Source organism: Lactuca serriola, chromosome 3, assembly GCF_051521515.1.
Source record: "Lactuca serriola cultivar US96UC23 chromosome 3, Lser_US96UC23_V15, whole genome shotgun sequence".
Taxonomy (NCBI): Eukaryota; Viridiplantae; Streptophyta; class Magnoliopsida; order Asterales; family Asteraceae; genus Lactuca; species Lactuca serriola.
This window is the reverse complement of record NC_136410.1, coordinates 189,956,911-190,028,999: the sequence shown is the minus strand read 5'-3', so window position 1 is coordinate 190,028,999 and position 72,089 is coordinate 189,956,911. Positions and strand designations below refer to the sequence as shown.

Genomic DNA, 72,089 nt, shown 5'->3' with positions numbered 1-72,089 from the left:
AACTCTCATAAAATTATCCATAAATTGTTCGGGTGAAGTGCAACCCAAATGGACCATGCCAGGTCGGGTCAAGTATATACCAAATAAGTTATGGACTTAGACACCTTATCCAACAGACTCCCACTTGGATAAGTCTAATAACTGTATTTGCCTATATAACTTCAGGAACCAACCAGCAATCGTAGCTCTCGAAAACTCTGTTGAACTATGAAGCGCCATTTTAAGACAAGTGATCATATAATCCTTTGTTCTCATGATATCAGCCGGACAAACACATGGAACTATGTCTTGCTTATTGTCTGGTAGTTGTTTCTCGATTTCCGATTTGTTTGACAAAGAACTTTACTGAACACATCAGTTTAGTTCTGACCGGGCCCGGTACATGGGTCAACACAAAATCATCGAGGGGCCCATATATCACTTCTATTTTTAGAAGGAACAGATAAACTTCGACTCATATGCTTGTTCTACTACTTGTTAAATTGTACACAAAGGCACGTTTTATAACATCAAGTTACTGATGCATTTACGTGCAATCAATGCACAACCAACTCATAGGTAACAACTCATATCTCTAGGTTTGAAGACTTATATGATATTATCGTCTCACGATCACTCGAGATAAATTCCATGAAGTGATACAAGTGAGCGTGGGTTTATACCAATACTCATAACTTATGAGCACTCATGAACGTTGCACTAACCATTGCCATGTCTAAACACCTTTAGCCATCTACAAACCCAATTCATGACAATCTTGATTCATACCTACTTCCGACGTATGACCGATTGTGGAGGTTTGAATAAATTAATTATTCTGGAAGTCAAAACATGCAAAACTGAAACAATAGTAAATAATTGACAATGACAGTAACACTTTACTCATAAATAAATCACAAATTTTATTCATCATCAAACGTCGATTACATTTTACAAGTTTCAGGAAAACTATCTAATCTGTAAAACTAATATCGTCCCTCAGCCCGATGCGCCTCGCATGCTAAAAATGCTTAACCCTCGTCAGTCCCTTCGTAAGGGGATCTGTAGGATTCTCATCTGACGATACCCTCTTTGCCACGAGGAGTCCTTCTTCAATCTTGTGTCTTATGAAGTGATATTTTCTGTCAATGTGTCGGGATCTGCCATGATCTCTTCGTTCCTTGGCTAAGGCAACCACACTATTGCTGTCACAGAAAATCTCCATAGGTTCCTTAATAGCTGGTACAACTCCAAGGTCTCCGATGAAGTTCTTCAGCGATATCGCCTCCTTTGCTGCTTCACTCGCTGCTATGTACTCTGATTCAGAAGTGAATCAGCCACCGTCTCCTGCTTGGAACTCTTCCAAGAAATTGCCCCTCCATTTAAGGTAAAGACCCAGCCCGACTGAGAGCGGAAGTTATCCCTATCAGTCTGAAAACTAGCATCACTATACCCTAATACTCTCAAGTCATCACTCCCACCAAGGGTAAGGATCCAATCCTTAGTCCTTCGCAGGTACTTGAGAATGTTCTTTACCACGGTCCAATGAGCCTTGCCAGGGTTCCCCTGATACCTGCTGACCATGCTCAAAGCAAAGGCCACATCAGGGCGGGTACAAGTCATAGCATACATGATCGAGCCAACAGCGGAAGCATACGGTAATTGGCTCATCTCAGCTATCTCTGCCTCTGTACTCGGACTCTGAGTCTTACTCAGTTTGGCATTGCTTTGGATCGGTAAATATCCTTTCTTGGAATTCTGCATGTTGAACCTTTTCAACACCTTATCTTAGTAGGTACTCTGAATAAGTCCAATTAGTCTTCTACTCCTTTCTCTTAATATCCTTATCCCTAGGATATAGGCAGCCTCCCCTAGGTCCTTCATAGCAAAGCACTTCCCAAGCCAGGACTTAACCTCCTGCAAGGTTGGGATGTCATTTCCTATAAGTAGTATGTCATCCACATACAGTACCAAGAAGCTAACTATACTCCCACTAGCTCTGACATACACGCAAGACTCATCTTCACTTCTCGAGAAGCCAAACTCTTTGACCTTCTCATCAAAACAAAGATTCCAGCTACGAGATGCTTGTTTTAATCCATAAATGGATTTCTCAAGCTTGCATACTCTATTAGGGTACTCTGCACTGACAAAACCCTCTGGCTGATTCATGTACACATCCTCAGCCAACTTTCCATTAAGGAAAGCGGTTTTGACATCCATTTGCCATATTTCATAATCATGAAATGCTGCAATGGCTAGCATAACCCTAATAGACTTAATCTTTGCTACCGGCGAGAAGGTTTCATCATAATCAATACCCTGAGTCTGAGTAAAACCCTTCGCAACCAGTCGAGCCTTATAAGTATGCACTTTTCCTTCCATGTCGGTCTTCTTCTTGAAGATCCATTTGCACCCGCCTGTTTTACGGCCTGGTACATTGTCAACCAAGTTCCAAACTTGATTGTCATACATGGACTGTATCTCGCTGTCCATAGCCTCCTTCCATTTAGCAGACTTTGGGCCTACCATGGCTTCCTTAACACTGCTAGGTTCATCCAAATTTACCAGTGTACTATCACTGATAAACATATCACCTTCCGTAGTAATATGAAATCCATAATAAAACGAAGGTGTGTTCCTAACCCGTGTGGAACGCCTCGGAGGTACAGACATGTCAGCTTGCTCAACAGGAGTTTCTTCCTCAGGTTGATTGCTAGTGTCTGAGGTTCCTTCACCAATTGCTTCTTGAATTTCTTCAAGATCAATTTGCCTCCCACTGTCTCCTTGGCTTATAAATTCTCTCTCACGAAAGACCCCTCTTCTCGCTACAAAGACCACATTCTCACTGGGTCTGTAGAAGAGGTAACCAAAAGATTTATGTGGGTAGCCGATGAAAATACACCTTTCACTTCGGGGTTCGAGCTTATCATGAGTTTCACGCCTCACGAAAGCCTCGCAACCCCAAATCTTGATGTGGTCTAAATTGGGAACCTTCCCAGTCCACATCTTATGAGGTGTTTTGGTAACCTTCTTTGTAGGGACTAGATTAAGGATATGGGCGGCAGTCTCTAAGGCAGACCCCCAAAAAGAGATTGGTAGCGAAGCTTGACTCATCATAGAGCGAACCATGTCCAACAAGGTTCGATTACGCCTCTCAGCTACACCATTCAGCCGTGGTGTCCTGGGAGAAGTCAATTGTGAGACAATCCCACACTCCTTAAGATAGTCAAGGAACTCGGTACTAAGATACTCACCACCTCGATCGGATCGAAGCATCTTAATGTTCCTGCCCAATTGATTTTCTACTTCCTGTTTGAATTCCTTAAACCTTTCAAAGGTTTCTGACTTATGTTTGATTAAGTAGACATACCCATATCTACTAAAATCATCAATAAAAGTCACATAATACCGATTAGCATCCCTTGTGGCGGTTTTGAATGGCCCACATACATCAGTATGTATTAGGTCCAACAAAACCTCACCCCTTTCACAAGTTCCAGTGAAGGGTGATTTTGTCATCTTTCCAAGTAGACAAGATTCACAACTATCATCCGATTTAAGGTCGAATGACTCCAAGACTCCACTCTTTTGGAGTTGGCCTATGTGTTTCTTGTTTACATGTCCAAGACGACAATGCCACAATGATGCTTTATCTAGGCTAGTAGAAGAATCAATACACAACACATTATTTCCTAAGTTGTCTACAATCGACACAGTTTCATACACACCATCACAAGGTAACGCTTTAAAATAAAACACATTTTTAAAGAAAGCATTAATACCACCACATTCATTATCAAACGAAAAGGTAAAACCTTGTTTGTACAAAGCATGAAAAGAAATAATATTCCTCGCCATTTCAGACGAGTACACACATTTATTCAAATCTAATTTTAACCCATTATTAAGCAACAAAGTATAAACTCCAATCTTGGAAACAGGTGAAGCCTTCCTATTCCCCATGATCAAGTTTATCTTCCCGTGCTCCACATCCTCACTTCTTCTTAGGCCCTGCAAATCAGAACATATGTGAATACCACATCCTGTATCAAGCACCCAAGAGTTAGAATATGTTGAGTAATTAGACAATATAGTGTAAATACCTGCATGGGTGGGTTTCACTTTCCCATCCTTTAGATCCTGCAAGTACTTAGGGCAGTTTCGCTTCCAGTGTGCCTTTTCATGGCAATAAAAGCATTCAGCATCCTTGGGAATGGCAGAAGGAGTGACAGAACCACTCTTGGTCTTCGATGAGGAGCCTTCAAGAGACTTTCCCTTGGTACCCTTCGAAGGGTGCTTCCTCTTTTTCCCTTTGCCTTGCCCGATAGCCAAAACAGGGGTAGATGTTGGAGTAGGAGTAGTAGAGGTAACAACCGCCTTGCCCTTAAGACCGGTTTCAGCGGTCTTCAAGAGTCCTTGAAGCTTGCTGAGGGTAACTTCCTCCTTGTTCATATGATATGTCATACGAAATTGGTCATAACAAGAAGGTAAGGAGTGCAAAATGATGTCAATTGCCAACTCCTCAGGGATGTTCACATTCAGCTTCAGCAAACGGTCCACATACCTTTGCATCTTTTGCATGTGAGCCGTGACGGAATCACCGTCCTTCATGCGGGTAGTTATTATGGAGGAGATTATTTCATACCGCTCCTGACGAGCACTCTGATGGTACCTTTCCATCAGGTCTTGGTGCATCTCAAAAGGGTAGAAATCTTCATATGACTTTTGGAGCTCGGTTGTCATCGTGGCCATCATGATGCATGCCACCTTAGTAGCATCTCTCTCATGTGTCCTGAATTCAGCGATCTCCTCAGGAGTAGCAGTAGACTCATCAAGCTCTTTTAACTCCTTATCGAGGACATATTCCTTGTCGTCATAACGAGTAACCATCCTGATGTTCCTAATCCAATCCATGAAGTTGGAACCATCAAAGATGACCCTCCCACAAAGATTCATGAGAGAGAAAGAACCAGTTGGGTTAGAGCCTGAAGCATTAGTGTTGGAAGACATCTGAAGGAAGAAAGCAAGTTTAGATTAGATATATAGAATCCTTAATAAGACATCCAAATGTAATATTAAGGCTAGGACCCAATCAAAATATATTATACGTAGAAGAGGGATGTCGTAATCTAAGTAATAATATATCTGAAAGGTAGGTGAATGACGATTCACCAATTTCCACCATGAAAAACAAAATGAATTATTAGGTTTTAATTGGATTTGAAATTCCTAGATTCTTTTGAGATTCATTGAACTTTTCAATGACATGTTTCAATCTCGATTGTGCCCTTCAAGTTTTGTGACTGGGATGCCGAGGATCACAAAACAAGGTGTGAATAACCATGCTAATTAACTTGGTACCCTTAATATTATCACCTAATCAATGTGCCGGTTAACCACACACGCTCCATTAATCTATGACAAACATTAAGTCACCCTTCGTGATCCTTACTAGTCCAAGTTAGTGTATCGGTTAACCACACACGCTCCACCAACGACTTGGTAAGGTACAAAGTGTGAATTCCATGGACTAGCACCATGTTCACATTTTTCCTAAAATAACTAAGATTGGGAATTAAAAAAGTTTAGTTACTTTATAATAATCATTATACTTTTAATGAGGATTTAAAGTCATTGTCCTACCCGTTCGGCTAACGACCCTCCACCAGTCAAGCAAGCGGTGGGTGAGAGTGGACACCCATTAAGTTGCCATTTTATAGGCAACAACCTTATACCTACCTTATAGACCGGCTTCGTGAATGAGGCCTACTAACGGTAGAACGACTTATTCTTATACATATATATAATAATTAACCATTAATGTTATAAATAGTATAAGGGTTGAATTTTAACTATTAAAACTCTAAGGGTTGGAATTAAAGTTTATTAAAGTGTGTGAAACTTTACAAATTCCAAAACTTGAGGACAAGTTTTGTAACTATCTAAACCTTTTCATTTCATAACTTATGAATTAAAGGTTCATAAAAAATGAAGACTCTTCATTTTTCATGTAACTTATGTGTTTAAATGTGTGTTAAATAAAAGTGACCTTTGGATATCCATAACTTGAGGACAAATTATGGACTCCATTAAAACACATAAATGATCAAGAATTAATTATAAACAATTCAGCAAATAATTCCTATCATCTTCTAAATTCATAAGAACATGAACATGATCATCAAAATTTCAAGAATTATATGAACACACAAAAATCATGGAATTTTGATATATGCTATTGTAAATGGATTAGAACAACCATTACACCAACTAAAACAAGTTTTAAAACACCAAAACAGTTTAGGGTAATGTTTCTAGTCCATTTCCAGCAGCAAAAGTCGAAATTCTGCATTCTGATCATTCTACTCGCCGAGTGCACGAACCTACTCGCCGAGTAGGATGCATTTTGCCTTGAACTCGGCGAGTCCCCCCATGTACTCGGCGAGTCCATCAGCCAGACAGCAACAATTTCAACTTTTTTTCACTATTTTGCATCAAGTATCAAACAAGCAAGCCTAGGCTCTGATACCACTGTTGGGTTTTGAGGAATCTAACACTTCCTAAGTGTGCATGGAACCCTAATAAACCTTGGATCTATGTTTGTCTAAATACATGCAAAATAATAATTTTCCAAGGTTCATAACCTATCTAACATGGCATGGGGAACATTTAAACATAAAAGAGTTAGATGAGATTACATACCTTTTTGATGAGATTGATTCTTTGGAGTTTGAGAGCCAAGCACCAATAATGTGAATGCCTCAAATGGAGTCACAAATCACCACAAACACTTGGAAAACTTTGAGAGAGTGTACACACACTTATATTTTCGGCCACACACAAGCACTCACACTAGTGGCTATTTCATGCAACATAAGCTTGCTTATATAGTGTACATGGTTAGGGTGAAACCCTAATAACCCATGGCCTTTCCTTTTCCAAGGATCCATGGGTTAAAAGCTCCATGGATCATCCATGGACTTCCATCCAAGCCTAGCCCATTAACAAATGAGTGTTAGCCCACACCATATAAAACCAATAGCCCATAATCTAATTAGTCTTCCTTTTAATCTCTAAATTAATTCATAATTAATTTGAGACTAAGACTAATTAAATAACATAACTTCATATTAATATATTATAACTTATAATATATTAATAAACATATGTGTATAACTCTCATAAAATTATCCATAAATTGTTCGGGTGAAGTGCAACCCAAATAGACCATGCCAGGTCGGGTCAAGTATATACCAAATAAGTTATGGACTTAGACACCTTATCCAACATATTGGTTATGGACCTAGAACACCTTAGACATGAATTTTGAGGGGTTTGTGTGAGTTTACGGCCAAGGCATGTGCTTGGGCCGTAAATTCCTTAAACATGGGTGTAAACTCAGTTTCAAGGTGTTAGAAAGCCATCCAACACCACCAAAAGCCTTGGAATAAATCATAGAACCAACCAAAAATAGTTTAAGGACCTTAAACACTTCAAAACTCTTCATTTGAGAGTTTAAGGCCATAGAAGGTGCTCCAAGGCTGTAAACTCCAAAAAGGATGTCAAATTGTGCCCAAAAATCATTTCAAGGCTTGTAGGAATTTTTAGAATCAGATGTGATTAACTTTGGGACTTTAAAAACACATATTCAAGGGAATATGAGAGTTTACGGCTATAGGTCCCATGCCAAGGCCGTAAACTCCCTTAAGTGATGTATTTGGTGATTTTAATTCATTCCAAGCCTTAGGTAAAATTATTCCAAGCATTTCCAAGTGGTATTGGCCATTTATGAACTATTAAGCACCATAAATCTTACCAACATGAGTTCACGGCTGTGAACTCATGTGTGAGTGGTGTATAGGCCGTAAACCTCATTAGGAAGTTTACTCTTGGGGACTAAACTCAAATCCCAAGTCCCTCGCTTCAATTCCCGTCCGTAGATGTCACCTGGGTCACTCCAAACACCCGTTTTGGGGCGTTTTCGTTCGTTGGAGTGTGACTTCATATCTAATTAGAGTTTATGAATCTAATTAGATATATTTGCATGCCAGTTCATATTACATAGGAACCTCACATGTTATCAGGCCTCAATTCTACGTTTAGCATCTGAAACTGATACACTTCCGCGTCCGGTGAGTTCATACCCCTACCCTTTTTCAATGGTTTTTCAATGTTTTCAGGGGGGAATACAAGCAAAAGTACAAGAATATCTTGTACTTAAACACACGATTTCAGTTAAATGGTTTCATAATTGTACATTTTTAAGAATTGAAAACCTTTTAACAAACTGTTTTAACTTGCAGAGTTGTTTGTTTTAAACCGATTTTCAATTCTTATTATACATTGACGTATTGTATACTTTATAATTGATTGTTCACATTTAAACTGATAGAACACATAAACCATTGTAATGTCTGTAATAAAACTCTAAGGTTCGAGTGTAAAAGACAGACACCATCAGAAAACATAAAACATCTGTATGTCTTTAACAATACACCTAGGCTCGAGTGTGATAGATAAATACCATCGTAACACACAAATTAATTGTAACGTCCTTAATAATACACCTAGGATCGAATGTAAAGGATAAGTAATCATTAAATAACTTAGAACAACTATAATGTCCTTAATAAAACACCTAGGCTTGAGTGTAAAGGACAGTCATCATTTAGATAACACCTAGACTCGAGTGTAATGTCCTTAATAAAACACCTAGGCTCGAGTGTAAAGGACAGGCACGTTCGAACTTAGTTAGTCGTAGATACTACTTCTCTAGGCGAGAAGTAAAGAGTAATCTTAAAGATTGGAGACACGTCCTCTGTAACACTTCCTCGGCACGAGATAGTGGGGGACTGCCCCTGTAACCAGAATCTCCGTACGTAGGAGAGCGTGACTTGAGTGTATAGATCTATACGGGACTGACAATCCCACACCTGGCTGCTAGCTACAGCCGAACCGAAAGGTTCAAGGGTGACGAAAGTCATTGAAAGGATATTGACTACGACTCGAGTCATATCCAGTCTGAGTATGGTTAAGGACTCGTAATCTAGATTATTAACGCTTTAGACTCATTTACTAGCTTTATGTTCGTAGTAAAGCTAATGTATGTTCAAGGATGACAGGCACACACACATACACATAGTCAGGGAAACATGGGGTTTTCCTAGGGATAAAATTGAACATATTTGGAATCGGTAACAATTAGCATATACAGGATTGGTAACAGTACACACACATTTAGGAAAACATGGGGTTTTCCTGAGAAGAACATTGAATATAACCAGATTTGGTAAAGGTACTCACACACAGTCAGGGAAACATGGGGTTTTCCTGGGAAGAACATCGAACATAATCAGAATTGGTAATAGTTCACACACACACAGTCAGGAGAACATGGGATTTTCTTGGGGACAACATTTAACATAATCGGAATCAGTAACAGTTTGTATAAACAGAATCAATAACAGCTCACGCACACACATATAGGAAAATATAGGATTTTCCTGAGTAACAGTAGTATGTAATCAGAAAAGTGTAATAAGTTAAATAACTGAACTACAATCCACAAGAACAATCATGTTTTCATTGTACATTGTTTACTTTACTTTTGGATTTGGAAACTAACTTTACATAAGAAAGTATGGGATTTTCTTGGATAACTACGTTTTCAGAAAACTAAGGGAACTCGTACATTTTCAGAAAACAAAACCGCTTATGAACTCACCAGCTTTATGTTGATTTTCAAACCGCTTGTATTCTCAGGTTCACATTAGACAGGTACCCGACGATCCTTTTGTGCGAAGACGGAGTTCTCAGAAGACTCGATTCGTGTTGTTTATATATACTATGTATCACATGTATAACTTATGCTTTTGAAACAAATGTATAACTTTCATATATGTAATGTAATGGTTGATTTACTTTACTTACTATGTACATTGGAATTGATACTCAACGTGGAGTCAACCCCGGAAATGTTTCCACCTTCGGTTTTCGGGGTGTGACATATGATGTACCATATTGGCTATTGATTGCGACTTATCTAATTAGTTAAGCAAGTCTTATGAAATCATCAAGATGGAGCAACTAGATATCAGCCTTACCCAGACAACCTTACTCCATTTTATACTGGTAACCTTTTCTTGATCTTATTCCACCGACTCCTTCAATAATTTGAGGATCCATGCTCAATTGATCGTCAATAATTTAATTGACAATAACTAGAATTTTGTTTTTTGTTGTTGACAGGTGGAAACCTTTTTGGATTATGATAAATCAACAAAAGGAGTTGTATTCACAATTGATTTTCATGTTGCAAAATTCTCTCTTTTAACTATACTTCATGGAAACTCTCACCTAACTACAATACATGGGGGTATTCCTATAATCTTTCCTCCAGTCTGTACCCATGTCTTTTAGTTGTTTAATTCATTGTTTTTAGATTTATTGTGACATCCCCAAAATCACGGCCAGAAAAGACCGTTTTCATTTATGCTTTTAAAATAATTTTCAGAGTAAATCCTTTTGATTTAAAAGAGTTGCAGAATTTGTTCCCAAAACAAAATATGATAAAATAATATTTATCAAAGCATTTCATCAAGAGATGCATTTTCATTATATAATCAAAACTCGGGATGTCATGTTCCGATAAACAGACCAAAAGCATAACGATAACATTACAAGTCATTGAACAAATATATACATATACAGACTTGTAAACAAAACAACTCGATGATTCATCCATCTTATGCCCTTGCGCCACTTCCTGTAATACAAATAAAACTGAGTGGGTCAGGCTTGGGAGCCTGGTGAGCATATAGGTTTTTCAACCCACAATAAATAATTTTATTTAATTTCAACCAACAATATCCCAATTACCCATTCCCGTTATCCTCACTTTACGTCCCTAAAACAACATCTATCTCAAGGGACCTAATCTAGGATTTTCATCGGGACGGACATTACTGCTAAGGGGTTTCCTCAATAATAGATATCCTAAAGGCAACCATGAGGGGGATAGAGTACATCGGTGAACACATCGTTCACAACACCTATAGGTTATGAACCTGCTAGCGTTCCACAGGACTGTCTAGAAAGAGTTTGTGGTCGTTATCCATACTCTGCTGAATAACTAGATCAACAACAACAACATCGAGACCTCTCATCTGTGTATTACACACCAACTATCTACCCATGTTCTACCCAACATATTAGTAGATAAAAATATATATTTTCATACATAGTTTAAATCCCGTATAGCATTTTCATTCAATACATATTCCACATAACAGATGAGGCACACCCACATAACACGTGTTTCATAGAATATAAATCGGATTTATGAGGTAGAAGAGAGTGAATATACATTCACACACATAACAACAAAATTATACACATAACACGTATTTCGTATAAAATACTTCATAATTATGCGTTAGAAGAAAGTAACCACACACTCACTTGATCAGAAGATGATCAGGCAGCACTACAGCTTGCAGAAGTAGTGTTTCTCCGTAGATCTGGAAGATCTCCACAAAAATCGAACTTCTCGCGGGCAGAGCTTCGGCTCGGGAATAACGCTCTTCAGGATTCTCGGGGCTTCGGATCTTGCTTCGGGGCTCGGGAATATTACCGGGGCTTCGGGATACTTCTGGCACGCAAAACGATGCAAAACGGGAGAGAGAGAAGAGAAAAATAGCAAAAGAACTCGGTAGCCTCGCATCCTATTTATAGGAGGCTGGAGCCTCGCAGTATGCTGGGCGTACAGGTGTACGCGGGGCATACGCGTACGAAACGTCATGGCATACGTCATCTGAAGAACTTGAGTGCGAAAGATGTCACGCTTTGCTGTACACTGGGGGTACACCAGTACGCAGGGCGTACTCCGGATGAGTCCGATGACTCCTCTTCGGATAATACCAACATATTAGAATTAAAATTAAATATTAAATATTTAATAAACTTCGGAAATTCATATCTTCTTCATACGAACTCCGTTTTCGACGTTCTTTATATCCACGCGTAGGTGAGACTACGCTCTACAACTTTCGTTTAGACTCCGTCGGCTAATTTTGAGTTTATTTTTATTATTTATTTTTAATAGGCCGGGACAAAAAAACGTCGTTATAAATTCATAACTTCTTCGTTTGACGTCCGTTCTCGCCTAACTTTTCATCGTTTCGCTACTAACAACGAGATCTTCGATTCTCATTTAGATTGTTTCGGCTAAAAACCGCTCGATCTCAAATCGAATATTCGGGCTGCACATCGCTAAGTCGAAACTTCAGAAAATCATAACTTCCTCATACGAAGTCAGATTTGGGCGTTCTTTATATATTCGGAAACCTCGTTTCAACTAATATAACATTATGCAAAGATATCAAGTTTATTTTACACTTAAACTTTGAAGCTCATTTTATTCTTAATTAATCAAATCACATAATTAAGAAATTAAGCACAAAACACATAATACTCAAATAATACACTTCTATTATTTCAAAACGGGTTACAAAGGTTAACCTAGACTATTATATCAACATTAATGACAAGCCCAGAAACACAGGCGTTACAATTCTCTCCACCTTAGAATGATTCCGTCCCCGGAATCACACGTCAACAAACAAATGCGGATAGCAACCCATCATGTCACTCTCCGTCTCCCAGGTGAGATTCGGCCCATTCGTGTGTTTCCATCGGACAAGCACTAACTCGACCATTTTGCGTCGCAACTTCTTAGTCTTTCGGTCAACGATTGCCTCTGGTTCTTTAATCAACCTTTTGTTCTCATCGATTCTCAACTCCGAAAGTGGAATCATGTCGGGAACTTCTCCTGTGAACTTCCTCAAATAACACACATGAAAAGTGTTATGCATTCCATTCAGTTCTTCTGGTAGTTCTAGCTTGTAAGGTTGGTTCCTAATCCTCTGAAGAACTTTAAACGGTCCAATAAACCTTGGACTTAACTTTCCCCTTTTACCAAATCTTATAAGTCCCTTCCACGGCGAGACTTTAAGCAAAACCGAATCTCCAATTTCAAAAGTCATCGGTCTTCGCTTTTTGTCAGCATAGCTCTTTTGACGGTCCTGAGCTGCTAACATTTTTCCCTAATTATTTTCAACTTTTCAGCAGTTTGATGAACCATTTCCGGTCCCATAAACTGCTTTTCCCCAGCCTCAAGCCAACAAGACGACGTACGACACTTTTGCCCGTACAAAGCTTGATAAGGTGCCATCTTAATGCTCGAGTGAAAACTATTATTGTAGGAAAATTCTACCAAAGGTAAATGTTTATCCCAGTTACCTAGGAATTCCAGAGTACATGCTCTCAGCATATCTTCAAGCGTTTGTATCGTCCGTTCGCTCTGACCATCAGTTTGCGGATGGTAAGCTGTACTTAAACACAACTTGGTACCCAATTCCTCTTGTAGACTTTTCCAAAATCGCGAGGTGAAACGGCTATCACGATCCGATACAATCGTTAACGGAACACCGTGAAGCCTTACAATTTCCTTCACGTAAGAATTCGCAAGCTTCTCGATAGACCATTTCTCCTTGGCCGCTATGAAATGCGCACTCTTAGTGAATCGATCAACGACCACCCAAATCATGTCGTGACCATTCTTTGTTCTGGGCAGTTTAGTGACAAAATCCATAGCAATGTCTTCCCACTTACCCATAGGCACAGGCAATGGTTCTAAACTCCTGTACGGTTTCTGATGTTGTGTCTTTACTCTCGCACAAGTCACACACTCGGCGACATACTTTGCAACATCAAGCTTCATCGTCGGCCACCAGTAGTAGGGTTTCAGGTCCCTATACATTTTAGTGCTACCGGGATGAATCGAGTACATGGTCTTGTGAGCTTCTTCCATCAGAAGATCTCTGATTCCTCCTGTCTTAGGTATCCAAATCCGATTTTGGAACACCTTCAGTCCATGACTGTTTACACCGAACACCAACGTTTTTCCCAAACGTTCCTCCATTCGGTCATTCTTCTCAGAAGCTTCCTCTTGAGATTTCTTTATACTTTACACAATTGTCGAGACAACTTCAATTCTCAACGCTCTTGGCCTTTTCTTGTCAATATTGACTTTCCGACTAAGAGCATCAGCAACAACATTAGCTTTACCAGGGTGGTAAAGTATCTCACAGTCGTAGTCCTTAAGTAACTCTAGCTAGCGTCGTTGCCTCATATTCAATTCTTTCTGATTAAAGAGATATTGGAGACTCTTATGATCAGTAAAAAGTTTGCACTTCGTGCCATAGAGGTAATGCCTCCATATTTTCAGAGCGAAAACTACCGCTGCCAACTCCAAATCATGAGTCGGGTAGTTCTTTTCATGCTCTTTCAATTGTCGAGACGCATATGCGATCACCTTTTCTCGTTGGGTCAAAACACAACCCAATCCAACCCCAGACGCATCGCTATAAACAACGAAGTCTTCAACTCCATCGGGTAGAGAAAGTATCGGTGCCTTACATAGTTTCTTCTTTAGCTTCTCGAATGCTTCTTTATGCTTATAACTCCAAGCATAAGTAGCTCCTTTGTGGGTCAAAGCTGTCAATGGACTAGCGATCGAAGAAAAGCCTTGGATAAACCTTCGGTAATATCCGGCTAATCCTAAAAAGCTTCGAATCTCCGTGGGACTTTTTGGTTGCTCCCACTTCATCACAGCTTCAATCTTTGCTGGATCAACCATTATCCCTTCTTGGTTGACCACGTGAACCAAGAATTGGACTTCTCGAATCCAAAAATCACATTTGGAGAACTTAGCATACAACTTCTCCTTCTTCAAGACTTCTAACACTTCTCGCAAGTGTCTGCCATGCTCTTCTTGGCTCTTGGAATAAATCAGAATGTCGTCTATGAACACTATCACATATTTATCCAGGAACGGATTACAAACCATGTTCATCAAATCCATGAATGCTGCTGGAGCGTTGGTTAGTCCAAACGACATAACCAAGAACTCGTAGTGTCCATATCGTGTTCTGAATGCAGTCTTCTCTATATCCTGCTCTCTTACTTTTAGCTGATGATATCCTGACCTCAGGTCGATTTTTGAAAAATAACTTAAACCTTGTAATTGATCGAACAGGTCATCAATCATCGGCAATGGATATGTATTCTTTATTGTTGCTTTATTCAACTCTCTATAAGCGATGCAAATCCTCATACTTCCATCTTTCTTCTTCACGAATAACACCGGAGCTCCCCAGGGTGATGAACTAGGTCTAATGAAACCTTTGTCCAATAACTCCTGAAGTTGCATCATCAGCTCCTTCATCTCCGTCGGTGCTAATCGGTAAGGTGCTTTTGCTATTGGCGTTGTTCCTGGTAACAAGTCAATACGGAACTCCACTTGTCGATCAGGCGGTAATCCAGGAAGATCTTCGGGAAATACTTCCGGATAATCACACATCACTGGTATACTCTGCATCACCTTCTCTTCCTTCTTAGCATCGATCACGAATGCTAAATATGATGTACACCCCTTAGTCAAACCCCTCCCGGCTTTCATTAGAGAAATGATTCCAGAATTTACTCGGCGTTTGTCCCCATACACCATAAACGAATCTTTCCCAGGTGGGTTTACTTTGACTATCTTCTTTCTACACAATATCTCGGCGTCATTGGCGCTAAGCCAATCCATTCCCAAGACAATGTCGAAACCATTAAGTTCTATGGGCAATAATTCCTCGTGGAACTTATTCCCATTCAAGTCGATTAAGATGTTTTTCACACGATGACTAACAGGTACAAACTTGCCACTAGCAACTTCGACTAATAAAGCATCATCTAGTCTAACAACAGGCAAAGCTCGTTTTCTACCAAATTCATGCGGTATAAAGGAGTAGTTGGCTCCCGAATCAAATAAAATTTAGGCAGGCAATTCGTTAACGAGAAAGGTACCTGAAGCGACATCAGCTTCATCTTTGGCAGCTTCCAGTGTCATCTGGAATGCTCTCTCTTTTAGCTTTGGCGGAATATTGGGTCTTGCTGCTTCTTTCTTCTTAGGGCAGTCCCTCGACATGTGACCCTCCTCACCACAACCATAGCAAACTTTCTTGGTAAGTGTGCATTCGTTGGCATAGTGCCATGGCTTTCCACATTTGTAGCATGTGGCCACCACTTCACACTTCCCATGATGCTTCTTCTTATATTTTTCGCACCATTTCGCTTCACCTCCTCCACTTCCTCTCGAACCAGATTTCGAGAATTTGCTTTTCTTGCTGGACCCTGAAGGTCCGTCAAATTTCCTCTTTTCACCAACCTCTACCCTTTTCAGACCCTTTTCCTTCTGCTGGGCCTCCACATTCTTAGCTGCTCGAACAGCTGTTTTCAGAGTAGTTGCCATCTTGACTGTCGGACCAAAGTCGGCAGGCAGTCCATTAGCAAACCTCTCAATCTTGGAGAGTTCCGTTGGCACTAGGTACGGAAATAACTTCATTTTCTCAGTGAATGCAGTAGCATAGTTATCTATGCTCATCCTCCCATTCTTCAAGTTTTGGAACTCATTGTTCAGATCAATCAGATCTATCTCTGAACAATATTGCACCCTTAACTGTTCCAAGAACTCCTCCAATGACATTTCCAGGGCTTCTCCTCGTGGCATAGTATTTGCCAACAATTTCCACCAACTCAAGACCCCAGTCTTTAGTTGTCTAACTGCAAAGACAGTCTTCTGTTTGTTGCTACAGTCGCAACTTTCAAATACCATCTCCATTTTGGAGATCCAATCCATTATCTCAACAGGCTTTGGGCTTCCAGAAAGACTTGGCGGCTTGGCGCCCAAGAAGTTCTTGTACATTCGCCCATCCTTGTTGTTTCTCCTTTCCGGATCGTTCCTTCATTCTCCTTGAGTCCCAACTTGACTCATCATGCTACTATTGTTCCCTTCCTCCGATTGCTCGGGAATCAATTCGGGTTCCTCAATAGGTATGATAGGTTCATCCATATTATCGTGCAACATCTGTCGCTTTTCATCCCTTTGTTCGGCTAACATAGCCCGAATCATGGCTTGCACCCCAACCATCGTTATTGGTTCTGGTGCTGCTGCTACAACAGGTATTTGCTCAATCACTGGCGGTTGATTCCTGTTTTCATCCGTGTTTCCAACGCCACTCCTTGTTCTCACCATTTTTGATCTACACACCGAATAAGGTGGAATTAGATCCTCATTCACGATAGATATTCAAATCATCCTTATTACTTCGAAACGTTTACATGCTAGTTCTAATAACGTAGACATATGCTTAGAATCCTACACACATAAGATTTCCAGATCCGGTCGGCAACAGACCGTAGATCCGAACAATTAATATCATATATGACAACATATAACATCTAGCACATAAAAACATTTTAGGCAACTTTCCTAAAATAAACTAGTGCTCGTGTCTATAATATATCAGACACACTTCTCACAATCTCCACTTAGCATTCTAAGTTTAAGTCTAGAAATCCTACAAATTCCTAGTTCGCTTAAACTAATGCTCTGATACCAACTGTGACATCCCCAAAATCACGGCCAGAAAAGACCGTTTTCATTTATGCTTTTAAAATAATTTTCAGAGTAAATCCTTTTGATTTAAAAGAGTTGCGGAATTTGTTCCCAAAACAAAATATGATAAAATAATATTTATCAAAGCATTTCATCAAGAGATGCATTTTCATTATATAATCAAAACTCGGGATGTCATGTTTCGATAAACAGACCAAAAGCATAACGATAACATTACAAGTCATTCAACAAATATATACATATACAGACTTGTAAACAAAACAACTCGATGATTCATCCATCTTATGCCCTTGCACCACTTCCTGTAATACAAATAAAACTGAGTGGGTCAGGCTTGGGAGCCTAGTGAGCATATAGGGTTTTCAACCCACAATAAATAATTATATTTAATTTCACCAACCAACAATATCCCGATTACCCATTCCCGTTATCCTCACTTTACGTCCCTAAAACAACATCTATCTCAAGGGACCTAATCTAGGATTTTCATCGGGACGGACATTACTGCTAAGGGGTTTCCTCAACAATAGATATCCTAAAGGCAACCATGAGGGGGATAGAGTACACCGGTGAACACATCGTTCACAACACCTACAGGTTATGAACCTGCTAGCGTTCCACAGGACTGTCTAGAAAGAGTTTGTGGTCGTTATCCATACTCCGCTGAATAACTAGATCAACAACAACAACATCGAGGCCTCTCATCTATTTATTACACACCAACTATCTACCCATGTTCTACCCAACATATTAGTAGATAAAAATATATATTTTCATACATAGTTTAAATCCCGTATAGCATTTTCATTCAATACATATTCCACATAACAGATGAGGCACACCCACATAACACGTATTTCATAGAATATAAATCAGATTTATGAGATAGAAGAGAGTGAATATACATTCACACACATAACAACAAAATTATACACATAACACGTATTTCGTATAAAATACTTCATAATTATGCATTAGAAGAAAGTAACCACACACTCACTTGATTAGAAGATGATCGGGCAACACTACGGCTCGCAAAAGTAGTGTTTCTCCGTAGATCTGGAAGATCTCCAAAAAAATCGAACTTCTCGCGGGCAGAGCTTCGGCTCGGGAATAACGCTCTTCGGGATTCTCAGGGCTTCGGATCTTGCTTCGGGGCTCGGGAAGATTACCGAGGCTTCGGGATACTTCTAGAACGCAAAACGATGCAAAACGGGAGAGAGAGAATAGAAAAATAGCAAAAGAACTCGGCAGCCTCGCATCCTATTTATAGGAGGCTGGAGCCTCGCAGTACGCTGGGCGTACAGGCGTACGCGGGGCGTACGCGTCCGAAACGTCATGGCATGCGTCATCCGAAGAACTCGAGTGCGAATGACATCACGCTTCGCAGTACGCTAGGTGTACTCCGGATGAGTCTGATGACTCCTCTTCGGATAATACCAACATATTAGAATTAAAATTAAATATTAAATATTTAATAAACTTCGGAAATTCATATCTTCTTCATACGAACTCCGTTTTCGACGTTGTTTATATCCACGCGTAGGTGAGACTACGCTCTACAACTTTCGTTTAGACTCCGTCGGCTAATTTTGAGTTTATTTTTATTATTTATTTTTAATAGGCCGGGACAGAAAAACTTCGTTATAAATTCATAACTTCTTCGTTTGACGTCCGTTCTCGCCTAACTTTTCATCGTTTCGCTACTAACAACGAGATCTTCGATTCTCATTTAGATTGTTTCGGCTAAAAACCGCTCGATCTCAAATCGAATATTCGGGCTGCACATCGCTAAGTCGAAACTTCAGAAAATCATAACTTCCTCATACGAAGTCAGATTTGGGCGTTCTTTATATATTCGGAAACCTCGTTTCAACTACTACAACATTATGCAAAGATATCAAGTTTATTTTACACTTAAATTTTGACGCTCATTTTATTCTTAAATAATCAAATCACATAATTAAGCAATTAAGCACAAAACACATAATACTCAAATGATACACTTCTATTATTTCAAAACGGGTTACAAAGGTTAACCTAGACTATTATATCAACATTAATGACAAGCCCAGAAACACAGGTGTTACATTTATTCTAATCATTTATTTTGTTTTTGAAACATCTCAATGTTTTCTTATGCTTTTCCCTTTCCGAATTGGTTATAACTTCCACTTTTTTTATCCTACATCAATAAGAATTTTGTTGAGAGTTGAACATTAACATTCTCTTTCTTGAGATACTTTTTCTACAAAGTTAAATGTAGGTGACATATATATCTGACATTGTTGTTTATATGAAATAAATGCATCCAATTCAAGAAGCATAGGTGCAAGTCTTATGATGTTTTTGATTAATAGTTTTATTGTTTGTGGAACAGGGTTATAGAGAAGATAAGGGTTTGAATTGGGAGAATAATGCTGATGAGTAAGTTTTGATTCATGTACAATTTACTCAAGTTATTAAACTTCATTCTGTTGTCATTAAAGGAATGGAGGGGGTAGGTATGTCACTAAACTTCTTTCTTGCCTCTTGTGTGTATGTATGTTTTCTTGATCATAGTTAGTACAGATGCAACATGATCAATTCTATTGTGGATTTGTCTAGGTTACAAATATAAACATATATAATTTAAGACATAGCTTAACTATTTATTAACAATATTTGACCACAAATGCATGATTAAATCACACATTTTCTACTTTTACATATTTTAAGATAAATCTTTTGAAAACAAAAAAAAATAAGGTTTACATAAATACCCCTGATCAAATATATGTTGTTAGCCCCTCCTAGGTTATTTGGTGCCTGTAGAATTGTCTCTTTGCCCACAATTCAAAACGCATCATCTTTGCAAAGTACTCTTTTGTGTGGGACTTTGGTTTCATGACTTTCAGCCATTACTCTTACATTAAGATTATCAAATCTATAGAGAAACTGAAAATATATTTATTTTTAAAGCACAACTTATATTTCAAGTGTTGAAACATATTTGGCTTATGGTTTTACTACACGATATTAAACATAACTATTAATGCTAATAACATAAATCATTACTAAATTATTTGAAATTTTCTTTTTTAATTTAGTCACATAAGTTATAATTGTCTAGGATAAGTGGTAACTTAATAACCCCTAATAAATAAACATAAATCTTTTGGGCTTTAGTCTTGTAAATGAAATGAGAAATAGTTATTTGATGTATTCATATAACTGACAAATATAAATTAATAGTAACAGAAAATCCAAATTTCTCAGCTAAACATGCAATATAATAACATTTTTCTAAAGATACATTGCAATAACTATTTTATAGTATAAAATAATATTGTGGACTTTTCACCACATAAGTATCGCATCTTGCAGTGAAACTAAATAGTTTTGCATGATCTCGCAAGGTCATAGGTAAAAGAATACAAATGTTACCTAATGATTTTGAATGTACTAGTATTGTTGGTTACAAGAATAATATACAGTTTAAAATGTTAAAAGTCTTGTCATTTGTTGATTTTTTACAAGTTCATGGATTTATATATTATGTTTCTAAATGTTCACATGTATTACAAAGGAAATTAGCAAGTTACACCATCAACCTTGGTCAATGGAATTGAGCCTCGAGTTGTTCATCTTCTTGCTATAAACAAGGTATATTCTTTTTAGTTATATAGTTTTGTTGTTATTTTAAATATATTACATTATTTAAATACTTTATTTAAATATAACTATATTCATTGATCATTACATTTATATTTGTATACAGGGTATAAGAATTTTTTATAGTGCTTCAACTGCATATGGATTTCCCTTTGTTGATTATGTTGCCTTATAGTTTTGGGTTGGATGAGTGAGTGATGATGCTTCATGTGCAGCTTTAGACTTATTTGACTTTACTTAGACTTTTGTTTAAAAGAATTCAAAATATTGATGAAGAAGAATGAAATTATTATTTATTTTTTATGGACTACAATTAAAATAGTTTTTATTTATTATTATAGTGGAAAAATGTGTTGCTATAAGTAGCATGAACTCTTGAATCACATGTAATTAGCCGTTAAAAATATATGCCAAAAAATATTTAATTGTATTGTGGCAAACAAAAAAATGCCACCAAAAGTAGGATCAATTTTAGAATTGAATTAGTTTTTAGCGGCACAAATTATGTGCCACAAAATATATTTTGTCTACTATGACGAATAAAAAAGTGTCACTAAAACCTTAAAAACTGCAGGGTCAAAACTGAAAAGTGTCACCAAAGGGTTTTAGTGGGAGCGTTTCTAGTGACGCTTTTTATTTGTGCCGCTGATTCTCTTTGAAACATTTAGTGGCACTTTTTTGGGTATTTAGTAGCACTTTTTGTATGCCAATAAATGACATTTTTTTGTAGTGTATCTACTTCCAACATATGACCGACTGTGGATGGTTTGAATAACTTAGTCATCCAGAACAATGACCTAGTTATTCTGGAAGTTAAAACATGCAAAGTAAAACACAATAATAATTGAATCCAATATGGTATCAAAACCTATGAACATAAATAAAACACCTTTTATTTATCACCATATGATTACACATTATTCATTGTACACTGTTTCAGCTATCAACTTTATTCTTGAATTTAAAACAATAATTGTCCCATGCTCCAAGCATGTACACTATGTTATCTAAACACTAGTCATGCCATACACCTAGTATGCATACTATGTTTGTCTATGATCTCTACTTTGTGAAATAGATCAATTAAACATAACTTCAATGATTCTCATTTCACAGTCCCAAATCCTTACTGCAAATGCAAGAATTCCAAATTCATGCCATTTATTGAAATCTGTTAGATTCTAAACTTATATGCATTGATCATCTTGTAATGATTATGCACAAAGTCAGAAAGACTTGACAACAAACATTATAGAGCATTCCAAAGGAGATCAACTCCTAGGAAACATCCTTCTTGCATTAAGTTTCCTAATCTTACATAGATTGAATAATTTCTAACTTTGAAACATTTCCATATTTCATTTTGACTATCACTTCTGAACAAGAGTTGCCTCCTTACAGATTATGTCAATATGGTCCTTCCAGAATTAACATTATACTTCCAACTGTCTTTGAGCAACCAATCTTTGGTAAACCTTAGATTGTCCTCGACAATTGCTTAATCCTTTTAGTCATATCCAGTTCTAGACCTTTTCCCTTCTTAATGCCCCCATGCATTTGGAAAATTTTAGAAAGGATGAATATAGCACATGTAATCGATCCTATATCTGAAGCATATGGGACACGATTCATGATGTCTCACATAAAGACTAAACCGGTCTTTTGCTATACTATTTCCATTTCAATTTGACAAGTTCTCATAATTCAGATTATGAAAAGGGATGCCGTAATCATAATTGAATTTTAGAACGCAAATAATGAACCCATATATAGAATTTTCTTATATATATATATATATATATATATATATATATATATATCCTTGACTAAATACGATTAAAACCTCAATCTAAGCTTTTAGATTTGAGATGAAGTATCATTTCCTCTCCCTTAATTATAGCAAAACAACTCTTTCCCAATTGAAATCTTTTGTTTTCTATAATTTACATTGCTAACTTGAAATACTTATCATAATTATCATGCTCCCACTAACATGATGAATATTAGCATAACACTTATGATCCCACTAGCTTTGACATATACTCAGAAATCAACCGGACTTCTAGAAATCAATACTTTATTGACTTTCTTACCAAAGTTCAGATTTCTGATACTAAATTGCTTTGATAAAAATTTATCATAATCACAAACCTTATCTTAGATAGCTCACAGGTGTGTCTAAACAATTTTAAGAACTATGAAAAGGGATGTCGTAATCATAGTCTTGATTGTTTAGACCTTTGCCACTTCTCACAAGTCCATGTTAGTGTGCCGGTAAGCCACACACGTTCCACTAACGACTTTGAGAATGCAAATATCACAATTGCTATCTAGCTAAAATCTACTTAGTGAAAGTGTTTCCTCACCATCATTTTTCATGAATCGGAGAGAAACCTTATGACACTTAGATTTAATGGTGTATGTGTTTTTATCCATGTGAATTGTCAAAACCATAGTCACAAGACAAGGATAATGACAAATCCAAACTCATATGCACTGAACTCAATCTTAATTTCTTGCCACCTGGTAGCTTAAGGGCCTGCCATTGCTTCCAAGCTGTTATGTAACCAATTGAGAATTTTAAGAACTCATATGCAAAGCCAACGTTAACTGGAATGGGCACAAAATATGTCAACACGATAGGTTATAAACCTCAAGTCGTGTGCTAGTGAAGAACTTAAGGTTTATTCTTGATTAGTTCTTGAGACTTTCAAGACCTTTCGGACTCCCACTGTCCTCTTGACATATAAGACTCTCTTGTTAAATATTCAAGAGATAGTGTGGATTTTAATCAAGACAAACACTTCACACAATTGGCCTTAATTGGTCTTTGTTTTATCCAAAACATCACAACTTACCAATTTCAATTGTACAGGAGTAGAAAACTTTTACTCTTACAATTGACAAATGCTTTAAACCTTCTCTAAGACATGTCACTCAAGTTACAATCTTGGAGTATGACTCTAAGACTTGTATTAGAACGAAGTATGACTCATCTTCTTGATTTAACCATTCCAACAATTCAAGATTCCTCTTCTTAGTCATAAGAATGCGCTAAGATTTCCATAGAGAACTAATTGTTATATGGTTTCTAAATCATTAAGATGATCACAAAAACTGATACTAAATTACTCTCCCTTTTTTTCAGATTTGAGAAACTTTTATATTTCTGCCTAAGTTGATTCTTCTTATTCGCTCTGCCTTACATTGAAACTTTTCCAACGTTTCAGAATTATACTTAAGTGTAAGTATAACCATATTTACTGAACTTAAGTAAATTATGACGAATAGTCTTATCGATCTTTTGTGGTGGACTTAACCAGTGCACAAGAATGTGTACTCGATCCCTTAGTCCTTTACTTGACTCACACATCCATGTGAACAAGTAATTAGTCTTAATTTTCCAATGCTTGGAAGTTTTCATTCATCATGCTATACAACTTGCATGATTCCAAGTTTCTATCCAACTGAAAGTTGGGTGACGAGAATTTTTCCTTATTTGGTAAATTTAGACATAACCAGAAAATGAGAGAATCAAATTCACTTTCCAATATTGTTATCAGTGGATTCTTATATAAGCAACAATTTTCCACAAACGCCATTGTAAAGATACATAAAATAAATAAAATCAAAAAATTTCCTTTTATTTTAAAACTTTGCGGAAAAACTTATCCTTACAATCCATATGAAAAATTGTTGTTATCTATTCCTAAGCAATATCTCATAACTCCTAAGAAGTAGCTCAAGAATCCGATCTTCAAACTATACGATAGAAATCCATCTACGTGATCTGATTCAACATATTTTTTCTTTAAGTTCCTTCACTTTTCTTTGATTCTTAAAGCATCACCATGTGACCCATTCATATCATGTATCAAGAATCTCATAATAGAAACTTAGCAGAGTTAGATAGTGGACTTTACCTGAAGTAGAGTCAAACTTATTGACTTTAACACCCTTAGGTAAATTGGCAGTTTCGCAACCAATGCCCCTTCCTTTGGCAATTTAACATATGGACGCTTTGGTAATGGAACATGGGATTATCACAGACTTAGCCTTTCTCTTTACCATTTGGTCAACCGAGTTGACTATGACCGATCCCTTTCCATTGGGAAGAGAGAGATTTACTGGATATACAATGTCATCATTGTCAATGTCCATAAAGTTTTGGAAGTTGATCTTAGCAAATGGATAAGATCATTATGGGTCTTGTCATAGTCTTTTTCATAAGAATCCCAAAGGAACTCACTATCTGACTTAGAAAGTAGTTGAGCCACCAACTTTCTCAAAACTTTGACAGCCAACTCTCCCGGCTTGTCAATATGTGACTACATCTCCAAGATGTGATCACACATAGACCTTTGCTTGCCAATAGGGCTTGAGTGACCTTAAACTTTTCAAGAACTTGTGGGTTAGGGAGAATAATTGGAGGAGGTGAAAGAAGAATGATTTCCATGGGACTTCAACTTCATTTAGGAAAACTTGTTTCAAGAGATTTGGGAAGATCATAAATGTCTAAACCAGACATCTTTTGGGAGATATTCAAGATAGTTGATTTAAAGTCCTTAATATAACACCCAATATGAAATATTAAGGCTAGGACCCAACATAATACTTTTATAACTTGGAAGAGCGATGCCGTAATCCAAACTATAAAATATTTGAAGGTAGGTGAATGATGATTCACCTATTTCCACCAAGATAAACGAAATGTATTATTAGGTTTTAATTGGATTTGAAACTCCTAGATCTTTTGAGATTCATTGAACTTTTCAATGGTATGTTTCAATCTCAAGTGTGCTCTTCAGGTTTTGTGACTAGGATGCCGAGGATCACAAAACAAGGTGTGAAGTAACCATGCAAATATACTTGGTACCTTTAATATTTACCCCTTAATCGATGTGGCGGTTAACCACACACGCTCCATCGATACTATGATAAACATTAAGTTACCCTTTGTCTACCTTGTTAAATACGAGTTAGTGTGTTGGTTAACCACGCACGCTCCACTAACCGACTTAAACAAAGTGCAAAGTGTAATTTCATGGATTAGCACCTTATTCACTTTTTCCTAAGTAACTAAGATTAGGTATTTATAAAAGGTTTAGTTACTCAGTATTTATCATTAATACTTTTAATGAAGGGAGAACTCTAGTCCTTGTCCTACCCGTTTGGCTAACGACCCTCCACCGGTCAAGGAAGCGGTGGGTGAGAGTGGAAACCCATTAAACTGCCATTTTATAGGTAGTAACCTTATACCCCCCCTTATAGACCGGCTTCGTGAATGAGGCCTACTAACGGTAAGACCGACTTGCTCTTATATATATATATATATATATATATATATATATATATATATATATATATATATATATATATATATATTATTAACTTATAATATTATAAAGTATAAGGGTTGAATTTTAACTTTTAAAATTCTAAGGGCTTAACTTGGAATTAAAGTATTCATCAGAGAAAACTTTTCAAATTCCAAAACTTGAGGGCAAGTTTATGAAACTATTCAAAACTAATTAATTCCATAACTTATGTGTTTAAAGTAGTTTTAATTAAAAAAACTCTTCAAGATCCATAACTTGAAGACAAGTTATGGAAGACTTTAAACTAATAAAAGAATATAACTTTTCTTTAGTTTGTAACTTATGGAATTAATTAAGGTTACACATTTTATTACTTAATGAAGTGACTCTTGAACCTCCATAACTTGAGGACAAGACTCTTCATTTTTTGTAACCATTGCCAACTTTTATGAGTTTTTATGAAACTTAAATGTGACCTTTCATGTAACTTGAGGAAAAGTTACACGAACACATTTTAGAATCATCTCTTAGATTAAAATGGATTGAAAACACATAATCAATTAACTTATCTATTAATCTAAGCAACTCATATGAACAAAAATAATTCACATCAAACTTTTTCATGTAATTAGCCTAACTCTTAAACTAATACAAAACATGAATCTATTGACAATTATCTTTGAAATTGGATTTGAATGAACATTACCACATCAAAAACAAGTTTATAAGTTCAAAAACAGCTTATGGTAATGTTCCTAGTCCAAGTCCAGGCAAAACAGCAAACAGCAAGCTGTCAGCACCCAAAACTCGTCGAGTTCCTTAAGAAACTCGTCGAGTTCATGCCCAAAATGATGAACTCGTTGAGTTTTTTGCATAAACCCATCGAGTTTTATGGTCTGGACAGATTCAACTTTGAAAAAACACATTTGCATCAAGTATAAGAGAAAGCAAGCCTAGGCTCTGATACCACTATAGGGTTTTGAGCATTCTAACACTCCTAAGTGTACATGCAACTCTAAATACCTTGGATTTATGTTTTCTCTATTATACATGCAAATATGAACTTTCCAAGTTATTCATCCTAACTAGCATAACAACAATGATTCATATGAATATATCAAGTTAGAATTACATAGCTCTTTGATGTAGAATGTCTTCATGAAGCTTGGGTGCCTAGTGCCCCAAGTGTGAAACATCAAATGGTTCACACAACACCAAATACACTTGGAATAGATTAGAGAGAAATCCACACTTCATAAAATCGGCTAGCCCTTTCACATATACTCTAGTGTCGATTTTGTCACCAATAAGATCTTTATATAGTGTCACAATTAGGGTAAACCCTAATTGTCATGGCTTTCCATTTCCTTGGATCCATGGGTTCAAATACACCATGGAGCATCCTATGGGTTTTAACCCAACTTAATAATCCATGGAATCTTAGACCACTATACAAGTATGGATGATTTAGACAATCAACCCATATATTTAATTAGTCTTCTTTTTATCACTTAATTAATCCTAGATTAATTCTTGATCAATACTAATTAAATAATTTTATTAATATATTAGAACTTATAATATATTAACAAACCTTATGTGTTATTTCTCTCATTATAGTCTATCCAAATGCATGATGCCATGCAACCCAAATGGACCATGCCGGGTCGGGTCAAGTCTTACCAATTATAGTTATGGACTTAGACATTAATCCAACAATTGGACCATTCAGGATTATAGTCCGGGTGGGCAAGGTGGAGTATAGGTAGGATCTGCCAGCGGAACTCAGTCAGATCCACAACATGTTTCACATCTCCCAGTTAGGAAAGTGCTTGGTGGACGACTCAGAGGTGGTACCCTTGGAGGACATTCAGGTGGATGAAAGCCTGAATTACATTGAGTGGCCTGTGGCGATCCTCGACCAGAAGTCGAAGGATCTGAGGAACAAGAGGGTGGAGCTGTTGAAGGTGCAATGGCAGCACCGCAAGGGATTGGAATGGACTTGGGAGCTGGAGAAAGAGATGAGGGAGCACTACCCCGAACTTTTTCCAGAATCAGCAGCAGACTTCAAGGACGAAGTCTAAAATAAGTGGAGGAGATTTGTAATACCGGATTCCTGGTATGTATTTTATTTAAGAATTTTATATATTTTCTCTGGGAATCGACGAGTTGATGGCCCAACTCGTCGAGTAGAGACGAGATCCGCGAGAAGTTTAAGTGACCTACTCGACGAGTCGGGGGCTGACTCGGCGGGTAGGTGCTGTTTGGACAAAACCCTAAATCTGAGGGATTGCACCCTATTTAAACGTCATTATAGCCCCAAACCAGCCCCCATCACCCCCAGAACGTTCCTTCCAAAACCCTAGTCTCCCCATAAGTGTTCTCGAGTGTTTCTCACCTTTGTGAAGGATTTTTGGTGTATCTAGAAGCTAGAAGAAGAAGAGAGAAGTTGAAGATTTGAAGGGGGCAAAGTAGATCCTGAAGCCATCTTCCTTTTTGCACCTTTTTCTGGCAATCAAGTTCTCAACTTGACCCTTTTATGTGTTAGATCTTAAAAGTCCCCAAATCGATGGTTTTGAGCTCAAAAACCATGAATCCTTTGGGATGAAGCAGTTTTATCGATTCATATCTCAGATCTAGGTCTTAGAATCGAATGCATGGCATAATGATACAAGCTTTATGGCCATGATAAGCCATGAACCCCTTTAGACTCTATTTTTGTGTCCATTAAGCTTATACTCCCATGCATGCACGTAAAGTTAACTTTATGTGCTAGATCGACTTTAGAAGCTCAGATCTCTCTTTTGGATGAGTGTTATGCATCAGAATTCGGGAAAACAAGACTTGGACAACATCGAATCGATGAGTGTTCTTGGAACTCGGCGAGTCCGAGGCTTGAGTCCCCATTCTGTTATGGATCTAAAGGAACCCAGTTGAGTGTTAGCAGAAGATTAGAAAAGTCCCAAGGAGTGTTGTGACGTTTGAGAAGAGCCATGATCTAGAAATCATAGGACTTGGCGAGTGTATGAGCAGACTCGACGAGTCCAAGGCAATCTCCTAACTTTTAAAGATGAACTCGACGAGTTGTTCATACAACTCGGCGAGTCGGATGAAGGTTCATTCGAGGTTGTTTTGGAAGGAGAACTCGTCGAGTCGTTGCTAAACTCAACGAGTAGAGGAGTGAAGAAGGACAAATGAAAGGATAGGGACTCGAAGAGTTGGCGGCCCAACTCAGCGAGTCAGGTTAACTAGAAGTTGACTTTGACTTAGACTTGGTCAGGGATAAAATAATCATTTTACCCTAAGAGTAGTATCAGTGTTTGACTAAGCGTTTTATGGGAATTATAGCCGGAGGATCACCGGAGTAGCAGTCAGACATCTGCCGATCAACTTTTCAGCAATAACCCTTTTGAGGTCAGTTACCTTCCAGTAGGGGTGGGTCTACGGCACCAATGCCAGCCTACTTGTAGGTTATTATGGTTGAGCTGATTATCTTTATGATAATTATCCGGTTGCTATGACTGTGCTGAGATATGTGCTAGTAGTAGTAGGGTGCACTAGTCCCTAGTTACTGGTTGAAAGATACCGAAGGGGTGGATAGAACCCACTCATGCCTAGTAGTATGTATAGGATATGTTATTGTATGATTTAGTGTGCCTATGTTATGTTACCATGGAACCAATAAGTTTATGTTATTGATTATGTGATAGGGATAGTGGGTGAAAATAGTCCCCAGTTACCGATTGAAAGATACCGAACACGAGGTTAGTTCCCGGGTACCGGTTGAAAGACACCGAAGGGGAGGGAAGCTCCCAGTTACTGGTTGAAAGATACAGAAGCGGAGGATGGCTCCCGGTTACTGGTTGAAAGTTACTGAAGGGGAGGGTAGCTCCCGGTTAGTGATTGAAAGATACCGAAGATTTGTGCTATGGGTATGATGGGGGAACTCACTAAGCGTCGTGCTTACAGTTTCAGTTTTGGTTTCAGGTCCCTCTTCGTCTAAGGGGAAGGAGCCGGCGATGTAGCAGCGTATCACACACATATATGGTTTCCGCACCGGATTTTTGGGATTGTACTATGATTTACATTGTTCTTGATTATATGGTTTTGAGACATGACATTATGTTTTTACAGGTAATATGAGGTTGTTGATGTTTTGGTAATCTGATTTGTGAAATAAGTAATTTAAAAACGAAATTTTTGGCCTTGAAAATTGGGATGTTACACATCTTAATTTCAATTCATCTAATTATAGTTATCAACTAAATTCAACCAAATATTGCATATAATTCATTTCACCCTTTATTGTACTTAATTTCTTTCAACTGATTATCGTATACAAGTTCATTTCAGATGATTATTGCATATAATCACCTTTCAACCGATTATCTACTTTGGGGTTTCTTAATGACATACTACCCAACAACTTAACCTCGTTCACTACTCTTGTGCTCAACCAGTTTAGTGCTCTAAGTGGCTCATTACTTCCACCCGAATTCACCAACCCCAAGACTTCCACTTTTGCCACTCCGACTTGCAAAGTAAACATTGAGTTGTTGATTTTTCTTGTAGAAGTAGCCCAAGCTAGCAACTTGTTTTTCATGGGAGCACTAAAAAATTAAATAGTAATAATGGCAGCCCACATATATTAGCTCAATTGGTAATTTTTTTTTGAAATGTTGGGTGAATCGGACAACAAGGCCCCTTCTATGATTTTGTTAGGCTGAATCGCAGCACAAGGAATTAGACATCTGGTTGGCTGAATCTAGTTTGCAAAAAGAAGCCCATTCTTTCCTTTTTATCCCCTTAGAATTAAAACATGACTCAAGAGAAGCTCAAAATGCTAAGATGGATTCAACAATCCATATACAAGTACTTCATGGTGTCGTTCAGGATCGGTACAAACAGTGTCAATTATATCAATATGACTCCCGATTCCCATGTGATGCTTTATTTGACCACACCATAATGCCAACACTACTCTAGCTCTCGTACACCGGGGTGCACACCAACCACGTTTCACAAGACGTCTAGAAAGACCATGCAACTAATCACCATTACGGATTAAGCTCTTTCAACCGAATAGACTTGCAAGGTTATACCCATACAACCACTATACCCCGCAAAACAACCATACATCAACATAGTCATGTTACTCATACAAACTTAACGAACAATGAAGCATGTAATAAAATTCATCATATTATCACCATGTTATAACATATGTCTACCAATTCATTACAACTTTAATTCAAAATGAGCATGCTAGATGACCAACCAATTCAAGCAATATAGCATGTAACAAAATGACATACCATCAATCAAGCATAACTTATGACTATGGATTTTATTAGGCATAATCTTCGCAAACGAATTCAACTGGCACATATCAATCATAACATCATATCAATAAATATCAACGCATAACCATACACAATGTGCACACAATAATATTTACCAAAGAAGCATTAGAAATTCTAGTATGACCCTAATTTGCGTCAATAATCCACTTATGTGACATAGTTTTTGGTTATGCACTAAAGTTAAGAAAATTATTGACTCACACCCAAAATTAGCATGTCGTATCAAATTCATTAGAGTAAGGCATCACAACAAATACCTCATAATATGGCAATAACATAAAGCATACAGTAGCATCACAAATATCATACCATCATCAAGCCCAAGTAATGAAAAGGTCATCATAATGTGAATCAAATCACCATTTACGAAATGCATGTTTTAGTTATGCACCTTAGTGAGTTAAAACTATGAACTCACCTTTATCCTTGATGAGACTCCCCTTCAACTCCAAGTCTTGACTTAGTTGAAGTTCTCAAGGCTTCACCTAAAAACCGTACATAACAAGAAATTAACAAATAAAGTACATGCTTCAAAAATATAGCTTTAATACTAACTTATATATATATATATATATATATATATATATATATATATATATATATATATATATATGCTAGTGGTGTACCTGCGCAAAGCGGCGACAACACATAGTTTCTTCCGACGATAAATTTCCTTTTGAAAACATGTTATGTTCTAAGGAAAATATATTGCTAGTTATTTCATTTTTAGACCAAGTCCAGTCACATGAAACCAAAACCAAAACCATGTCATTGGTTTAAGATAATGAGAGATACAGAAGAGGGGGCGATTGGCTCAACGTGTTCATAAAAAAGAGAGTAAGAGGTATGTTCGTGCCTTTGTGATCATGTGATCTTAATTGTCTAAAGCCTCCACAAGGTATCTACACTCAAACGAAGAAGGGGCGATTGGCTCAACGTGTTCATAAAAAAGAGAGTAAGAGGTATGTTCGTGCCTTTGTGATCATGTGATCTTAATTGTCTAAAGCCTCCACAAGGTATCTACACTCAAACAAACATTACTTTAAAAATGTCAAAAGTTTTAACTGATGTAAAATATGAACTTTATCAAAATGTTTTCAACGTGTAAAATCTTAACCGACGATCATTAGGTGACCACAAATATTAATGGGAAATTGGAACAAATAGCAACATACTATGTAGAAACATAGAATGACTAACAGTAAGGAATCTTTTAATTTTCTTATTTTTAAATCCATGAAACCTAAAAGAAGAGAATGGAAAAAAAAAAGTTGAACCATATCGACTAAGTTTTATACATACAGAAAGTCAAATACATATACAAACACAAACAATCGCATGCACTTATAGTCGATGCCTACAAACTTATATATGAAAATTTTCCCTTTATCTTATTAACGATCTACATTTGTGAAATTTGCGGTAAGAAGACTATTATTATTATAATTAATATCCAGGTTACTATAACTCGATGATCTCTAGGTTCCAATAACTTGATGGTTTACCTTTTTTAACATTTTTAGAAAAAATTAAGCACAAATGCTTTAGGATCAAAAATATCTTTATGTTTTCCAAGTGTATGATAATTCACATGAGATCTACATACTATATTTAGGTAATAAATAATATAAGATAATATAAGAAAACTACAAGAAAATATTAAGATTTTCAAGGTTCATAACCCCAAACTTCTTTTAAACCCACTGTCCCTATACAGCAAATCCATGGATTTCTATGAAAAAATAAAAACAAAAAAAGATATTCAGTTGGTTATTTTTGTGAATTTCTTTGTCGAGAGAGAACGAAAGGTCCTTTATCACCCAAATTAAAACAAACGTATAAGAATCCATTCTTTAGACTATGTTCACAAGATGTGACAAACTCCAATAAGATATTGTCACTCTAGTAAGATAAGCATATTATTTTGCTTCTCATTACCTAATACTTAAATTGAGCCGAAAACCAATGAATTTGTCCAGGTTGAACGCCCAAGTGTTAACGAAGAAGAACTACATCAAAGCATCAACTTTTTGCCACAATTTAAAACCAACCAAATACTTAAGAAAACTTCAAAAAGGTGAATAAAAACAACAAAAAAGTCCAATCTGTAGCAGCTGATACAACTTTTACATGTTAAAGAAATAATATAATTCTCCATTAATTATCCAACTAAAATCATATAGAAAGCACCGAATGAAATAATGAAATTACCATAATACTGCAATATTAAAATTCCATTGCATGAAACAGATTAAAACCTGTCAGTGAAAAAAGTATCCAAAATTCTCAACCACGATTCATTTTATAAGGAAAGCGATCCTTGGTGCTTGTGGTCTTATTTTTCAACAAGAACAAATGTTTTTTTTGACTGTTTTGCCCTTGAATACATGTAAATAACTTTAGATGGTCCAAGTTACATATTTTTCTTGAAAATAAGACCAACGTGAAAATATGGTTAGGACATCAGATATATTGTGATCAAATACAAAAAAGAAATTATATAGCTTACCTTTGACTTTATGTATAGTTTCAACCGATTATGTAGTCAAGCTTTTGTATCCTGCAATTTCAAAACATTATGAACCTCATCAAAACACGTTTCAACAGCCCTGTCTAATTAGTAATGATCATAGATCAAGGCCAACAAAAAGATAAAATTATGTAAGTTACAAATAACAAAGTAAGAAACAAAGAAAGTACATACATGATGACTACAATTACTAATCATACACATTTTATGACCATCGTTTTGCCTAAAATAGCGATTTTCTGGTGGATCATACCTCTGGTGGATCATACCACATAATCACCTGTATTAACATAAATTCTACAAAATCACATGCATTACCTGATTATGTAGCGACAATATGCCTTTGAAACATATATGCTTTTGCTTTTTTCTCTCTTTTTGAAACTTTACTATTCAAAGAGAATCAATATCTAATTGCCCTTCTACAATAGATATCCGATTTTTATTTCTAGGTTGGACTTTGTTTTGGAAGCGAGACATGGAAGAAAATGGAAGGTGAATGTTTATCCATGTTTCTTTTTAACAAAATCATTCGTTTCAGTAATCGACGACGACAATGCCCTTCTATAAATCTACTTCAAAAGATTCACTTAATTGTCCTATAAATCTACAAAATATGATTTACAGTCAAATAAAGACAAATTTTTTGATCTTTTCATGTATATTGTACATATTTATACTGTGTAAAGTATATTTTTATTAACTTCTATTTACCCATAAAAAACAATATCAGGTCAACCCTTCAACATTGCTTTAAGTTCCATAACTGATACTTCATCTAACTGAAAGTCAAGAACCACAAGTAGATGACAAAAAAGCAAACTACTTGTGGTACCATAGAAATAAAGATCTACTTCACCGGATACAGTTAAAAACGTTATATATCGTATTAAAATTAAAACTAATAACAATGTAAATTTCACTTTTCTATTTTAACACACTTAGATGTAGCTTAAAAAAATAAACATACCATTGATTTCCAAAGGTTGTAGCTTGAATATTGCAAAAAAAAAATGAAAAACACAAACTAATCGTTCACTTTTTTAATTTGTAGCTTGAATCTTGAAAAATATACCAGTAGATTGGAAGAGTGCATCATCCCAGATAACAAAAGAAGGATGATAAGCTTTAGGGCAATTCCTGTAGAAAAAGAAAAACCGACCAAAAATTACATTAAACAACTCAATCCAATTAATTCAAACCATGTAACCTAAATGAACTCAATTACCACATGCGTCATTAAAAGAAATCATGAAAATATCCTCTTATCAAAAAAGAAAGTACAACGTCAACTGTAGCAGGCCCAAGTGCGGACTGCATCTCCCATCTCCCCTGAAATTGTAGATAGGAGGGCGGAGATGGAGGAAGGATAAATAGTTGGTTAGGGTTGGTTGAAGGAGACATGTCACTGATGGTAGATTTCGAGAAGAGCCATCAGTTAGTAGCGGATGTGAGGGAAGCATCGATTGCGGTGCCTGTGGCGATGAGTGGTGGAGTGGTGGTGGGGTTGGATCGTAAGTAAGGTTAAAGAGAGAGAGAGAGAGAGAGAGAGAGAGAGAGAGAGAGAGGCAAGTATAGATTCTGGTGGGGGTTCATTGTCGGAAAATCAATGCGATGGAATAGAGACGGTGGAGATGGAGGTCGGATGCGATGCTGGTGTGGGAGAAATGAGGATGAAAGCAGTAACGACAACTCTCCGATTAGGGTTTATGGGTATTGGATTGAGAGAAACTGTGATGTTAAAGAGAAATGGAAGAAATTATATTATTGTTTAATTTTTCTCAATTAAAAACGTAAGCGTTGTGTTTTTTAGTAAATTAGAAGGAAACGTCATAAGTTACTATTATTAAACAATAGAAGCGTTATAAGCTTTCTGTCTAGTAACAATAAACATAATATGATTGTAAAGGATGTATTAAGTTTTGTATCTCTTAAATTTCAAGAAATGTATAATATGTTTTATGTAATAGTAAATATATATATATATATATATATATATATATATATATATATATATATATATAAATTTCCGATCCCGATCCCTGTTCATTGTTTTAACCATAAAATACAATATGTAACCCCGATTGAGCTGAGTCTAGACTTTCTGAAAACTAGACTCGATTTCCTAGTACTTCATCCGTGTGGGGGCATCAACCAATTTGGTCCAGATTAGAAGCTACATCCCTCACAATATGGGGAAAGTTGCTGTGTAGATTTCCAACATTTACCAAAAATCACCATATGCTTATGACTTTAGACAAAGGATTAAAGCCACTCGAATTTACACACCATAAGCTTGAATGAAGGTATTAAAATATCAATTGAATGCTTAATCAAAAGAGCAAAGAGATGACTAAAAGATGATTGAAAGTAGTATGCTATAATCAAAAATAAGTGTCACGTTACATCGCCAAAATAGTTTTCGTCTTTAAAATATCAAAAATCCAAACTCGAGAAATCATAAGACCAGAACCGGATGCAAATACAAAATCATACTGTGGTAGAATCCGAATAATAAATAATCTAGAACCAAGAAACATATAGTAATGCCAAAAATTTGATCCGTGAAGACAAAAATCAATGCCACATCGCATCACTAAATAAATCATCATCTTCAGAAGTCTTCAAAAATCTAACTCAAATAATTGTAAAATCACATCCGGATGATATTCTCTCCCCATTTTTTATAACCAATGATCGGATATCAAAAAATCAACAAATCATTGGGATGGAGATTGTCGGATACCAAGAGCTAAGAAAGCTCTCTCTGAATGTATGAAGGGTCTCGATAAAACACGAGAATGAGAGTAAAATAAATACTTTGTGGTCATATGTAGTTGGTTGATTCAGTCGCTGAAAACTTCTCGATCAAATACCAAAGTAACAATAATAACTCTGCGTGAAAAATCTCTGCTATGCTGAAAGAATAATATTGATATGCCCAAACTGCAGTGCTGGAACTCTTGAAGTGGCCTTCAAAAGAAAATAAAGTTTACATGCTCAAGATACATGGTTCGTCAGCAGTAGATCAAAAGCGACAAGTCACAAAAACCCATAAAGCGAAGAATGCGAAACAACTTTGTTGATCAGGCTCCATTGCGGTGCAAACATCATGAAGAATAATATGATGTCCGACTACGGTATGGAGTAATCCTCATGGATATAATAAAATTCTTCCAATATAATCAACAAGAAGTAAACTAATGTGAGTATCATAGGTTGGGCTGTCGAAAAAATTGGTATTAAAAAAAATAATTAGTTTTAGAAAAAAAATTAGTCTTAATAAAAAATTGGTTTTAATAAAAAAAAATGGTCAAAATAATAAAAAAATTGGTGTAAAAAAAATAATTGGCTAAATAAAAAAATTGGTGTTAAAAAATAATTGGCTAAATTAAAAAAATTGTCTGAAAAAAATTGGTGTAAAAAAAATAAATGGTGTTAATAAGAAAATAAGGCTAAAAAAAATAAAGAAAAAGAGGGGAGGGGTTGAAGAGAGGGGAGAAGGAAGGAGGAGGAGGAAGGGGGGGGGGGGGGGGGGCTGAAGAGAAAAGAGGAGGAGGAGGAAGGAGGGAGGTAGTTGCAGGTCGAGAGGAATGCAGTGGGGAGGTGCAGGTTGTGGGTGAGAGGGATTGCGGATGAGTGGGGTTGCAGATGATACGAGTTGCGGGTGAGAGGAGTTATAGATGAGAGGGGTTGCGGATGAGTGGGGTTTGCAGATGATACGAGTTGCGGGTGAGAGGAGTTACGGATGAGAGGGGTTGCAGATGAGAGGAGTTGCGGGTGAGAGGGAGGAGTTGCGGTCAAAGGAAAGAAGAGAGGAGACTGCGGTCAGAAGTTGAGAGGGACTCCGGGTAAAAGGCCTGAGAGGAGTACCGCAACTGAGAAGACTTCGGTAGCAAGTCTGAGAGGGGTACCGCAACTGAGAGGACTTCAGTAACAAGTTTGAGAGGGGTACCGCAACTGAGAAGACTTCAGTAGCAAGTCTGAGTGGGGTACCGCAGTTGAGAGGACTTCGGTAGCAAGTCTGAGAGGGGTACCGCATATGAGAGGACTTCGATAGCAAGTTTGAGATGGGTACCACAGTTGAGAGGGACTCCAGTAGCTGAGAAGGGTTCCGGTACCATGATTGAGAGGGGTACTGCAGAGGCTTCTCAGGAGGCTCCGGTAGGGCAGTTTTTGGACTGCGGTTCGAGGAACCGAGGAGGGCAAACCTGATGACGAAAAATACTATTTTTCATGAAAAAATGATACCGAAAAGGCCATTTATACATATTTTAACAAGGCGAATATTTTCTAAAGCATTTTGGGTGAAAAAGAGGTGTTGGGAAGGTAAAAAGGTTGAGTGTGCAGGGGTTTAAAGGGACAAAAGATGATGGGATTGGTCAAGTCACATGGTTTTTTTTGTCTTTTGTGGGAATAATAAATGGAGTAGACTCTTTCCAAATAGAGTAAAGAGGACAAGTTACTTTCTGCAAACCATTTAACACGTCCAAACACACTAAATTGAAGATTCACAACAACAATTTCAAGATGAAAGACATGAACATCATACCTTTTTATGATGAACATAAGAAGTTGCTGAAAAAAAAATACTTCACAGAGAATCTCCACTTTCTTCAATAATAAGCCCAAAATTTGTGTCTCATTTCCAAGGCATAAATAAAATGCTTGGAGCAAATCTTCAACAATTTTTTTAAGACCACAAAAATTTATTCTCCCTTTTTCTTCTTCTTTTCTTCAACAACATCATAAGAACCTTGTAAACATGGATTTTCAGCAGAAAAATGAACAAGCAATCAACAACTTTCTTATTCTTCTAAGCTTGAATCAACACATAAAAATAGAAAAACTCATCATAAAAATTTCCGGTTTGAACCCGAAAATTCTTGCAAAAATCCGAAAAATCTTCAAGATAACCACCAAACAGAAGTCGTTCCCTTGAACTAGTTTCTTGAACCTTCAAAATACGACTTTGATACCAATTGTTGAAACCCATTTTGACGATCGGCGGATGCGGAATAATAATATCTCGAGATTTAACGAACATAAAAATATGAATGAAGGACATGAAGATGAGTAGTTCCATAAAATACTAGAAAAGAGAAATAAAATAATACATGAAGAACATTGTTGGTAGAGATAAATCTCTCTTGGTGGGAGAAATCCCACCACACTTTCTCTCTTTAGAAACTACATTGTGAGTACACTCTCCTTTTCTTACAATGACCAACTCTCTGTATATATAGGGAGAGAGAAACCAACAATACAATAAAGGGAAATAATATAACTTAACTATCACTTATAATTTGTAGAGCATTTACATGCTCCAACAATTTTAGCCCTAAAATATAGTTTTAGGGCAGAAAATACATGGAAAAACAATCAAGAATTGCAAGACCATTCAAGCTAGTTGTTTGACTTCTTTGTTAGTAAGACAACAACATAATAAGATACTTAGGGACTATTTTAAGAGCCTTAATAAAGGTTCCAAAACATGGTATTTATGCAGAAAAATAACACATATGAAATCACTATAACTGGAGGTAAAAGAAATGAGAATTATGACACCAAAGTGAAGCAATTGGCTTCACAATTCCAACCAATACTCAAGAACTAATGCCAACATATAAGAGAGTCTTTTAAGAAGGATTTTGATAGAAAAAACTCAAAATTAACACCCACAAAGGTTGGAATTCAACCATAAGAGAACTCACAAGAACTAGAATGAAAGGGAACGTGATTAATCACAAACATAAAGAAAATTCGACTCATGATTCTTACCACAATAGTAGAAAATGAAACAAGAACACATGAGAGGAAAAAGTCAAGAATTTACTAGCCTTTGGAGCTAATTTTATACAGTAATTGAAGTTGACGGCCTCCCCCTCGTTTCCATATTTCTCTCTTAACCACTTGTTACTCGCTTTAACTAAATGCAGTTTTCATACCTTATTGGAAAACAACTCTTGTGGACCTTACTTCTCACGCATTCCCCCATGGTAGGTAACATCCTCTAACTCATTACCAATAAACGGAAACTAACCTATGGTTCCTGATGTTATGACTTATCTTTCGAATAATTCACAGACTTTGCTACATACTTCGCAATGTCCCATTTCATCCCTGGGCACCAATAATAAGATTTCAAGTCACAAAACATCATAGTAGTTCTCGGGAGAGCCAAATAGTTGGACTTATGCATGTCTCATAACACTGTATCATGAATACCACTGATATTATGGACCCGAAGTCGCCCACTAAAAGTCTTAAGTCCTTGGCTACCCTCTACCAAATAAACCTATTGTTTCACCTTAACATTATCCTTCATAAAGTGTTCTCTCAAACCCTCGACCAGAGCAGCTCGGATGAGATAGTATGAGAATATGGGTTCCTTGTGAATCAGTGCATCAGCTACCACATTCGCCTTACCCTAGTGTTAACTTATCTTGCAAACATGACCGACAAGTAGCTTAATCTACACTGCTTCGTATTCAAATCCTTCTCGCTCTGAATGTGTCGTTGTTGAGCATCAACACTACCGGTTGATATAAAACCAATTGGTGTTAGAAAGGGCGTAACATTACCTATATAGCATATTCAGCCCTCTAGGACCAGACATTCGATTTCGGCACTCCAGACTATCGTGCGAGGACTTGGTCGGTGCCATTTCTGACCCCCAACAACCCCCCCCCCCTCAGAAATTGCTCCCTCAGAGAATCAAACCCTCGTCACTGGCTCTGATACCACTTGTTGAGCATCAGCGCTACCAGTTGATCTAAACCAATTGGTGTTAGAAAGGGCGCAACCTTACCCATATAGCACATTCAACTCTCCAGGACCAGGCATTCAATTGCGGCACTCCAGGCCATTGTGTGAGGACTTGGTCATGCCATTTCTGACCCCCAACAGTCGTAAGCTCTTATGATTTGCATATAATGTACACCTCGAACCATGAAAATAATAATGCCACCATTTAGGAGTCATAACCACTATCGCCACCTCCTAATCATTCTCTGAGTGATTCAAGTTAACACTCTATGTCTACTGGGAAGCAGACACAATCAACTTCCTTTCCTGCATCATCACACACCCCAAACCAGAATAGGATTTAGATACATACCTGTTTTTACCTTGATCTTGTCTAATAATCAATACCCAACCATGTGTATCGTTTTTCTTTTTACGATTAAGATGACACTTCCCAAGATGAGGGACTATATCAAATAATCTCTTGCTCAATAAACCTTGAAGTTGCGACAACATCTTCTTTGATTCCAAAGGATTCAAAAAAATACTTTGACTATAGGAGCTGCACCAAAAATAGGCTTAAACTGGAACTCTACCTTACGTGGTGGTGGTAAACCTGGAAAATCATTGTGGGAAAACATCATTATATTCCCTAACAAGCTCCAAATCGGAGAGACTTTCCATCTTCCTTGAACTCTCTACCGCACGAGTCAAAAAGACCTCACATCACCTTGCTAGGAATTTGCGTGCCTACAACATAGATATTATTGGAATAGACTCTAGAATAGAATTTTCTACCCATACACATACACATAATCTCTCTCGACAAGTGGAATACATACACTCTTTTCAGCGCAAAAAATTTCAATTTGGTTGGCGAAAAGCCAATCATACCGATGACAACACTGGACGAAAAGATTATAAAAGAGATCAACGTCAACGATAAGTTTGTGTTCATTCACAATGATATCATACAAATTTTAGTTAAGTTGGCGAAAACCTAATCTTATTGATGATAACATTGAACGAAAAGATTTTAAAAGGAGATCAACGTCAAGGATAAGTTTGTGTTAATCCATAATGATATCACACAAATAAAACATTTTCAACACCATTACTAGATCTCCCACAATTTTATCATTATCTAAGATTGGAATCAATGGACTCTGAGGTACGTTAAAATGAGCACAAAAGAAAACAATGACACTAAAGGTCTACCATAAATACAACTATTCCAACTTTAAGTATCAACCACCAGGTCTTCTGGTCTTCCATTTCCTTGATACACGCAACACTCTTCAAACTACAAATGCTCTGGGATGACTAAGCTTGTAGGTCACATGCAATTCCCCTAACGTCGAGTGATATTGAAGATTACATGGTCCATAAGAAAGAAGGGAGGATGTTTTGATATCAAAATAAATAAGATTCCTAAAGGCATATAACAAATAACATATAACTCTCAGCACACACTTGAAAGATCTAGTATGCTCAAGAATCATATTAAAGTGATATTGCTAATTAACATATGATACTAATGGGTCACACTAACAACAGCTTGATAAAATTGATTATTTATTAGAAATTGATCTTAATAAATATTTAATATACTCATATAATTAAATTGAAAGTTATTTCTTTCTAGGAAATAATAATTTTCATTAGCAAGTAATATCACATAATTCATATGGTATGAATTAATAAGTCATGCACAACATTTTGGACTACATAAATTCTTTTGTCTTTTACCAAAAGTTAAAGTTTATATTTTGGTTTGTAAAATATAAAAATCATGATTTCTTTTTGTATCTTAAAATCCGAAAATCAAGAGAAAGAAAGGTGGTATGGACTTTTGATTAGTTTAATCAAACGTATAATGTTTTTCTCAAGCATGGGGGACACCATGTCTTAGGGGCATGGGTTGTCTTAAAGGATTAAGACTCTTTGTGTAATATATACACTTTATGAGGCTTGTATTTGGCTTGCTTCTCTTACTATTGTAAAACCGTAACATGCACAAGGGTGCATGTTATCTCTTGTATATTTTCATCTCTTGAAGATTACTTGCTTATCTTATATTCTCTTGAAGTTCATATTGGTTATGAAATTCAAGATTAAGAGATTAAGAGTTTTATACAAAAGAACTTGTATTTTACTTCAAGTTGAGTCATTGTTTGTGTCAAAGTTCATCATTCTTCATTAACTTCCAAGCCTCCCAAGAGGAACCAAAGAACTAAAAAGATTGTTATTTCTTCATCTCTTCTTTGGTTGACGATTTAATCTTTCTACAACTTGCAAAATGATCCTTGGTGGCTATAAACTTGTTTTATGTTATTCAAATTATCAAGTATTATGTTGCCTGAAATCATGTTTTTAAACTAATTTTGTATAAAACCCCAATAATTGGTATCAAGAGCCAACTTGCAAGTTTTGTTAGATTTTTTGATTTTTTGGAAATCTTAGTTTTAGAATAATATGGATAACTTGGGTTTTTTTGTCTTTTTTTTTTAATAAAAACAAGTTCATACATATTTTCTTTGAAACCTTTATAATTGTTATTTTTTATGTGACAAAAGTTTCGTGCATTTTTTGTCATTTTAAGTTGTATTAGAAAAGTAAAGGTTGTTTAATGTATTTGTTGATATGTATGATATGCATAAACTAGCCAATGACCTTGTGTTTGTTTGTTTTTTTTATACAAATTGTTTTAATAATTTATTTATTCATATGGTATGTAAAAAATTAAATAGATTAGTTTTTTTGGTTTATTTTTGTAGATAATAGATTAGTTGTTAGAAGTCATTTATTTGTACAAAAATGTAACAAGAAATCAAGTTAGAGCAAGTTTTTGAAGACCAAAGAGCAATTTTCAAGATTAAAAGCATGTTGAAAGTTAGTGATAGTTTCTGAAAAGTGTCACTAATGTTGTTTCATAAGGGCTGTTGGACTTTTAGCGACAATTGGTAAAATATTGATTTCAAGAAGCTTTTCAATCTTTTGCAAGCAATGAGCATTCTCTCAAATGAGAGCTTCTACAAGAACTTTACAAAGAAGATTTTTTGGTCCCTTAAAATGTCCCTTTGGGAATGGACTTGACATTTTTTGAGTCGGCTCATGTCACAATTAGCATTTTTAGCTAGGAGTTATGTTTTCATGTAAACATAAACTCTTGTAAAACTTGTAATCTAAGGGGATATCATGTACAATGCTCAATAAAAAACGTCCATTAAAATCAAAACTCTTGAGTGAAGTCTAAAACCCAATTTAATGCATCTCAGATAGTCAATTATGGGTTTGAAACCCTAAGGATCCGATTCAAACTTAATATGGACCAAGATCCTCTTATTGGGCCTAATGGGCCAGTGAACTTTTCATTTGATTATTTTGGGCCAAAGAACCCCATTTGGGTTCTAATTGGACCCACATTCATCAAACCATAGCATTTGGGCCATGTTAGACCTAAAATAACTCACTTTATTATTGTCACACCCCCAAACCAGAACGGCGGAAACGTTCGGGGGCGGAGGACTTCATGTAAGTATCACAACACATGCAATATAGTAATCCAAGTACAAACAACCATTTCATTAATAAGTATAAGTTTTACATAAGTGTTTAAACATTACATATTCAAACACCAAAGTAGGTACAGTAGAAGACAAGAGTCGCGGTACGGTACTAGGTAGTTTTCTCAAGAGCTTCGGGAGTGTACCTGTCTACTGGATTCATGAGAATACAAATTATTTGAAAAGAGTAGATCAACATTTAAGCTGGTGAGTTCATAAGTATTTTAGTTCTGTTAAGTATACTCTAGGTTCTTTGGAAAAGTTCACTGGTTCCTCACAAAAATCCTATATTTCCTGAGGTGATAAACTGATAACCTCAATAGTTTCCCTCTATAATTACTTAGTTTATACTAATTATGTATAACCTAATATCGAACTGACAGTTAAATGGGTGTATCTGCCCTAAGCCCACAACCAAACAAGGAACAAGAAGTAAGGCGGAAGTCACACATTTCACTTTCAGTCGGATATTACTTATATATAACTCTGATGTAATAACTAAAGACTTACAAAATTAACCACTAAAGGTCTGTTATGTTATACTAGTTTACAGAGATTGAATGACTAAGTTTCATTTGATAAGTGGTTTAATCCCATAACCCGTTTCATTTGTAAAAGTGGTTTAATCCCATAACCGTTCCATTTGTAAAAGTGGTTTAATCCCATAAACCTTTTCCTTTGTGTAAGTGGTTAAATCCAATAAACCGTTTCCTTTGTATAAGTGGTTAAATCTCATAACCCATTTCCTTTGTATGAGTGGTTAAATCCCATAACCCGTTTCTTTTGAAAGAGTGGTTTAATTCCATAAACCGTTTCATTTGTAAAAGTATTCTTAGTTATATATGTTCTATGGTAAAAACCTTAGTATTAATCTTGGAAAATATTATATTATCCATAATACTGCCTTGTGGTTTTAAATGTTCAAAAACAGAAATACAAGTATATTTACCATATTTGATTTCATGATACGTAGCTTTTACTGTAAGTAAAAACTACAGAAGGTATATTTGGTCAGGATGTAATTATCTTTTCTTACTATTTTAAGAGAAGTATATTACTTAGTAATTCACTCGTTGTTTTATCCATGTGAGTTCTATTAACCATACTAATATGACTGATATGCCTGCGGCGGCGTTCTTCAGGCGTCGGAATGGAATGATATTTGACACCCTAGGCCTGCCGGCCAAACTGTAGCGAACAGTAGAGGTGCGGGATTGTCAGTCCTATATAGATCTATACACAAATTCACGCTCTCCCTACAAGAGATTCTGGTTAATAGGCCAAGACTTAAATTCGTACTTAGATAAGTACACCGTGAAGGGTCTCACAAATTTTTTGTTTCAACGAGATTTACGATGTATTATTACCCCGTGATTGCTAACCCTGGTACTTTGTATCGTACCTTTGTTAATGCAAACCCAGTATGATGTATCTTTACTTCTTTAATATGTTATTCGTATATTAAAGGCGTTATACGTATCCTGGTATAGTTAAATAAGTCTTGGTACTTTCCTTGGAAAGTGAATCATACTTGTATATTTAGTTTTGAATCATAAATTATACCTATTATAATTTATATGTTCTATCTGGTTAACATGATTTCTCATGGATGAACACCTTTGCTCAGCCTGATACATAGGTAATGATACCAAAAGGAGTGACCTTTTTATACTAATATATGTATTATATATATATATATATATATATATATAATTAAGAAGGAAACGACCTTCGGACAAATAACACAACCTTAACTCCACATCCAAACAAGGAAAAGGAAATAAGATAATTCATTAGTTCTAAGTCCTTCAAATCTTATTTATATATTTATACATATATAAACATGATTTTTGGCATTTATAATTTGAAATAGTTTATAAAACCTTTTTCAAAGAATTTAACAGAGTTTACATGACTTTAAAGATTTAACATGGCTTTAAGTCATTTTGGATGTATTTGGTAATTCTTGAAAGCATAAAGAAACTCTTGGTGTGATTATTATCACATACAATTATTAACACAATTTAATATTGTGTTAAACTTGTATTCCGCCCTAAAAAGCATTTAGAAACCATTAGAAAGGTAAATTATAGGGGTATGAACTCACTTTGATAGGTGGTCATTCGGGCAGCGTTTCGTTTCCCGGAAAATAGTTTGTTTGATGAAAAACCGGCTTAAATCGGGCAGAGTTTCAACAGGAGAGAGGATGAATTCTCAAGAATTATGGGGCTTGCTTCGGGCTTTAGACGTGATACTGGGGCCTTCGGGGGTCGTGAGAAAGTCGAGGGGGTGAAAAGGTGAAAAATGGTGAAAAACCTCTCAAATCCGAGAAGTCTCGCACCCTTTATATAGGGGTGCGAGGTTGCGGTCCGAAGAAGATAGGTGGCGAGGGTGAGGAGTCAGCAGCACATGCGTCGGAAGGAGGGTGGTACACGAGGCGAGGCATCGGACATGGCAGCTTCTAAGTGGACCGGACTTCGGTCCAATAGGAGAAGGCCACGCATGCGAAGGGGGTGTCCGATGCGAAGGTGTAGGCTTCTTACTAGACCGCAGCTGCGGTCCAATCCGATGGTGACACGACGATTTGTAGTCCAACCCAAAGATGACACGTGGCAGCCTCGCATGCGAGGGTGACGTGGAAAAATGGTGACTATGCGATTTTTCTCGGTTTTTGAGCCAAAAACTTCTAAAATTCATAACTTTTTCATACAAACTCCGTTTTTGACGTTCTTTATATGCACACGTAGTTAAAATTATACTCTACGACTTTCGTTTAAACTTAGTCGGCTAATTTTGACTTTATTTTTAATATCATTATTTTTAACAGACCGGGACAGGGAAATCCGTTAAAAATTCATAACTTCTTCATCCGATGTCCGTTTTCGTCTGTCTTTTTACCGTTGTGCTAATTTTGACGAGACCTTCGATTCTCGTTTAAGTTGCATCGGCTAAATATCGATCGATTTATATTTTGAATTTTTAGCTGTCTACTGCTAAACCAAAACTTCGAAAAATCATAATACGAAGTCAGATTTTGACGTTCTTTTTATGAACGTTCTCGGGTTAACATATTCTACAACTTTTGTTTATATTGTTAAGACTAAAAAGCCTTTTATTGAAAATTCGTTTTTTACACTGAACAGTGTTTTGCTGGTTTTATCGCGGATTTTCGATTGGTCATAACTTCTTCGTTATAACTCGGATTTCAGTGTTCTTTATATTTTTGGAAACTTTGTTACAATCTCTACAACTTGGTTCATCCCAATTATGATTATTGATCTATTTATTTTTGACCAAGATTTGACTGGTGTCACAATTATCATGGGCCTAATGGGCCGTAAATGGGTTCTTAAACCCTAATGGGCCGTAAACACTTCTTTATTTATTTCTATTGGGCCGTAAACCCATTAAGGGGCCCAATGGGACGAAATTTCCATATTAGACCCCATAACATTCGAATATATTCACTTATGGCTCAAACTCTTCTTTCTCTTTTCCTTTCCCCCCTCATTCTCGACTATGCTAAAAAAAGAGTTAATATGAGGAAAATTGTGAGGAAGACACCTCACCATTGCATGGTGAATATCCATGCATAATACCCACCATACAACTATGAAGCCTCATGTATCTAGGTAAGTCTCATCACCCTCTCTTCCCTCTCTTTCTTATTGTCGGCCAAGGACCAAGAAAACCACCATCACCTTCATTTTTACTTCAAGCTTATCTCCAAACCTCTAATCTCCATCTAAATCCTCAAAAGCAAAATCCTCCTACCTTCCCAAAAATCATGTGGGTGTAAGGTGTGCTCAAAAGGTCTTTCCATCCAAGATCACTTCAAGCTTCACTCTTGTGGTAAGATCTTGTAAACTTAAGTTTGTTTCCTTCATTTTTAGCTAAGTAACTCCTTATAAACACATGTTTTCATAATTCTTGCTTCCTAGAACTTCCTAAGTTCGAAATCCACTTAAGAAAGCTTCTAGGGCCGAGATCTCATCCATCATTTATCCAAAAATCGAAATCTTCAAAGAAAAGTGAGTTCATACCCCCTATTTTCGGTTTTACTATGTTTTGTGTATGCATGATATTGTGTGTTTTTCATGATATATGTGTGATTATGTGTTATAAACTCCATGAACTTGAAGATCTACTAAAATGTGTTGATATTTGTAGAACATAACACTCATTTCAACTTATTATGCAAAGAAAAGGTTAAAAAATACATCAAAGTTGTTTAAAACTAAGAAACTTGCATAAGAGGGCCAAAAATGACAAAATAACAAAAAATGAGGTATTTTTATATAACTGACGATTTTTAAGGAACCAAAAAGGTTGTATTTTGATAAATATGAATCTTTATGGTATTTGTGATCTTAAAAAGGGTTAGGAGTGTAACAATTCATAAATGGGCTTCTTTTGGGCTTTTACAAAATTTTAGGCCAAGTTTGTAAACTTTTGGACTTTTGTAGGCTTAAATGTCCTTTTCAATAAAGTCGTGCCAAAAATGTAAATTTTTGATAAAAAGGACTAAAAATGTGAATTTATTTAAAGCTGGGACAAAAAGATGAATTTATTTATAAATGGGCCGAAAATGCAAATTTTCATAAAACCAAGCCGAAAATGATATTTTCGACAAATGTGAGTTAAAAATGTTATTTCTACTTAAAACTTGCCTTAAATGAAAATTTTGGCCTTAAAGGACCTAAAATGTCATTTTTACCAAAAATGTGCCATATTTGTAAATTTTTGATTTTTAGGACCAAAAATGAGCTTTTACAAAAAGATGAGCTTTTTATGTCACTTTGGTAAACAACATAGCTTAAACAACCAACTTAACAAACCACTAATCGATTTCTGTATTCACGTCCTTATTGGGTCTGAAAATAATATACATGTTAAATGGGCCTTAGTTGTCCTTTTACATATATATTGGGTCCGGGATATATATTCACATTTCTTTTGAGACTGGAAATAATATTCATGCTTAGTGGGCCTTAGTTGTCCACTTACATGTTTATTGGGCCTAGAATATACCTTATATGTTCTCTCTCTCTCTCTCTCTCTTTCTCTTTTTTTGCATAAATTCTATTAAGGATCTAGTGAGACGTTTCGGTTGACACCTATTGAGTGTATAATCGTAGCCTGTAGTTATAACCAGAGTCTTTTGGAGGGAGAGCAGGAGTGTGTGTATAGATCTATACGGGGGTGACACCCCACACCTGAGCTGTTTGCTACAGTTAGACTAGACCAGTCTAGGGTGACAAAAACCTTACCTTATTCCATCGACGTCCGAAAAATGCCAAGACAGGCGAAATTGTCATTATCTAGTATGGTTATAACGACTCACTTAGATGAATTAACATTGTAAAATTTACGGGAAACCATCTTTTCTTTTTGGATAACACGGTAACATACTCGCGCTGGTAGTCAAACTCGGGTTTTGAGATTCCGACATTCTCAAAGCAGACAACATCAGGTTGTTTGGGGTCATTCTCTTTATACTCTCACAAACATTAATGCACATGCATTAATACAAGATCTGACACAAACATTTCAAATCTTTCAAACTATTTTTTTAGAAAATATCGGATTTTATGGTGTTTACAAAGTAACACAAAACCTTTTACTCAAACATGCTCATGAACTCACCAACATTTTTATGTTGACCTTTTTAAATTAACTTGTATTCTCAGGAAAACGTTGTGCAGGTTGGCCAGCAAGACTACATGGATATTTTGTTATGTCTTCATCATACTTTGAATATTTTGGCATGTAATATTGAAATACAGTATTTGATGTAAACCAATGACAGTTGTAATATTACATGTGTGATGATGATGATGTTATGTTTCAATTATATACTTTGTGATGATACTACATAAATGAAGTCACCCAAGCCCCCAGACGTTTCCGCCGTCTGTTTCGGGGGTGTGACAACTCACAAAAAAAGTCATTAGTTGATTATGTTTATGCACATTTAATTTATGTATGTTAGTGTTGTTTATTTATGTAATTATTATGTGTGGTTGATAAATTAGTTTTTCACATGCTAAAAGAATTTTTGGACAAAATAAACATCACATGGAGTTTAGTTTTTAAAAGTTATAATGTGGACATAATATGTAACAAATTATTGTTTTAAAATAAAATCTAGTTTTATAAAAATTTTCATAACGTCAAATTTAGAAATACACAATTATAAGTTTTAAAATGGTGATTTTTTTTTTGTAAATTATACAAACTCCAAATATATAAGTAATAAAATCAAGTTTTATTAAAGATATAAAACACCCAAATGCACTCAAACTGAATATTGGTTATTAAAATTGAACCGCTTTAAAATTATATAAAAAAACTAACTTTTTATATATAACGTTTAAAAGTGATTTTCTTTTGAAAATTGGTACCATGGTTTAGTATATGCATGTAATAACCATGATATGATATGTTTTTAAAACTAAAATTATAAAACGTATAAAAGACCCTTTTACAAAGCTGAAATTTATGCAATCTAATTTGAAGAACACTAGTACATCTCTTGTATGCACTAGTGGGATAAAGGTCACATAGCCGCTTAGTGTTATCTTTTGATGACCGAGGTGTCTTCGTGATTTCTATAACCAAGTTATAGGACGATTACAAATGTTTTTCAAATTGGATGATTTAATTGGAAATAGTTTGTGATACATGTCACCTAACCAAGAGAGTTCTGAGGCATATATGGGATGAAACATGTCTAATTAAAATTGTTATCAACGATCCCATAAATCTAAAAATTATATAGTAAGATATACTTGATAATCGATATCTATTGAGTTGGATTAAAATAAATGGCATAAAGGTCACTGTTTGGTGTGTCAAACCAACAAATAAAGGGATAAAATAATAACAATAAATTACAAGTCACTGCTACTACGTATACTAAAGATAGTATAGATTAAGCAGGGTCGGTCCACAGGAATACGAGACTTCTTATTTAGCCATGTTCTGACTAATCATACAATTAATGTTAAAATGGGGGGTTTTGCATGACTTCAAATCAAACTTCATAAACAAACAAAATTAATACTAAAGTTCAAAAAGTAAAATACATTTCTGATTCTGATTCTTATACAATAAGATGTATATGACTATGATTTATGTTCAATCTAGGTTGGTAATCAAGATATTAATAAGGTATAATATCCAAGTTAAGAAAAAAATGTTTTATTCAGAATATGCTCTTCAAACAAAACTTTATTTGGTTGATTCGATTCAAATAAGCTTTTGCATCAAATCCTTAAATGCCATTAAGTTCTAGTAACAATTACCAACAATATCCAACATTCCTCATAAGTTCGAGAATACAAACATCTAATCTTTGATTACACTAATTTTGATCTTTTTGAAACCAATCAAGTGTATGTCACCAACATCAAATCATAAAACATATATGAAATTCACAATTTGACTAACTAGATTGATAAGAACCCTAATTCCATTGATCAAGTGAAAAGTGGACTAATCAAACACATATTGAAGACCAAATAAAAGATTATTAGATGATAAACATGAAATCAAGTGCAAATTACAATATAACAAAAAACACTTAAGAATATGGAATCATAAATGATAGAGAAGTTAACCACACATGGATAAATCAAACTACAAATTCAACAAGTTTTGATCTTCAAATCAAGTTAAAAATGAAAATTAAAGTGTTTCCGAAGTGCTCAATAGTGATATGATCTCCCAAACATTAACACACATGCATTAATACAAGATCAGACACAAACATTTCAAATATTTCAAACCGTTTTTCAGAAAATATCGGATTTTATGGTGTTTACAAAGCAACACAAAACCTTTTCCTCAAACATGCTTATGAACTCACCAACATTTTTATGTTGACCTTTTTAAATTAACTTGTATTCTCAGGAAAACGTTGAGCAGGGTGGCCAGCAAGACTACATGGATATTTTGTTATGTCTTCATCATACTTTGAATATTTTGGCATGTAATATTGAAATACAATATATGATGTAAACCAATGACAGTTGTAATATTTCATGTGTGATGATGATGATGTTATGTTTCAATTATATACTCTATGATGATACTACAAATATGAAGTCACCCAAGCCCCGGACGTTTCCACCGTCTGGTTCCGGGGTGTGACAGATTGGTATCAGAGCATTGTTTATAGTGAACTGGCATATGTAATCATGCAAGATATGAAACTATAAATAAAATGGGACTAAAACACTCTGAATAAAATAAAAACTCGGTGTGAATTAATACTATAACCCTAAAAGTCTCTGGAGGAAATTGAACACCGTGGTTAAATCCGGACAGTTATATAGTCGTATTGAGGGTAAATATCGCATGATCAACTATATCAAAATATGACCAACATGTGTTTGGGAGTGATCATGTTGGGAAATGAATCTAGAAACTTACCTCGTATCCAAAAAGCTCTAAGGAACTCAAACATAAACAATTAAAACACTATAGGAGTATTTTGGAATGCTATCTACATACTTCCCTTACATGTTTCTCACCCCTCGTGCAGACACTATGGCTAGATTCCGTCATCCAGGAGATCCCTACTTCCCCAACCAGGGGAATGGTGGATGGTTGGAGTTGGAAGAAGAAACCGAAGAAGATGAACCCGAAGAAGAAGAACCTGAAAAAGGGCCGGAAGAACCGGTAGTAGACTCAGATGAGGAGGAGGCTGATGGTAGCGATGCAGATGACTCGGACGCAGAGTCCGAAGTCATCAATCCGCCATACATGGCTAGGGTGCCCCCATATAGGATGGACCCCAATGGGCCTACGCCCCCATGGACACACAAGATCTGGAGGTGGAGCTGCCAGCAGGGGGTGCGACACCCATTCGGTATGAACTGGGACTACTACGACCTAAGTCACGGTGGACCTGCAAACCGAGCCTTGCCCATAGTGGTAAGGAGGACATGTGACATCGGCGAGCAGGAACAGGCAACCGACAGCGAAATGGTTGCCATGAGAGCCGCGGTAGAGCGCGCGGAAAGGATGACACATGAGGTAGTCAGGGTCTACCAGGCGCGACAGACAGCATTGGAAGCCCGGTTTTGGGCCGCCTAGCATCACCTGGCCAGACTCCAGGGTGCATCTACCTTGTCGTCAGCACCATCAGACCCTTCTCGCTGCAATTAGTATCCGTACATCTACTACCACTACTGTTATAATTTCCTTTTATGTACTACTCTATATTCTATCGACTACATGATTAAGTGATTACACTATTCATGGAGACGTTACGTTGACGAATTCTATTTCCTTTCATGTATTGTATGCCTTATAAAGGCAAATTTTCATGTATCAAAAGATTAGCATTAATGAAAACGGTTATATATTTTCTCATGATGTTGTTATCTGTTATGTGTTCTATTACTTTTATTACATGTGGATTGTATGCACTCACTTACTCACACACTACCGAATCAACAAAACTGTTCTATAATTAGGAAATCGTGAAACTAGAATTCACTAAATACTCAACATCTTTCCGTTCCATGAAAAAAGATGCCTCAGAGACCGAATCAAGGAAACCACACGGTACTAACACCACTGGAGATAAAAATCAGTTGCATTCCAAGCGGCAGTATCAGCTGCGGTCATAGCGGCACTGGCACAGATTCACAACGGAAATAACGGTGGAGGTAATGGGCAAGGAGCCGAAAGTACAAACTAGGGGACGAAACAAGGACCCACATGGACCTATAGCTACAAGGATTTCACGAGTGCCAAGCCTTGAACCTTCAACGGGACAGGAGGTGTGATAACTCTAAATAGGTGGATAGAAAAAGTTGAATCAATATTTGAGATCTGTGGATGCCCCGAAGAGTGCAAGGTGAAGTTTGCAGCTTGCACATTCATCGATCAAGCACTTTCTTGGTGGAATGGTCACGTGGAGGCCATGACACTCCCATTGGCGAACGCTATGCCATGGGAGGAGTTGAAAGAAATGTTAATGGCAAAATACTGTCCCAGAAGGGAGATCCAGAAGACGGAATAGGAACCGTGGAACCTCACAATTCAGAACTTCGACATCGATGATTACATCTTGAAGTTTAGTGAGTTGTCACTCCTGTGTCCAGGCATGATCACATCTGAAGGAAAGAAGATTGAAAGATTCATTTAGGGACTAACCTCTCCAATTCAAAGAAATGTAATCACAGCAAACTCGGAGACGTATGACAGTGCTAAAAGACTAGCCAAGAAGTTATACAATCATGGAAAAAAGAAGGGTGCCAAAGATGGAGAAACTGAAGGCAAGAAAGAGGGGAAAAATAACAAGAAGAACAAGGACAACAAACGAAAGGGGCGACAAAACCAAGAGTCATCGAAAAAGCAACAAACTGTAGCAGTCCATGTTGTTACTGCTCCGGTTACCTCAACACCACATGCTCCAGCTTTTACTATGCAAACTACTACCTGACAATACTTGGGAACCCCGCCCAAGTGTAACAAATGCGGCTTTCACCACTATGGAGAATGTAGAGATATGCAGTGTACAAGTTGAAACCGTAAGGGCCATACCGCTTGATAATGCCGATGTCAATCCCTATTGGATAAGGTGTCTAAGTCCATAACTATTTCTGGTATGTACTTGACCCGACCCGACATGGTCCATTTGGGTTGCATGGCACCATACAATTGGATAGACTAAATGAGAGAAATAACACTTGTGGTTATTAATATATTATAAGTTTTAATATATTAATAATATTATTTAATTAGTTTGATCAAGAATTAATTTTAGAATTAATTAAGTGATCAAAAGATAACTGATTAAATATATGGGTTGATTATGTAAATCATCCATAACTTATATAGTGGGCTAAGAGGCTCCATGGATAATCAAGTTGGGTTAAACCCATTGGATGCTCCATGGGAGTTACAAACCCATGGGTTATGGAAATGAAGAGTCATGACACATTAGGGTTTACATGGTGTAACCCTAGATGTGTCAACACTATATAAAGCTCATGTATTCTCCCAAAATCGGCACTACTAGTGAAACAAGAGGGCTTGGCCGATTTTAGTGTGTTATACTTTCTCTCCAAGTTTACTCCATAGCATTTGGTGTTGTGTGAAGCATTTGAGGCATCACACTTGGGGTGCTAGGCTCACAAGGTTTCAAGGAACATTTACAACAACAAGGTATGTAGTTCTATCTATTATTTAAGTTAAAATTGTTCCCCATGTATGCTAGATAGGATCATAGCCTTGGAAATCAACTTTGCATGATAATTAGACAAACATAGATCCAAGGTTATTAGGGTTGCATGTACACTTAGGAAGTGTTAGAATGCTCAAAACCCATCAACCCCAACCGAACCAACAACCAAACAACGACAACAACAACAACAACAACAACAACAACTGCAACAACAATAACAACAACAATAACAACAACAATAATGCTGGGGCTAGTCACACTTTTTTATGGATGTGGAGGAACCGGTCATTTCAAACATGATTGCCCCAAAGCCAACAACCAAGGGGCAGGAGGATCAGGAAGGATTTTGACGTTACGTCAAGGAGAAGCAGTTCAAGACCCAACAGTTGTTACTGGTACATTCCCACTTAACAACACTTACGCATGTATCTTATTTGATAGCGGAGCCGAGCGGAGTTTCATTAGTAACAAATTCAAACATTTACTAAACCAACAACCCCAGAAGCTAAACGAAGCCTTCACGGTGGAGATGGCTAATGGGAAAATCGAAACAACCAAAGATGTTTACGTAGGGTGCACATTAACACTAAACAATCATTCATTTCAAATAGATTTGATGCCAGTAAATATTAAGAGTTTTGATGTGATAATCGGCATGGATTGGTTAAGACCCCACCATGCTGATATTATGTGTCACGAGAAGGCCGTTCGCCTTCACCACCCCAACCATGAAACCCTAATAATCTATGGTGATAAACCTATCGCCAATCTTCGTCTTATCTCGTGCATCAATGCACAGAAGTTCCTACACAAGAAAAACTCTGCTTTCCTCGCTCATGTTATGGATGAGGCCAAAGAAGAAGTAAACATTAAAGACATCCCAGTGGCACGCGACTTCTCGTATGTACTTCATGTTGACCTTCCGGGAATACCCCCAGAAAGACAGGTTAAATTCCGAATCGACCTCATTCCGGGAGCCACATCAATTGCCAAATCACCCTACAGGTTAGCTCCCGACGAAATGTAGGAGTTATCCAGTCAATTAAGCGAATTGTTTAGCAAAGGATTCATCAGACGAAGCTTCTTACCCTAGGGAGCTCCAGTCTTTTTTGTCAAGAAGAAGGACAGATCCTTCAGAATGTGCATCGATTATAGGGCATTGAATAAGATTACTATAAAGAACCGCTACCCACTACCTCAGATTGATGATCTATTCGACCAGCTTCAAGGAGTTAGTTACTTCTACAAAATAGATCTAAGATCCGATTATCATCAGCTTCGAGTCCGAGAAGAGGACATCCTAAAAACCACTTTCCGAACTCGATACGGTCATTACATATTTGTTGTGATGTCCTTCGGTCTAACAAATGCCCCCGCAACATTTATGGACCTCATGAATCGAGTCTGCCGCCTATTCCTCGATAATTTCTTAATCGTCTTCATCGATGACGTTCTCATATACTCCCGAAGCAAGGAGGAGCACGGTCAACATCTCCGTCAAATGTTGGAAACTCTAAGAGTTGAAAGGCTATATGCAAAACTCTCCAAATGCGAGTTCTGGATTCGCAGTGTAAACTTCTTGGGTCACATAGTCAGTGAGAAATGGATTCACATAGATACTTCCAAGATCAAGGCCATTGAAGGTTGGGCGATCCCGAAGACACCAACGCAAATTAGATTATTCTTGGGTCTCGTAGGCTACTACCGAAGGTTTATCCAGAACTTTTCCAAGATAGCTATACCCCTCTCCACATTGACACAAAAAGGTGTATATTTCAACTGGACGGAAAAGCAAGAAGCTACCCTCCAAACCTTGAAGCGATCCCTCTGTAGTGCTCCAGTGCTATCCTTACCAGAGGGGACCGAAGACTTCGTAGTATATTGCGATGCTTCGAACCAAGGGTTAGGTTCTGTCCTCATGCAGCGTGGAAAGGTGATAACTTACGCATCCAGACAATTGAAGACGCATGAAGTAAATTACACCAACCATGATCTCGATCTGGGAGCTGTGGTTTTCGCCCTAAGGATTTGGAGGAACTACCTCTACGGTACGAAGTGCACCATCTTCTTAGATCACAAAAGCCTCTGTCACATTCTAAACCAAAAGGGGCTGAACATGAGGCAAAGAAGGTGGGTTGATCTGCTAAATGATTATGAATGTGAGATCAAGTACCACCCAGGCAAGGCTAACGTGATAGATGATGCCCTGAGTAGGAAAGAATACTCAGGTCGCCGGGTGAAGCCATTATAGATAACCATCCACTCCCACCTAACCTCGCAGATTAAGGGAGCCTAATCCAATGCATTGAAACCAGAGAATGCCACAAAGGAAATGCTGCATGGGATGGATAAAAACCTTGAAGTCAGAGAGGACGGAGCTTACTACTTCATGAATAGAATCTGGATCCCTAAACTTGGGGTATTCAGAGAGATAGTCACGAACGAGGCTCATAAAATGCGATATTTCGTCCATCCAGGTTCAGATAAGATGTACCTGGATATTAAACAACATTATTGGTGGCCAAATATGATGGCAGAGATCGCCACTTATGTGGGCAAGTGTCTCACTTGTGCCAAATTGAAAATGGAGTCTCAAAGGCCCTCGAGAATATTACAACAACCCGTAATACCCGAATGGAAATGAGAAAGGATTACCATGGACTTCATAACCAAATTACCTAAGACAGCGGACAGATTGGATGCTATATGGGTGATTGTCGATAGGTTAACCAAATCCGCCCATTTCCTACCAATAAAAGAATCGTACAAGATGGAAAGATTAACAAGAATCTATATAAAAGAGATCGTGAGACTTCATTGAGTGCCAATATCTATTATCACGGATCGGGATAGTAGATTTACTTCAGAATTTTGGCAATTGCTCCAGAAGGCAATGGGAACAAAACTAGACATGAACACTGCTTACCACCCACAAACCGATGGCCAAAGTGAGATAACCATTCAAACACTTAAAGACATGCTCCGAGAATGTGTGATCGATTTCGGAAAATCATGGGATACCCACTTGCCCTTGATTGAATTATCGTACAATAACAACAATCACACGAGTATAAGGGTTCCTCCTCTTGAGGCTTTATATGGTTGCAAATGCAGATCGCCTCTCTACTGGGATGAGGTGGGTGACACCCAGTTGACAAAAGGGCAATCATCGAGCAGCACTCTTACAGGACCAGAGATCATTCGGGAAACGACAGAGAAGATAATCCAAATCAAAGCCCGGCTCCAAGCATTGCGAGACCGACAAAGAGTTATGCTAACAAACGGCAAAAGCATTTGGAATTCCAAATCGGAGATCGAGTACTATTAAAGGTCCTTACCTGGAAAGGGATGATCCGTTTTGGGAAAGGGAAAACTAAATTCGTGATACATCGGACCGTTCGAGATTCTTGCCCGAATTGGTCCGGTGGCATATAAGATGGAGCTACCTGCAGAACTCAGCAACGTTCTCCCCATGTTCCACGTCTCCAATTTGAAAAAGTACTTATTAGATGAAACCCTTATCATTCATCTGGAAGAGATCAAAATAAACAAGAATCTCCTGTTTGTCGAAGAACTGGTCAAGATAATGGACATGGATGTGAAGCGTATGAAAAAAAGTCGCATTCCGATCGTGAAGGTTCGATGGAACGCTAAATGTGGACCAAAATTCACATGGGAACGCGAAGACCAGATGCAACAAAAGTATCCTCACTTATTCTCTCGTTCATAATCCTACCTTTTAAAAGAATTTCGGGATGAAATTCCCTCTAACGGGGGGATGATGTCACAACTAGTATTTTTAGCTAGGAAATTTTTTTTTCATGTAAACATCAACTCTTGTAAAACTTGTAATCTAAGGGGATATCATGTACTATGCTCAATCAAAAACATCCATTTGAATCAAAACTCCTGAGTGAAGTCCAAAACCTAATTTAATACATCTCAAATACTCAATTGTGGGTTTGAAACCCAAAGGTTCCGGTTCAAACTCAGTATGGACCAGGATCCTCTTATTGGGCCTAATGGGCCAGTAAACTTTTTCATTTTATTATTTTGGGCCAAAGAACCCCATTGGGCTCTAATTGGACCGACATTCATCAAACCATAGCATTTGAGCCATGTTGGGCCTAAAATAACTCATTTTATTATCATGGGCCTAATGGGCTGTAAATGGGTTCTTAAACCCCGATGGGCCGTAAACACTTCTCTCTTTATTGCTATTGGGCCGTAAACCCATCAAGGGGCCCAATGGGCCGAAATTTTTCATATTAGACCCTATAACATTCGAATATATTCACTTATGGCTCAAACCCTTCTTTCTCTTTTCCTTTCCCCCCTCATTCTCTGCTATACTAAAAAAAGAGTTAATATGAGGAAAACTGTGAGGAAGACACCTCACCATTGCATGGTGAATATCAATGCATAATACCCACCATACAACTATGTAGCCTCATGTATCTAGGTAAGTCTCATCACCTTCTCTTCCCTCTCTTTCTTATTCTCGGCCAAGGACCACGAAAACCACCATCACCTTCATTTTTACTTCAAGCTTATCTCCTAACCTCTCATCTCCATCTAAATCCTCAAAAGAAAAATCCTCCTACCTTCCCAAAAATAATGTGGGTGTAAGGTGTGTTCAAAAGGTCTTTCCATCCAAGATCACTTCAAGCTTCACTCTTGTGGTAAGATCTTGTAAACTTAAGTTTGTTTCCTTCATTTTTAGCTAAGTCACTCATTATAAACACATGTTTTCATAATTATTGCTTCCTAGAACTTCCTAAGTTCGAAATCCACTCAAGAAAGCTTCTAGGGCCGAGATCTCATCCATCCTTTATCCAAAAACCGAAATCTTCAAAGAAAAGTGACTTCATACCCCCTATTTTTGGTTTTACTATGTTTTGGGGGAGAATACAAGTTGTTTTGTGTAGATCTATGTGTGTATGCATGATATTGTGTGTTTTTCATGATATATGTGTGATTATGTGTTATAAACTCCATGAACTTGAAGATCTACTAAAATGTGATGATATTTGTAGAACATAACACTCATTTCAACTTATTATGCAAAGAAAAGGTTAAAAAATACATCAAAGTTATTTAAAACTAAGAAACTTGCATAAGAGGGCCAAAAATGACAAAATAACCAAAAATGAGGTATTTTTATATAACTGACGATTTTTAAGGAACCAAAAAGGTTGTATTTTGATAAATATGAATCTTTACGGTATTTGTGATCTTAAAAAGGGCTAGGAGTATAAAAATTCATAAATGGGCTTCTTTTGGGCTTTTACGAAATTTTAGGCCAAGTTTGTAAACTTTTGGACTTTTGTAGGCTTAAATGTCCTTATCAATAAAGTTGTGCCAAAAATGTAAATTTTTGATAAGAAGGACTAAAAATGTGAATTTATTAAAACTTGGGCCAAAAAGATGAATTTATTTATATATGGGCCGAAAATGCACATTTTCATAAAACCAAGCCGAAAATGATATTTTTGACAAAAGTGAGTTAAAAATGTTATTTCTACTTAAAACTTGCCTTACATGCAAATTTTGGCCTTAATGGACCTAAAATGTCATTTTTACCAAAAATGTGCCGTAATTGTAAATTTTCGGTTTTTAGGACCAAAAATGATCTTTTATAAAAAATGAGCTTTTTATGTCACTTTGTTAAACAACTAGCATAACAAACCACTAATCGATTTTGGTATTCACGTCCTTATTGGGTCTGGAAAAAATATACATGTTAAATGGGCCTTAGTTGTCCTTTTACATATATATTGGGTCCGGGATATATATTCACATTTCTTTTGAGACTGGAAATAATTTTCATGCTTAGTGGGCCTTAGTTGTCCACTTACATGTTTATTGGGCATGGAATATACCTTATATGTTTTTTTTTGCGTAAATTCGATTAAGGATCTAGTGAGACGTTTCGGTTGACACCTATTGAGTTTACAATCGTAGCATGTAGTTATAACCAAAGTCTCTTGGAGGGAGAGCGGGAGTTTGTGTATAGATCTATACGAGGGTGACACCCTACACCTGATCTGTTCGCTACAGTTAGACTAGGCCAGTCTAGGGTGATAAAACCTTAGCTTATTCCGTTGGCATAGACTAGGCCAGTCTAGGGTGACAAAAACCTTACCTTATTCCGTCGGCGTCTGAAAAATGCCAAGACAGGCAAAATTGTCATTATCTAGTATGGTTATAACGACTCACTTAGATGAATTAACGTTATAAAATTTACGGGAAACCATATTTTCTTTTTGGATAACACGGTAACATACTCGCCCTGGTACTCAAACTCGGGTTTTGAGATTCCAACTTTCTCAAAGCAGACAACATCGGGTTGTCTGGGGTCATTCTCTTTATAGTCTCACAAACATTAATGCACATGCATTAATACAAGATCTGACAGAAACATTTCAAAGATTTCAAACTATTTTTCAGAAAATATCGGATTTTATGGTGTTTACAAAGCAACACAAAACCTTTTACTCAAACATGCTCATGAGCTCACCAACATTTTTATGTTGACCTTTTTAAATTAACTTGTATTCTTAGGAAAACGTTGAGCAGGTTGGCCAGCAAGAGTACATGGATATTTTGTTATGTCTTCATCATACTTTGAATATTTTGGCATGTAATATTGAAATACAATATTTGATGTAAACCAATGACAGTTGTAATATTACATGTGTGATGATGATGCTGTTATGTTTCAATTATATACTTTGTGATGATACTACATAAATGAAGTCACCCAAGCTCCCAGACGTTTCCGCCGTCTGTTTCGGGGGTGTGACAACTCACAAAAAATGTCATTAGTTGATTATGTTTATGCACATTTAATTTTATGTATGTTAGTGTTGTTTATTTATGTAATTATTATGTGTGGTTGATAAATTAGGTTTTCACATACTAAAAGAATTTTTAGACAAAATAAACATCACATGGAGTTTAGTTTTTACAAGTTATAATGTGGACATAATATGTAACGAATTATTGTTTTAAAATAAAATCCAGTTTTATAAAAATTTTAATAACGTCAAATTTAGAAATACACAATTATAAGTTTTAAAATGGTGATTTTTTTTTTGTAAATTATACAAACTCCAAATATATAAGTAATAAAATCAAGTTTTATTAAAGATATAAAAGACCCAAATGCACTCAAACTGAATATTGGTTATTAAAATTGAACCGCGTTAAAATTATATAAAAAACTAACTTTTTATATATAACCTTTAAAAGTGATTTTCTTTTAAAAATTGGTACCATGGTTTAGTATATGCATGTAATAACCATGATATTATATGTTTTTAAAACTAAAATTATAAAACGTATAAAAGACCTATTTACAAACCTCAAATTTATGCAATTTATTTTGAAGAACACTCGCACATCTCTTGTATGCACTAGTGGGATAAAGGTCACTTAACCGCTTAGTGTTATCTTTTGATGACCGAGGTGTCTTCGTGATTTCTATAACCAAGTTATAGGACGATTACAAATGTTTTTCAAATTGGATGATTTAATTGGAAATAGTTTGTGATAAATGTCACCTAACCAAGAGAGTTCTGAGGCATATATGGGATGAAACATGTCTAATTAAAATTGTTATCAACGATCCCATAAATCTAAAAATTATATAGTAAGATATACTTGATAATCGATATCCAGTGAGTTGGATTAAAAAAATGGCATAAAGGTCACTGTTTGGTGTGTCAAACCAACAAATAAAGGGATAAAATAATAACAATAAATTACAAGTCACTGCTACTACGTATACTAAAGATAGTATAGATTAAGCAGGGTCGGTCCACAGGAATACGAGACTTCTTATTTAGCCATGTTCTCATACATCATACAATTAATGTTAAAATGGGGGGTTTTGCATGACTTCAAATCAAACTTCATAAACAAACAAAATTAATACTAAAGTTCTGATTCTGATTCTTATACAATAAGATGTATATGACTATAATTTATGTTCAATCTAGGTTGGTAATGAAGATATTAATAAGTTATAATATCCAAGTTAAGAAAAAAATGTTTTATTCAGAATATGCTCTTCAAACAAAACTTTATTTGGTTGATTGAATTCAAATAAGCTTTTGCATAAAATCCTTAAATGCCATTAAGTTCTAGTAACAATTACCAACAATATCCAACATTCCTCATAAGTTCGAGAATACAAACATCTAATCTTTTATTACACTAATTTTGATCTTTTTGAAACCAATCAAGTGTATGTCACCAACATCAAATCATAAAACATATATGAAAGTCACAATTTGACTAACTAGATTGATAAGAACTCTAATTCCATTGATCAAGTGAAAAGAGGACTAATCAAACACATATTGAAGACCAAATAAAAGATTATTAGATGATAAACATGAAATCGAGTGCAAATTACAACATAACAACAAACACTTAAGAATATGGAATCATAAATGATAGAGAAGTTAACCACACATGGATAAATCAAACTACAAATTCAACAAGTTTTGATCTTCAAATCAAGTTAAAAATGCAAATTAAAGTGTTTCCGAAGTGATCAATAGTGATATGATCTCCTAAAATCGCTTCCTTGAAGTCTATAGTCGAAGTTGTCCCAAAAATGCCCAAAAAGACAAGATAAATAGGAAGTTGAAAAATTCAAAAATTGCTAGGCTAAATTACACAGCCATTGTAATTTTTCCTTGAGAAAGCGCAGGCTTCCCGATGAAAAATTTCCAAAGTTCGGACCACATAATGTATAACTTTGTGAAAGAGAGAGCCGTGTAAAAACCTGGAAAATGATATTTTTCCAATTTTCCAATTTTCCAATTTCTTCAATTCAACTCCAAAAATTCCGAAACTTCACCGAGAGCTTCCGTCGAACATCATAAGCATGCTCCAATCTTCAAATCATCCTGAAACATCCACAAAAATGGTGAAAAGTAGATAGATCCTCGATTATGTCCCGAAAATCTAAAATGCACGTAAAGTTACACTAAATGCTATGCAATGCTTGAATTAAACATGAAATAAGTATGTAAAAATGTGCACTTTATGCACCTAACAGTCACCTAACCATTTATTTGTTTTGCAACTTGGATCCTAGACTTTGATAATTAATATTTTTGGAAAATAAAAAGGTATTAATTATTAAAGAGTTTAAATATTGAAAAAACTAAATGAATTTTGTTAAAAGTTTGTAGTTAAATAATTCATCCTCATTAACATGAAATTGTCATTTTCTTTAACGACTTAATGAAACAATAACATTAAATACATAAAACTTAAATGAATGGGTTCATTTCTTAAGAGAAAATCTCGTGAGAGATATGAAATTGTGTACTCTTAAAGGTCCTAGTCCTAAACTATTTGTTTTGAGCAATAAGCCAAAACATTATACCTAGTAAAGGAATCACTGTGATGCTAAAGATGTTTCTAACATCAAACTAGGAATAGTACAAGACCTAAAAGAGTCACCTTGTGTGATCTTGGATGCCCATGTTTTATGGATTCAACACCTTTAAGCTCGAGAAATCTAATAAGGCCCACATAGATGGATCTTGTTTCTTTTGTGGAGAAACTAGACACTTGAAGAGGATCTGTTCCTCTTATCTAGAAAGAAAGTTTGGAAAAGACTAGTACTTCAGGTATCTACTAGATAAAACTCATACTTTCATATAACACTCAAGTACTTGGTACTTAAATGTTAATCTAATATTTGTAAATAGCTTGCAAATATTTACAAAAGAGTAACCAACTGAGCACATTCAAGGTTGAACTACACGCTCAGAGTTTACTTTATTAATTATGCTCGGAACATAAGGTAGTATTAATATAAAACAATGTTTGTTTTGGAAAAATTTATGTTTTGATTTAGTTTTTATAAATATATGTCTCACTTTAATTTATGAATGATTGACTGTTTACTTAAATTGTTTTTCATAACGATCAACTTGATATTCAGAAATGATTAAAATTATATTTATTAGACTAGATCTCTTAATAAGAATTATAAATTAAATATCAATATTTTATAAATAACAAGTTCTATATGGAAAATAGTTTTGACTTAAATTTGTTTTAAATCAAACTCATCTTTGACATTGTTATCTTTATTATATAAATGTCATTCACATATTCTAACTTTAAGAAAGGGATATTTGAAAACAAATAATGTAGTTTATTTGACATATATGAATCTTATTTATATATAAAAGTTTTCTTGTGATATTTTCACTAAGTAGTAGAGAAAATAATTATTAAGAAATTATACACTATGATGTATGAATTCCTTTCTAATAAATGTCTAAGACTTAGCACAAGATACCAAATCAACTTTATTAACAACTATAATAGTTATAAATTATATATTACATGTTAAAACATAATTGTGAAATCTTGTTGAAGGTTCCGAATAAAAGGTTGAAATACAAACCAGTAAGAACTATCAAAGATCTTAATGATAATCAATTGGCATGATTTACTTTCTAATCTTTAGAAATGTTCTCCTTTTATTTCCTTAGGATGACACCTAGAACACTTTCAATTGTACCTTGAGTACAAACACCAACTAATAAGTAGATATAACATTTTATTCAAAAGATTTTGTTTGGAATGGCTTCATCCCTATCTTATTAAATGTTTTGTGGATTTAAAATCCTATGTTGGAGTAAAGCTTTTAAACCCAAGATATACTAAATACATATTATATGATACTCTAAATATGGCTTAGATTATTATACAAACTCACTAAGAATAATTTTTCTTATTCCTCTGATTGCTGAGTTAGAAGAACGCAAGCTTCTAATGAAAAATCAAATGGGAGGTACATGGAACTTGAAGCAACTCAAGAACCATAACCTGTTGTAGTTAGAGTTGGTAGTAGTTTTAACAAGGATTGTTAAACTTTAATAATATCTATTCACAAACACAAATTGTTCGCATTAGTGGTAGAAATCATCTATGACTTGAAAAATGTGGAATCTCTCATTGATGAGCTTTTATTGATGGTTTCTGGAAAATCGATCAAATACCAAGATACTATGTCAAATCTTGAATTTGATTTATGACGTAGAGTCATTAACATGAGATGTAATCCATGTATGATAATCAAGTATGGTCTTGATTGAACGTTCTCTCTATATCAAGGCTAGAAGGCGTAAGTGATTCTTCTAGAAAGAATACATTACATGGATAACCATACACAGCTGAAGCAAAACTTGTTACAAATGGATTTTCTCATATTCATGTCATTGAATACATTATGACCATGCCATTATTTTTCACCTTGACTCGTAATGTGTTTCTAAAATGAAACACTTAGGAAGAACAAGATACATTCTTAGAACGTAAAATCTAACCGTCTAACCAGCTCGGCTCATGACTGATTAAAGCATAACCAACTCGTCTTATGTGTTTTGTAGCTTCTTTTCTTATTGGAAGAAACTCCTAATTGTCATATTAATGACTTTAAATTCCATGATTTAGTATTACTGCTTGTGTCTATACCAAGGGATTTTTCTCGCATAACCTCGTCGCAAAAATGGTATAAGAGGATATTACTAAGTAATGGAAACATTAACAACTATGAAGTTTATTGAACATAATATTATTCATCCTATTTTATGGGACAATTAACCTCGTCGCGCTTCATTTGATATTCTTGTAATGATCCCCTTTCTTCTTGAACGAAAATCAATGGGTTTGAACCTATCTGCTAATGGTGGTGCTTGAACCTGCACTTGTTCTTTCATCTACTGATGGACCTTCAGCCCTAACTCTTGAGCCATAAACATGACTTTCATTGAAGACTACTGCTGCTTTCTAAATTGGTTCGTAACTCAACCCACACTAAGGTCTTTACTTCGGCTATGGTAACAAAACAAATGGCTCACTCTTTAATGACCTTCTATCACACAGTGCAACAAACTAGACTCTTGTCTTTATGAGTCAAACACTAACACGAACGAAACCTTCCTTCAGGTTCTAATGTTGTATGATCACATCATAACATATAGTATTTCTATCTACTAGCTGGTCAACCCTAACGAATGTTTCAATACTTTTTTTGTTCACCTCTATCATCTTATTTTTCAATCTACCAACTAAATTCAGTCACTACACATGGCATAGTTCTCTAAACCAATCTACTCACTTATGTAGATTTAGATAATTTGGGCTCGATACTTTATGACCACTTGGGTTTGAATCAAAACTACTTTCCTAGTTATCAAAATTACGCATGTAATAATGGAAACAGACAAAACATACTCAACTACTAGCTCCTTAGTAACCTTGCAACTTTTCCCGATCCAAGTACAAATCTTGTGCTTCAGGTAGTATAGGCCTATACTAACATTCACACATATTCATACTCGTCCCAAGAATTGTTTCGTAGTTCCCAAGTTATTATACATGAAACCATAAACAATTTAGCATATATGTATGTGTCCAAATGAACACATGAAATGAACTTTCCTAGACTCCACTAGGATTTTTTCTTCTCTATGAAGCACATATTAAGGCTTCCTAGACTCACCTTCTAGGGTTCTTCTCGCGTATATGCTAGATCTAGCATATACTAAAGCTTTTTCTTAGTTCTCTTTGAACTCTACTTCAAAATCTCCGTATTCCTTCTAGAGTAATGCCTAGTATGTAGGGAATACTACGTTTGAATTCTCTGTTGTGGTATGGAGACAACGCTCTTCAATTATTTGTACCACCCATTGACATATGCAAGGCATCATGCATATCATCCTATCTCGGAAATTCATCATCCTTTTATTTTATAAGAGTCAATCCAAAAAGAAATCTACCTATCAGATGCATCTTAACATGTTTTACTACCATGCACGTAGCTATGTCATCTCGTTACATTAACAATTCTCCTTATGCAATACTATGGGTGTATCACCACTTTAGCTATCTTTACTTGAAGAAGTAAGTTAATTCACAAACAAATGACTAATTTTCACCATCCTAGTCCCGTATGTTAAAGTTGATTTACACACTATGGAGTTCTTGTAAGGATGTGAGAGAATCCAATTGTTATTTTGTATTATTTAATACTAATTCAAGCCATCTTGTATACGGTACAGATCAGCTCCTAACATACCACTCAAACTGTATACCACAAAATATTAGCCTAGTGAGTCTGAAAACTCTGTCGGTCTTACCTTTCGTCTTTCTCAAATTCTCTAAAATCTTCATAGCATCTCATATAACTCCAAATTCGATATTGTTGAAGTATTTATCACATTCTTCAGTACTTCTAAATCCGTAAGCAATTACATCTTCAATTCGACTGCTTCTAAAACTCATGGACTCCTTTTGGTTCTTGGTTGTATATGATTGTGCCAAACATCTTTGTCTCTCCATAACAAATGTACTCAACCATACAATATCTCTCCGAAAGGTACTTATTATTTTACCAAACATACTCTGAAGGTATGATACCACTCTATATGTATTAATACACTATTTACGAAGTTACCGATGTTAACTACCGTAGTTCTCCTTATCTCTTTGAAAATTACATGCCAGTTCTAATGGGTTTCGAGCCTCATTAAACAAAACAAAATGGCATTGGAAACAACAAACAATTTGGTTTAACAAAAAAACATATGGATTTAAACTTGAATACTCTACGCAGCTTATTAGAACTCAATAGATAGAAAACATAACTTAGATTTCTTGTAGGTTTCTTCTTAAGACAAGCTAGTTGATTGGACTAGGGAACCTAACAAAGAGTTCCTATTATGTGATTGCATGCAAGATGCAAGACTCTAGCAAATATGAACACACCTCGAACTCCAACAACAAACAGATTCAAAAAACTCAAATATGTACCTCGCCACGTCATGGCAATTCAATACCCACATCATCAGAACTGGGTTTTGTCGATTCAAGGGCTTTGAGAGGCTTCTAGATTTTGGTACTAAAAAGGTATTTTTCTCATGTGTCAAAACCAGATTTGGAGCCATCTATTTATGAGGAGGTGATTCGAAACCTTAAAGATAATTACCAAATATAATAATAATCTATGGTACTCAAATCATTTTAGAGTATTCCATATTCCATTATTTACTATTAATTAATTAATTGTAACGTCCTGACTCCCAGGTATAATATTTAAATATTTAATTATGAGTTAAGTGGGCAACTCGGTGAGTGGGTTCCCCAACTTGTCTAATAGAGACAAATTGACCACGTGGGTTTGTAAACCAACTCGGCGAGTCAGAGAGACCAACTCGGCGAGTTGGCGTTGTGAGTGAAAACCCTAATCTTTTGGGTTTGTGTCCTATTTAAAAAGCATTAAGCCCTCATTTTTGCCTCACCAGCCACCTAACTCCCCTGTGTGAAACCCTAATCGATCAAACTGAGTTGTGAGAGAGAAAGAGAGAGAGAGAGAGAGAAAGAGAGAGAGAGAGAGACTAATTTGAGTGGTTTGTGCATCCTTTGAAGGAGATTTGGAGAGCTTGGTGTGTTTGATCAAGGAGGGGCTGTACATCTAGAGTTCTTTAGTGGTTAGCTTCAGTGCAAAGGTAAAAAGCTCATATCTTGACCTTTCCGTTGTGAGATCTTAGTTTAGGGAGGTTTTGAGGGTTTTCTCCCATCCATCCTTGACAATGAGTTATTTGAACATATCATGAGGTTGAAACCTCAGATTTGGACTGTAGAAGGACTTATAAGCCCAATGATCCAAGCTTTATTGAGCTAGATTCTAACTTTTGTGCACCTAACCCTTGTTGGAGTTTGTATTGTCATTTTGAGTCTAATACGCCATGTATGAACGTAAAGCTTGAATTTTGAGCTTTGGGAGGCTATATATAGAGTTTGGGGTTGTAGATCTGACTTAAAACGTCTGAATGAGGAAATAGACTGAATGGACTCACCGAGTCAATGAGCTGACTCGACGAGTCGACTAGGGTTTTCCCCGCTAAGTCTGGACATGGGTTACTCGGCGAGTTGACGAGACAAATCGACGAGTTAAGTTGGGCTTTCGCGACATTTCATAGGAATTGGTGGGACTCGATGAGTCACAGAGATGCACTCGGCGAGTCTGGTCTACATGGACTGTTGACTCGAGTGTTGACTTCTATTGACCTTAGGGTTTTGTCAAGGCAAGGATTATGGGGGCCATGGAGGGGTAAAATGGTCTTTTACCCATTCCAAGAGTTGAGAGAGAAAATAACTTGGTTTATTTAGAGTTGTGATTTAAGTGTTGAATAGAGATAATTATCCTATGTGTAAGGCGGAGGCTAGTTTGAGATTCGTGTACACGGTTATTCATTTACTTGGTTACGAGGTGAGTCTTCTCACTATAATTACCTAGAGTGGTAACCTTTGTGTGACCGGATAGTCTTATGTGCTTATATTGAGTATTGTGATATCATGCATTATGTCTTTGTGATTTATGTTGTGTGTTATTTTGAGCTTACTGAGTTAGGACCCGAGGGTCCACCCGAGCTGTGGGACCGGAGGGTTCCACTGAGACACATTGACTGGATGGTCTTATTTGAGTATAGCCATGAGAGGCAAATGAAATTTGTGTTGTATTTTAGGGAACTCACTAAGCTTTGTGCTTACCATGTTATGTGTTTCAGGTACTTCTCAAGATCACAGGAAGGCACCAGCTTGATTCTACACACACGAGTTGGAGATATGTTTTGGAGGATCCTGGATTGTGTTTTAAACAATTTGTGAACATGTGTTTTGATAAATCGATATTTGGGGTTTTGTGATTGCGTTAATGAAAATTAATGCGATTTTTAAATGAAAAATTTGTTTGGAAATTTACGGTGTTACAAGTTTGTATCAGAGCCTTGGTTTGAGGGATTCAAATATACTTTCGGGTGTGTCTGGACTCAAACTGAGGATTTGAGAAACTTTTTTGAAAAGAAATGATTTTTCCCAAAATGAGAAAGAGTTTAAGCGAAGAATGAGTTGGAGCAGTGTGTACAATCAGCCAGAGCCCGAACGGTGATTTCCCAAATACCCTTACTTATTTGTGTTATGAGATATTTATGAGATGTTAGGGATGCATGCAAGATGATGGGCTAGGTATTCCATATTTAGGGCTAGAGTTTCCTGATTTGTGATGCCTTAGCCTAGGAGTTGCTCCCATCTATTGTTGCCTTGAGTATGTGTTGAGTAGGAGTATCTAGCAGGAATCACTTAGAAATAGTTTTGAGTCG

The 72,089-nt window shown here is 36.2% G+C and overlaps 1 long non-coding RNA gene across 1 annotated transcript; it reads right to left on the bottom strand.

Moving 5' to 3' along the window:
- Positions 1–34,042: 34,042 nt before the first annotated feature.
- On the bottom strand, positions 34,043–36,076 carry LOC145094766 (uncharacterized). Its single transcript, XR_013703544.1, has 3 exons — positions 35,600–36,076; positions 35,447–35,511; positions 34,043–34,401 (listed from the first exon to the last, which is right to left on the bottom strand). It is a non-coding gene; the product is annotated as an uncharacterized LOC145094766 (long non-coding RNA).
- Positions 36,077–72,089: the final 36,013 nt, after the last annotated feature.